General features: G+C 35.0%; 3 protein-coding genes and 1 pseudogene across 3 annotated transcripts; all 4 read left to right on the top strand.

The window, feature by feature from the left end:
• Positions 1-1,696: 1,696 nt before the first annotated feature.
• LOC131043849 (serine carboxypeptidase-like 34) lies at positions 1,697-5,098 on the top strand (annotated as a pseudogene).
• A 14,124-nt stretch (positions 5,099-19,222) lies between these two features.
• Positions 19,223-22,258, top strand: LOC131043873 (serine carboxypeptidase II-3). Its single transcript, XM_057977102.2, has 9 exons — positions 19,223-19,962; positions 20,040-20,147; positions 20,318-20,413; positions 20,543-20,635; positions 20,728-20,810; positions 21,009-21,257; positions 21,383-21,522; positions 21,635-21,724; positions 21,817-22,258. The coding sequence occupies exons 1-9, from the start codon at positions 19,593-19,595 to the stop codon at positions 22,064-22,066; spliced, it is 1,479 nt and encodes a 492-aa protein (XP_057833085.2). The 5' UTR covers positions 19,223-19,592; the 3' UTR covers positions 22,067-22,258.
• Positions 22,259-30,079: 7,821 nt separating this feature from the next.
• On the top strand, positions 30,080-30,991 carry LOC131043851 (replication protein A 70 kDa DNA-binding subunit A-like). Its single transcript, XM_059215549.1, has one exon. The coding sequence runs from the start codon at positions 30,080-30,082 to the stop codon at positions 30,989-30,991; it is 912 nt and encodes a 303-aa protein (XP_059071532.1).
• A 9,255-nt stretch (positions 30,992-40,246) lies between these two features.
• LOC131867850 (uncharacterized) lies at positions 40,247-40,741 on the top strand. Its single transcript, XM_059215547.1, has one exon. The coding sequence runs from the start codon at positions 40,247-40,249 to the stop codon at positions 40,739-40,741; it is 495 nt and encodes a 164-aa protein (XP_059071530.1).
• Positions 40,742-72,089: the final 31,348 nt, after the last annotated feature.

The raw sequence follows: 72,089 nt of genomic DNA, 5'->3' as shown, positions 1-72,089 counted from the left end.
GATGTATTGAGAAAATTCAAAATATTGAATTCTAAACCAGCACCAACTCCACTTGCAATAGGAATAAAACTTAACAAAGAAGATAATGGGCCAAATGTTGATCCAACCTTGTTCAAGAGACTTCTTGGGAGTCTAATGTATCTCACAGCTACAAGGTTGAATATCATGTATGGTGTTAGTTTAATCTCAAGATTCATGGAGTCACCAAAAGACTCACATTGGCAAGTTGGAAAAAGAATACTCAAATATGTTGCAGGAACAAGAGGATATCAAATTCTATATTCTAAAACTAATGAGTATGATTTGATTGGCTATACTGACAATGGTTTTGCAGGTAATATTGATGATAGGAAGAGCACTTCCAGATGTGTGTTTCATTGTGGCACGGGTGCAATCTCATGGACATCAAAGAAGCAAGCCATAGTGACACTTTCATCAATTGAAACTAAGTATGTAGCAGCCACATTAGAAGCATGCCAAGCAATTTGGATGAGGAGAATATTGAAGGATCTATTGCAAGCACAAAAGGAGCCAACACCAGTGTTTTGTGACAACAAATCAGCAATTGCACTTTCAAGAAATCATATTTTTCACCAAAGGAGCAAGCATATTGATATGATATATCATTTTATCATAAGCTAATCAACAATGAAAAAATCTATCTTGAGTTTTGCAGATCCAAAGATCAATTAGCTAATATTTTTACTAAAGCACTACCTAGAAAAAACTTAAAATATCTACGAGAAAATTTAAGAATGATTGAAGCTAAAATTATCAGTGGAAGAAATTAAGAAGGAATGTTAGAAGACGTAAATTTCTCTTGCCATGCAGTTAATTTCTCCCACCATGCAGTCGGTTAAAACTGAGTTCAATAATTTCCTCTCCACGTAAAAAATCAGTTAAAATAGGAATAACTGCTTCATGCTTCACGTAAGAATTTGATCTAAACAGAACTGCAGATTGGCTCACCTCTCCTAATAATAAGGAAGACTTCTCTCCACGTTTTCGGATCTATCTTCTACATCTACAACTTCTTCCACCGTTCATCAGTTTGCTATGTAATAGTTATTCATTTGAGAAGGATCGGATGAATCCTCTATAAATAAAAGGATGTTGTAATCATACGTGTTTTTTCTGTGTTTTTTTCCTCTTTCTCTGCTTACAATATCCAGAAATCCAACCCTCTCTCAATCCTTTTTGGTGAAGTCAGATTGGGTATACCTTCCAAATCTTCCATTGCAGTTCAACCCTCTCTCTCAATCCTTTTTGGTGAAGCCAGTTTTGGTTCTACCTTCCAAATCTTCCATTGCAGCTCAAGTTTGAGGATTCCTTTGAAGCTATTGTTGATTGCTAGGGTGAATTATGGATGTAGAATCTTATAACATTGAATACTGATGCAGCTAACACAGCTTCTATACAAGGACAACAGGTAGATTCAATCGAACTAGGAAAGAAAAATAAAATAAGTCTGTGATCACAACGACAACTTCCTTAGGGAGCAACTACAACAAACATGCAATAATTATAAGGAGAATGTGACATGGAACAAGCTTGATGGCGTATTTATGGAACAAATTACACGTAATGGTTCTACAAAAACAGATTCGTGACATCAAATTCTTCCAAACACATAAAAAGACCAAATTGATGAATATCCCACCGTCTTAATCAATGCATTGATAACTCCAATACGTTAATGGTTGAGCTTCTCACACGTAAAAGGCAGGCGTACGCTAAAGGAGAGAATCTGGAGCAACATAACAATTGCGTCTATTTATTGAGGTTCAATTCAAGTTGTTCGTCAGTAAATCTGTTTGGCGAATTCAAAATGAAAAATTTAATACTGTTAGCGATAGTGTTTGCCATTCTGGTTCATCCTTCTCATCAGCTGAGTCGGCATGAAGTATTGTCGAAATTTGTAGAGAGGAGGAGGTCTCGTGTTAGGAGTGAGGCAAAGGAATGGGAAGCTCCTTCCATTAGCAGTAAATATGAATGGAATCTCAATCAATACGCTCAAGACGGATTGCAGGAGAATGACAAAATATCTTCTCTTCCTGGTCAACCAGTAGGAATAACGTTTGCACAGTATGGGGGGTATGTGACGGTTGATGCAGAGGCGGGGAGAGCACTTCTCTACTAATTTGCAGAGGCCACTGAAGACCCATCTACAAAGCCTCTGCTCCTCTGGCTCAATGGAGGCATTCTCTTTGTTAGCGGTCTAAATCATGCAATGGCTAGCGATAGTTAACTCAAGTTTCTTGCAGCCTTCTCCGTGATTCATGGGCATCATTAATGATTGAATGATATTAGCATAAGGCTAACAAAGGGAACACCACTAGTTAGCTAGTTAGCTATTTATGCTATGTCTCTTTCATGGTGGTTAACTTTGTATAAATCATGTATTTGCACAATGTTAACACAATGAATTAATAGAGTTTCTTTTTCTTTGTTCCTTATTCTGATTTCTTCTGTAAGTTTTGTTTTCTCTTTCCTAGCTAGATCTGTATTTTTGCTTTGCAGAAAATTTAACATGGTATCAGAGGAAGAGAGCTAGGAGGAAGGACAAATTATTTGCAGGCAGATTTCTGGAGAATGGAAGTTGACGTAAACCTCTGTTCATGGGCCTTGCCTTCATCTTCTCCTTTGTGACACATCATTTCAGTGGACCTGTCTTGTTTCTCCTTTATCATATTATGAGGGAGATTTTATGTTGTTAGTGCTAATGCTTCTTGGTTTTGTTTCAAGTTTGATCAGTTCATTATTGGCACCTATATTTTCAACTAGCAGCTTCTTCTTGCATGGTTGAGTAGTGTCGTTGGGGTCACTCGTGCAGATTCATGTGCTACTTGCATCTTTGAATGTCAGATGTTTTGCTTTTGTTTGCCATCTGATTATTGTTCGAGTAGTGTGCAGATTCCTGATCTTGGTCATCATCTTGGCTTTTGAGGAGGTTCTACATTCAGCACTATGGCAACAGTTGTCCACACTTTTCTTGTATCTCAAAGGATGTTCTTTTGCAATTCATATAGTTGCATCTTTGTAATTTTGAAAGAGGGTTTTGTTCCCACTAGGTTTTCCCTTTTCCTCTCGTCTTTCTTCTTTTCTTACCTCTTTTCTGTCTCCTTAGTTAGCCTCAAGGGGGGTTGTTAATAGTCTAAATCATGCAATGGCTAGCGATAGTTAAAAGTTTCTTGTAGCCTTCTCCGTGATTCATGGGCATCACTAATGATTGCATGATTCATGGGCATCACTAATGATTGCATGATATTAGTGTAAGGCTAACAAAGGGAACACCACTAGTTAGCTATTCATGCTATGCCTCTTTCACGGTGGTTAACTTTGTATAAATCATGCATTTGCACAATGTTAACACAATGAATTAATAGAGTTTCTTTTCCTTTGTTCTTTATTCTGATTTCTTCTGTAAGTTTTGTTTTCTCTTTCCTAGCTAGATCTATATTTTTGCTTTGTAGAAAATTTAACACTCTTCACCAAATATTTGCTCATCTTTTGGTATTGGAGCAATGACAGAATTGGGTCCATTCCGCGTACAATCAGATGGCAAAACTCTTTCTAAAAATCCATATGCATGGAACCAAGGTTAGATATATTACCCCACGCTTTAAAATGTATTTTGATGGATACAGTGGAATTTTACAAATATTGGTATCTGCAGTTGGTTATAATCATTTATATCAGAGGTTTTCCCCAACTAAACTGATATAACTTAAAAAACAATTCTTCAGCATTCCTCAGGATTCATTTAACTTTTGTATTTTGCAGTGGCAAACACCCTGTTTTTGGAATCGCCTGCCGGGGTTGGATTTTCATACTCCAATACCATCTCTGATTATCAAAACGGGAATGATGATAACACTGGTATTTCAATTAATAAACTATGAAAGAGATTTTGTGACATGAATACATGCACTGAAGATTTCTTAACAAAAATAATGTGTTTCGACATTTATTTACTAACGGAAACAATGTTTTTCATGGGTAAATAGCTCGAGACGCGTATACGTTTCTTCTAAATTGGTTTGAAAGATTTCCACAGTACAAGAATCGAAATTTTTATATAACAGGGGAAAGCTAGGCTGGTATGTCTTGAGCAATTATATGATATCTGAACACAGAAAGCTCGTCTTCGTGTTATATATAAAGTCTGTTCTGTCGTCTCATTTGTGCGTGCAGGGTTTTATGTGCCTGAATTAGCAGACACTATTCTCAAAAATACCAACTCCCGAATATCTTTCATAAATCTCAAGGGAGTTATGGTGCGGTTCCTTTCCTGTCCCCTTCTCCTCTGAAACTGATCTATTGTGCATGTCAACTATATACATGCTCTTTTTTTCTAAAATGCGTCTAAGTATACTAGATCTTAATGACCGTTTATGTGAGGGAAATATGGTGAACAATAAACATTCATGTTGTAAATTATTTGAAATTCTTATTTATTGGAAAATTGTGTTGATAGATTGGAAATGGAATAATGAATGAGGAGACAGATGATTGTGGTTCTATCGATTATGCATGGTCACATGCATTGATCTCAGATGAAGATTATGCAAATCAGCGTTGCACTTTATTTCTTTGAGTTACACAACACACAACACATTTCCATCTCGAGCACAATCTCCGAAGGGACAAATAGATCCCTATAATATATATGCACCACTTTGCTCTTCTGATTATAATCTAAAGTGGGCATCTTCTATTTCTATTGTAAGTATATAAATATGTTTTTTCGAGATTTTTTTTTGACAGAAATTTTAAAGTAGTAGTGTTATCTATCACATTATAGATTTTAAATAAATATATCCACCATACTCTCTCTGTTGCAGGATGATACCCTACGAATGGGTTAGATGGATTCGATCCATGTAGTTCTGATTATGTATTAACCTATCTTAACACACCAGAAGTGCAAAGTGCTCTTCATGCAAATATAACAAACTTGTCTTATGAATGGACTGAATGCAGGTATGACTATATGCACTTAATATTTGCAAATAAGGAATGATCATTTCTCTTAGTGGTCTATTTATTTTATTTTTGTTATAGTTGGGTTGAGCCATGCTCCCCTCTTCAGAGGTAGATCTCTTATCTGATATTTCCAGTATCTAGTCTCTTTTATTTTCTCTTTGTATTTAATCTTATTATATTAGTATATATATGCATCATGTGCATTTTGCCTTAAAAAAAAATAGCACATTACAAGAAGAACTTCAACCCTCTATATAGCACAAATAATAGAAACTGGAAAAATGCCATAGATAATCCCACCTCTATGAATGATTCCTCATAAAAATTTCCAAAACTATTCAAAAAATAATGCATATTATAGAAACATAAAAAAATATATACATTAAAGTTGTGGAATCCTCTCTCTTTCTCTCTCTCGCTATATATATATATATATATATATATATATCAACAAAGAATTAACAATTTGTAATCTTCCTGAATTATAGATTTTAACCTATTCAAACCTTTATCATCTTTACTTTCAATTAATTTAAATTCCGATAGAATCACACCTTGATTATCCTACTAATGTACCACTCTATTTTGAGACTTATAGAAATACAGTATCATAATCCTATTTAATTAACAACCTATTCCAAAGCTTCTTCTAAAATATATTTCAATTTGTAATTCCAGTAATTGCCCGTTATTAAATGTATTAAAAAAATTCTACACGAGTCACCTTTTATCTCTATATCTAAAAATCCTAGCATACAAATAGATTTTAATTCAAATTGCAGCACTTTCCTTCTACATTATTATTAGGATGAAAGTTCAAAGATTTATTCACAGCATGCCAAGTCATCAACACCAATGAATTTAAGCATTTCCAATAAAAGTTCATTCTAGTCACAAATATGTTCTAGCTGATATATTCTAGCTAAATAAGATTTAGGGGAAAATGTTTTCAACTAAACGTACCTATTAAATACATATATAGCATCTTTTTGGGGCCAATTTACAAAAAAGGTAAAATTATATAAAAAACTTGACGTTCTTGCAAATTTTCACATGTTAATAATATGTTTTTAAAGAATATTTTATAGATCGATAAATGTTGTTTTAAAAAATGTGATTATATTATTGTTTTAATTAATTCTTATCTAATTTTTACTTTTCTTTTCAAGAGTAATTCATCAACACCAAGATATAAGGTCAAATTTCTTGTCAAGAAAATACTATTTTTTTAAAATGTGTTGTAGTAGAGAAGAGATTCTATATTCAAACAATATAACTTTTTTAAACAAATGGTTAAGGAATAAACTTGCAATTCATCATAGGAATTATTCTTTTAGTAAACAAAATTTAAGATTAATTTTAAAATATATTTTATTGAAATGAAAATATACTAATCCATTCTCTAAAATTTTAAGTTATAAATAATAAAAAATGAAGTACAAAATTTTACTATACAGAAAGTGGCATCCCTTATAACCTCATTTATGAGGACTTTATCAACAAGTAAATTGTAGTGTCAATTTTAGGAAAAAAATACATTCAAATATTTTAGGAAAAAATACATTCAAATATTTTTTACTTTAAAAAAGATAAAGATAAAATATATTAAAGAATATGTATTTTATAAGTTTATATTATTTTAAAAGATAAAATATATAGATCTATTTCCCAATGATTGACAACAGAAAGTTAGATTAGTGTTGGCCATTTACCTTATAAAAGTGTGTCACAACTTTGTTCAAGGGTGAACTCATAATAATGGTTTCCACTTTTTTGCCAACTTTTACACTAAGATGAACATTTTGAAAATAATCTTCACTTTCTGACACCTATTACTTTTAAACCATTAATAATTTGAAGATGATGTAAATTAGTGATTTGTAACATCTTATCTGTAGATTCTAAATATATTTTTTTCAATTTTTTTTTAAGAAAATTGTTTTTATTTTTTCATCTCCCTCAAAAAGTAGTTTTTTATAGCAAAAAGCATTTTTTAAGAGTGATGTGCCTCCCGAAATATAAAACTTTTTTTCTATAAATGATAAAAACTCAATTATTTCAAATTTTGGTTTGTAACATCAATATCTAGGGCATGGAGTTGGTTTGACAGTGATATATTGAATATTTTTATTTTATTGTTTTGAAGTCCGATTAATTATATTTTAGACATAGGTGTACGTTTGAACACAACTTGTTCTATATATATCGAACTTCTTTTTTTTTTGTTAGAAATGAAACATCAATACCTAGGGCATAGATATTTTTTAGAATTTTTTTGAATTAGTTTACTATTTTTCCTAATGCGTTGAACAGAGAAGTTCATCTTCAGTCAAAAACCTATATTTAGTAAAATTTTAAAAACAAGATCTAAACTCATAATGTAATAAAATTATAGTTGTTGGAAAACTTGCTTTGATCACTACCATCCTATATTTTTGGGTTGTCAAAAATCTTTCATTTGAGGCTTGAACCAGAGGTTTCAAGGATAGAATTTTGAAGAAATCTGAAGAATTTGGGAGAGAGATGTCTAGGAAGTGGGTTCATGCGAACAGGGGTTCACTTGAACCCTAGGTAGTTCACTTGAACCCATGTTCGCTTGAACACCACCTACACAAACAATGATGTAACTAACTGGTTCGTACGAACATGGTTTTTTTAACGGTGGACATTCATACAAACCCAAACCGACGTAAAATTATTATTATTTTTACAACTATGAATCTCATATAAATAGAAATGATTTATTTCATTTTTTCAAACATAAATAATCAAAGTATTTTGCATTTTTTAGTGGAAGAAGACATTTAAAGGTTATTTTAAGGACGACAATTTGAAGGTCATTTTGTGGGCAATAAATTTAAGTCATTTGAAGATATTTCAAGGTTATTTTAAAGACATGGGGAACAAGAAGACAAAGAAAAATAAGACTTCAAGGAAGTGTGCAGTAGAGACGAAACAAAGATATAGAGAATTGACAATGCAAAGTTATCATGCACGTATGTATCTTTACTTAATTTCTAATTAAATTTATATGTATCACATACCGAAAATTGTATTTATTTGATTCTAAAGTTAAATAATTTTTGCGTAATAATTTTATGAAAATTATTTAAAATAAATTTAATTTAATTAAATTAATAATTTTTAATTAATTCTATCTTAAATATTTCTAAATTATGTTATCTTTTATTAAACGTTGTTAAGTATGTTTTGTGCTTTTTTAAATTATGAGACATTTTTAATAAATGAATTAAAAATAATCAAATGTCAAATTAGTCTATGATGCTCTACTTAAACTAGTCTATGATGCTCTACTAAAATTGGAAATGGTTGGATTAAAAATAATCTTGTTTTAATTTGAAATAATGTGTGTCTTTGCATTCCTAGTCTAATTAGGCTCACACGATTTCATTGACATTTTCTTTGTTTGTTGAGGGTAATTAACTTGCTTCGTGTGTATCTTTACTTAATTTCTAATTAATTTTATATGTATCACATACCAAAAATTGTATTTATTTGATTCTAAAGTTAAATAATTTTTATGTAATAATTTTATGAAAATTATTTAAAATAAATTTAATTTAATTAAATTAATAATTTTTAATTAACTCTATCTTAAATATTTCTAAATTATGTTATTTTTTATTAAATGTTGTTAAGTATGTTTTGTGCTTTTTTAAATTATGAGACATTTTTAATAAATGAATCAAAAATAATCAAATGTCAAATTAGTCTATGATGCTCTACTTAAACTAGTCTATGATGCTCTACTAAAATTGGAAATGGTTGGATTAAAAATAATCTTGTTTTAATTTGAAATAATGTGTGTCTTTGCATTTCAAATTCCTAGTCTAATTAGGCTCACACGATTTCATTGACATTTTCTTTGTTTGTTGAGGGTAATTAACTTGCTTGGTGTGTATCTTTACTTAATTTCTAATTAATTTTATATGTATCACATACTAAAAATTGTATTTATTTGATTCTAAAGTTAAATAATTTTTATGTAATAATTTTATGAAAATTATTTAAAATAAATTTAATTAAATTAAATTAATAATTTTTAATTAATTCTATCTTAAATATTTCTAAATTATGTTATTTTTTATTAAACGTTGTTAAGTATGTTTTGTGCTTTTTTATTTTTTATTAAACGTTGTTAAATCTATGATGCTCTACTAAAATTGGAAATGGTTGGATTAAAAATAATCTTATTTTAATTAAAAATAATCTTGTTTTAATTTGAAATAATGTGTGTCTTTGCATTTCAAATTCCTAGTCTAATTAGGCTCACACGATTTCATTGACATTTTCTTTGTTTGTTGAGGGTAATTAACTTGCTTGGTGTGTATCTTTACTTAATTTCTAATTAATTTTATATGTATCACATATGGAAAATTGTATTTATTTGATTCTAAAGTTAAATAATTTTTATGTCATAATTTTATGAAAATTATTTAAAATAAATTTAATTAAATTAAATTAATAATTTTCAATTAATTCTATCTTAAATATTTCTAAATTATGTTATTTTTTATTAAACGTTGTTAAGTATGTTTTGTGCTTTTTTAAATTATGAGACATTTTTAATAAATGAATCAAAAATAATCAAATGTCAAATTAGTCTATGATGCTCTACTTAAACTAGTCTATGATGCTCTACTAAAATTGGAAATGGCTGGATTAAAAATAATCTTATTTTAATTAAAAATAATCTTGTTTTAATTTGAAATAATGTGTGTCTTTGTATTTCAAATTCCTAGTCTAATTAGGCTCACATGATTTCATTGACATTTTCTTTGTTTGTTGAGGGTAATTAACTTGCTTCGTGTGTATCTTTACTTAATTTCTAATTAATTTTATATGTATCACATACCAAAAAATGTATTTATTTGATTCTAAAGTTAAATAATTTTTATGTAATAATTTTATGTAATAATTTTTATGTAATAATTTTATGAAAATTATTTAAAATAAATTTAATTTAATTAAATTAATAATTTTTAATTAATTCTATCTTAAATATTTCTAAATTATGTTATTTTTTATTAAACGTTGTTAAGTATGTTTTGTGCTTTTTTAAATTATGAGAAATTTTTTTTTTTTTTTGTATTGATTATAAAGTGATCAAAAAAAGATTACAATGAAGAAATCCAGAGTATCAAAAAGGGGACAAGGCCCCAACGGAAATACAGCTCATAAGAGCAAAACGAAAGGAGTATCTAGAGTTAATAACAGTAAGCAAAAAAAGGTGCCCAATAAACCACTAATGGAGGTGTCCATTAGTGATATCGACCCAAGTGGTCCAGCCCTATTCTCCTTCCATCCATGCAACTTTTTTCTTATTTGGAATTTCCGGAAGCATGGCTAAGATGTCTTTCTTGGAGTTTCTATTTCTCTTGATTTCTTTGCTCACTTTATCCAAAGTCTTCTCAAACACTTGAAGGTTATCCAGGTTTCTCCTCCATTCATGTCCATTCTTGAGTTCGAAAGCAAAAAAGGTGGCATGTCTGTCCTGAAGAAATCTACGAAGTTTCTTATGATCCATCATCATAGTGGTGTGCACCTGCAAGGAAATTTTTAAAGATGTGAGTTTAAGAAAAAACTCAGTAAGAACCTGGGGAGTGTCCTGGAATTTCTCTTCATTTCTGCATTTCCAGATCTGCCATAATATGTTAGAAGATAAAATATTCCAAAAAATATTAGAATCAGCTTTGAGACCTTTAATATAACCAGTAACAATTTCAATAATGGAAACATGAGTAGGGTAGTATATGCCAAAAAGATTCCAAATATTTCTAGCAAAAGAACAATCAAAGAAGATATGTCTGCTGGTTTCCGAAAGATTACAAATTTTGCAAAGATTATTATCATGGTTATTTCTCTGAATAGGAAGTCTGTCAAGAATAAAGAGCCATTTAAAGCATTTAATTTTGGGTTCCACCCAACCTTTCCAAAGAATAACGAAAAACTTCTTCCAAGAAGAAACATCCAGCGAGGAGTACCAGATTTTGTTAATATGGCCACGGATGGAATCATCATATGCAAGAATTTTGTAAATGTTATTAGCTTTAATCTTGGATAGGATGGTCCCATCCGGCCATTTGCATTGTAAGTACCTTTGAGAATCAACATGGCAGGTAGGAGGGAGATTTTGCGTTGCTTTAAGAATCATGTTATAAGTTTTTTTCTAAGAGTTTGGGAGACTAAAAGTATTTTTCAGTTCCTCCCAGTTAATTAAATTATCATGTTCAAAAATGTCAATAAAGCTAATGATACCTTTGTTGGCCCAATGTTTGGCAGAACAGCCCTGTAGAAGAGCAAGGGGTTTCCCTGAAAGTTTAAGATTCCACCAGATGGACCTTTCACCATAAATTTGAGTATCATCATGAAAGCCCTTGTTAACAATAAATGGTCTAACAATATTCCAGGCTTTCCAGATAGATTTAAAAACTTCCAACCCTTGAACTGAAATGGGGAAGTTACCAATGACTAAATCATTAAAGGGCATGTTATTTGAGAATTTAGCCTTAGTAGGAAAGCCTCTATCAATATTATTCCTAACAAGAATCTTCCATGGGGCATCTCCATTCATGGAGTGAAAGATCCATTTGGCGGCCAGGGATATACCCTGGATCCTAAGGTCTTTCAGTCCCAGCCCTCCAGTAAGTTTATCAGTACAACACCATTTCCACTGGACAGAGTGCATTTTTTTTTTCCTTGACCATCAGACCATAAAAAATCTCTAACAGCCTTCTGAATCTCAAAAATTTGGTAATTACTAAACATCCACGCAGAGGAGTAATAAATGTTGTAAGAGGATAAGATTTTTTGGCAGACCTGAAGTCTACCAGCAAAGGAAATAGCACGGTTATGCCACATGTCTTTCAGTGAGGGATTTATGGCAAAGGGGATGCCAAGATATTTCACAATCTTTTGGGGACCTCCCCATTGGAATTCATAATTTTTAAACCATTCAGGGGGGTGTTCATTCCATCCCAGACAGATGGACTTAGAATGCGAAATCTTAGCTCCAGAAATTTTATAGAATATCTTTAACTTGGATTGCAGATTTTCAAAGTTATCAGCAGTATTTTTAAAGAAAATAGCCGTTTCATCAGCAAATTGGCTGTTGATGAGCTCCTCATTGTTGGGGAGAGATATGCCTTGGACAGTAGGGGAAAGTGTATTATCTCTAAGAAGATAAAATAGAGCATCAGAAGCAATGGCGAAGAGAGCAGGGGCCAAAGGGCAGCCTTGCCGTATGGACCTTCCCAAGGGAAAGGTATCAGACAGGGAGCCATTAATGTCAATTTAGGCGCAAGCATCCTGGAGAAGCATACTGATAGCCTTGCAGAAGAAGGGAGGAAAACCAAAAGCTTCAAGCATCATGTGATTGAAGCTCCATTCAATCCTGTCGTATGCTTTTTCGAAGTCAAGGAGTAACATGCCCGAGTTCTGACTGGACTGAGAAGCCCAGTTCATGGCTTCCCAGCTAGTAAGGACATTTTCTAAGATATACCTACCTTTAATAAAACTAGTTTGGGTAGAGCATATGAATTTAGGAAGAATTCCAGCAAGTCTAGTGGCCAGAATCTTGGCAAAGATCTTATAGGAAACATTAAGGAGCGTAATCGGTCTCCAATTTTTGATGAGAGCTTTATCTCCATCCTTGGGGATAAGCTTAATAATGCCTTTGTTGATAGATGGACCAAGAGATCCCTAGGCCAAAGCTTCATTGTAGATTTCGAGGAGGTCTTTGGCAATCCAGTGTTGATTAGCTTTGTAGAATTCAATGGGGAGGCCATCAGGGCCAGGAGTTTTATCATTTTTGAGGGAATTAATGGCATTGTTGATATCCCCTAAAGTGATATCCTCTGCAAGACAAAGTGCATCTTCAGAGGAGACCACCTTAGGGATAAGAATTCTGCATTGATCTCTGAGGTAGGCGGCTTCCCTCGTATCTTCAGAAGAGAAGAGCTTATGGTAGAATTGAGCAAAAGTGTACTTGATCATACCAATGTCCAAAATTTCATGGTTCTCATGGATGATCTTTTCAATAGTTTCATTATAATGTTTGTGTTTGATAAGGTTGAAAAAGAACTTGGAACCACGGTCACCATATTGGAGCCAGTGTGTCCGAGATCTAACCTTAGCACCTCTGGTTTTAGTCACAAGGTGTCTTCTGAGGGCGTCTTTAGCTTTCATAACCTGAGAAGTACAGTTAAGGTCAGTGATATTAGTTTGGTTATTCACTTCTGCCTTAGTTAGTTCAGCCGAGAGAGCTTTCTCAGTGAATCGGAAGTCCTTTGCTTTCTTTTGACCAATGGTCTTGAGCAGATTTTGCCAGGCAGGGATGTTCCTATTCCAAATGTCCCTCTTTAAATCCTTCAGAAAATTGGTCTTATTAATGATGTTAATAATGTGGATGGCAGCAAGAAGATCAGTATCTTTAAGAAGGCTAACATTAAGGAGAAATTTGGGATTAGCAGTGTTGGGTCTAATCGGGGCCCTGTTGAAGGTAAAAGATGCAGTGATGGGGTGATGATCCGACAAAGTGGAGGGAGTAACAAGAACGGAGTTACCAAGATCATTAGGGAGGAAGGAGAAAAGATTTCTGTTGGCATAAAAGCAGTCGAGACGGGAGTAAATTCTATCATTCCCCTGTTGATGATTGCACCAAGTATACCAAGGCCCGGGATTATTGTTTTTATTGCCAGCAAGAGGGTCATAAAGTTGCAGAGAGTTTTTCATCTTAAACCAATGTGATTTTTCCATATCTTTCCAAGCAAAAGGGAGGCCCCCACCTTTGTCGTCCTGGTGTTCAACCATGTTGAAATCTCCAGCAATGACCCAAGGAATGCAGGGGAGGGAAGTCATCCATTCCCAAAGGGAACTTCTTTCTTTAGGATCATTCGAAGCATAAATAGAGCAAATGCCAAATTCATAGTTATTGTAGTTGAGAGTGACCCAAACCACTCTGTTACACGGGGAGATCCCACTGTTAGTTATAAATCTTTCCAATTTAGGATTAATAAGTAAAGCAACACCCCCTTTGCCTTTCTGGTGGTAGGTGTAAATTTTTATCGCATCTTTCCAAAGAAAGTTTAAATTGGATTCAAGAATGAAACCAGTAGCCTTAACTTCTTGTAACATAAGGAAATCTAGTTTATGACAAGATTGAAGGAAGTTCTTAATGACATATTTCCTATCGGGGGACTCTAATCCCCGCACATTCCAGGAGACACGGTTCATGAGGAAACATTTTGGTGAGGGATGCGCAGTTCAGATGAGACCATATTCGGGTTCATCACAATAGCAGAGATTCCTTCATCAGTTTTATTAGCACTTTTGTTTTTGGAACCTGGGGGTCTCCCTCTTCGTTTAGACAACGGGAGCCATGTTTTAAATTCATCTTCACAATCAGAGGTACTGTCGAATTCCATAGTTTTAGTCAAGGTAGGGCATCTTTCCCTAGATGTGATTGGCAAGGCAGGAATTACCGCTATACTATAATCATCATTGATTTCATTAAGGGTACTACACTGGGTGTTGGAAGCGGGTTGTTCTGAGATAGTGAGATCTGCAGATGGGGAAGGTTGAGAGAGCAGAGAAGCAATTTCAATGGGGGCAAATCTGTTAGCCGTAGCAGGGGTGGGATGGCTTTGGCTGGATGCGGGATTTTTATTAGATTTCCTCCTTCGCTTGTTGGAGATTTTAGTCACATTTTGAAAACCATCCGCGGGTAAGGCTTCAAGACATTTAGTAGGAGTGGAATGCAATATATCAGGGGTGGGATTGTTAGGGATGGGGGTAGCAAGAGATGTGTTAGTTGAATTGAAGTTAACCGTCTGATTAACTGTTTCAACCACCATTGAGGGTTCTGGTTTTTTAGGCATTGTTTTCTTTTGAATGATAGGGCAATCCTTCCGTTGGTGTCCTTCTTGTCGACACAGAAAGCAAGCATTGAGTCCACCAAGGACCACAATAGGACAGCAGAATTCAGAGTTCTCGATGTTAATGTTGAGATTAGGCGGGATTTCCAGACCAGGTTTTAGAGCTAAGAGGACACGGGCGTCCATATGTGGAACGAAAATAATCAAATGTCAAATTAGTCTATGATGCTCTACTTAAACTAGTCTATGATGCTCTACTAAAATTAGAAATGGTTGGATTATAAATTAACTTATTTTAATTAAAAATAATCTTATTTTAATTAAAAATAATCTTGTTTTAATTTGAAATAATGTGTCTTTGCATTTCAAATTCCTAGTCTAAATAGGCTCACACGATTTCATTGACATTTTCTTTGTTTGTTGAGGGTAATTAACTTGCTTGGTGTGTATCTTTACTTAATTTCTAATTAATTTTATATGTATCACATACCAAAAATTGTATTTATTTGATTCTAAAGTTAAATAATTTTTATGTAATAATTTTATGAAAATTATTGAAAATAAATTTAATTTAATTTAATTAATAATTTTTAATTAATTATATCTTAAATATTTCTAAATTATGTTATTTTTTATTAAACATTGTTAAGTATGTTTTGTGCTTTTTAAATTATGAGACATTTTTAATAAATGAATTAAAAATAATCAAATGTTAAATTAGTCTATGATGCTCTACTTAAACTAGTCTATGATGCTCTACTAAAATTGGAAATGGTTGGATTAAAAATAATCTTGTTTTAATTTGAAATAATGTGTGTCTTTGCATTTCAAATTCCTAGTCTAATTAGGCTCACACGATTTCATTGACATTTTCTTTGTTTGTTGAGGGTAATTAACTTGCTTGGTGTGTCTTGTGCCTTTGGCACGTTATGTTTAGTTTAGAACCCAATGTGATAACAAAATTATCCTCTCCCCTTGCATTCCATTAGATCTTGGGTGTAAGAGAAATTATTATTATATTTAGAGGGCCTGTCTCCCGTCTTGTGAGAGGGAACGACCAAACGGTATTTTGTTTTGGTCCACTATATAAAAGATTGTAGTTTTGGATGAAATTCCCTTATCACCTGGTGTCGATGTGTTATACTGACATATGTCTCATCTAGTGCCATTTGGTGAGATAAAACCTATAGAGTGTAACCTCTGCAGACTTGGAGCCCTCATTTAACATGAGAAAAATGTTGCATGTATAGCCATCAGATGCTCTGAAGCATGACTATAAACCTTTAGATTAGTGGCCCACCCTTTTTTGACCGAACATCGTAATAGCTTCAGTGCAATGGGATAGCTGGTTTTCCCCCCAAGATACTCACCATAAGGCTCCCATGGGATAAGACAGAAATCCTTGGCTTAGCATAAGCTACTTGTAGCTTTCCGGGGAGAGGGTGATAGGCTCATCCTTCCAGTCCTGGAGGCCCCTAGTTGTTTGTTCATGAAAAAGGCAAAATTAGTGAATACACCCCTCAAGGTGTCCCTACACTTGAGCCAACAGTTATTCCAAGTTGTGGGCTAGGTTACCACCATGAGAATAATGTCCTTAGGCTAAGCAAGTGTTTGATGTGTTTTCGATTGTGCTAGACCCATAGAAATTTGGGCTGATTCAGCCTATAAAACATACACATTACGATCATTTTGACAAAAACACCTTTAGACATTGTGTCTTCTTGCCACAAAAACATTCAAACAAACATTGTCTGTGTTCAATAAAACTAGTCTTGGTCCCACATAGTCAATTGATCATTTTCCTTCATTCACAATCCCTCCTACATAAAAGGTTGCTTTGTTGTCATTATCACATATCTTGCAAACATACTAGATTTTAAGTAATTTATTAGATCTTGTGTGGGTTAGAAACATCAAACTCCCAACAATACTTTTGTTTAAGTTATCTCATCAAATATTTTAGCACCATTATCTCTACACAACACAACCTCATGAGCACTTGGAGATGATGTTCGTCACAATCAATCATATTGAATTTCTTCAACGTATCCTTTGCATACTCATTTGACAAATAAAATTTTCATACTTACTTTGATAATGATCATTTTGACAAAAACACCATTATCTTCATTGTTTGTTGTGTCTTGTTGCCACAAAAACATTCAAACAAACATTATTAGTATTAGCAGAAACCGCGTCAGTGTTCAGTAAAACCAATCTTGGTCCCACATAGTCAATTGATCATTTTCCTTCATTCACAATCCCTCCTACATAAAAGGTTGATTTGTTGTCCTTATCACATATCTTGCAAACACACTAGATTTTAAATAATTTATTAGATCTTATGTGGGTTAGAAACATCAAACTCCCAACAATACTTTTATTTAAGTTGTCTCATCAAATTTTTTAGCACCATTATCTCTACACAACACAGCCTCATGAGAACTTAGAGATGATTCCCGTCACAAACAATCATATTGAATTTCTTCAATGTATCCTTTGCATACGTGTTTAACAAAAAAAAAACTCATCCTTACTTTGATAAACCTCCATTCCTAGAAAATATTTAATAATACCTAGATCTTTCATTTCAAATTTATTCACCATAGAAATTTTGAACTCATTCTTCATCTTAGAGGTACTACCCATACACAAAAAAGAATTAACATACTTGAACCTATAATAAGTTAGTACTACAACATATCACTAAGTGGTTCCCTTATTAGATCCATCATTTTAGGGTCTCATTTGGTTTTCTTACAAACCGAGCTCTCTCTCTTATTTCTTTTTAGTACCCCTCTCTCTCCCCTTAAGTCCATTTCTAGGACCTCTCTTTTTAGAATCTCTTATTAGGACCTCTCTCAATATTAGCAATTTATATATTTGAAATTTTGGTGGATTAAAAATAATAGATAGTTTTAATTTAAATTAGATCTTTAGGTCTCCTCTCTCTCCCGTTAAGTCTTCTTATGACTAGATCTCTCTCTCTCTCTCTCTCTCTCTCTCTCTCTCTCTCTAGACCCTTACGTCTTTTTTAGATCTCTTTTTTTTAGGTTCTCTTTTTACGACCTGTATCTTTTGTGTGCAGAACGAGCTCAACAAGAGGGAAGTTCTCAAGCACCTGTTGAGGCAAACGAGGCCGAAGAAAACATTATAGCTGAAGAACATAGGGAGGAGGCCCAAGTTGAACCAATGGAGGTCGAAGGAGAGGGGTCGGGCTCCTTACTTCCTACCGATATGGATGAGCATATTGTGGATCTAGCCAAAAAGGTGAAGAGAAATATTCCTTATAAAAATTTAGATCATTTACTTGAAATGGATGTGAATTAGTTGAAACATCTCAGTGAAGAACCTAGACATATCAGCAAGAGGTCAATGAATAAAAGTGCAAAAGAAATAATGTCTCACTTTAGTGTAGTGTTTGACTGCAAACACGATCGGAATGCCATCCTCCAAGAATGATGGTGTTGGGGAAAATATCTGCTCCTCCTCAAACCCTAATATCCAGAAAATCCAACCCTATCTCAATCCTTTTTGGTGAAGTCAGATTGGATATACCTTCCAAATCTTCAATTGCAGTTAAACCCTCTATCAATCCTTTTTGAAGAAATTAAGAAGGAATGTTAGAAGACGTAAATTAAGAAGGAATGTTAGAAGACGTAAATTTCTCTTGCCATGCAGTTAATTTCTCCCACCATGCAGTCGGTTAAAACTGAGTTCAATAATTTCGTCTCCACGTCAAAAATCAGTTAAAATAGGAATAACTGCTTCATGATTCACGTAAGTATTTGATCTAAACAGAACTGCAGATTAGCTCACCTCTCCTAATAATAAGGAAGACTTCTCTCCACGTTTTCGGATCTATCTTCTACATCTACAACTTCTTCCACCGTTCATCAGTTTGCTATGTAATAGTTATTCATTTGAGAAGGATCGGATGATTCCTCTATAAATAAAAGGATGTTCTAATCATACGTGTTTTTTCCGTGTTTTATTCCTCTTCCTCTGCTTACAATATCCAGAAATCCAACCCTCTCTCAATCCTTTTTGGTGAAGTCAGATTGGGTATACCTTCCAAATCTTCAATTGCAGTTCAACCCTCTCTCAATCCTTTTTGATGAAGGCAGCTTGGGTCTACCTTCCAAATCTTCCATTGCAGTTCAAGTTTGAGGATTCCTTTGAAGCTATTGTTGATTCCTAGGGTGAATTATGGATGTAGATTCTTATAACTTTGAATATTGATGCAGCTAACACAGCTTCTATATAAGGACAAAAGGTATATTATATCGAACTAGGAAAGAAAAATAAAATAAGACTGCCATCACAACAATGACTTCCGTGGAGAGCAGCTGCAACAAACAAACTATAATTATAAGGAGAATGTGACATGGAACAAGATTGATGGTATATTTATCGCACTCCGACATAAATTGGCACAAATTACACATAATAGTTCTACAAAAACAGATTCGTGAGATCAAATTCTTCCAAACATAAAAGACCAAATTGGTGAATATCCCACCGTCTTAATCAGTACATTGATAACTCCAATACGTTAATGGTTGAGCTTCAGCAACCCCGGGAGCTGGTCTCACACGTAAATGGCAGGCGTACGTTAAAGGGGAGAATCTGGAGCAACATAACAATTGGATCTATTTATTGAGGCTCAATTCAAGTTGTTCTTCAGTAAATCTCTTTGGCGAATTCAAAATGAAAAATTTAATACTGTTAGCGATAGTGTTTGCCGTTCTGGTTCATCCTTCTCATCAGCTGAGTCGGCATGAAGTATTGTCGAAATTTGTAGAGAGGAGGAGGTCTGGTGTGAGGAGTGAGGCAAAGGAATGGGTAGCTCCTTCCATTAGCAGTGAATATTCATGGAAGCTCAATCAATACTCTCAAGATGGATTGCAGGAGAATGACAAAATAACCTCTCTGTCTGGCCAGCCAGCAGGAGTAACGTTTGCACAGTATGCGGGGTATGTGACGGTTGATGCAGAGGCGGGGAGAGCACTTTTCTACTATTTTGCAGAGGCCACTGAAGACCCATCTACAAAGCCTCTGCTCCTCTGGCTCAATGGAGGTATTCTCTTCACCAAATATTTCACTTGTTTTTCATTAAGATCCATTACAACTTACTTATTTCCTACCATATATCAGGGCCGGGATGCTCATCTTTTGGAGTGGGAGCAATGACAGAATTGGGTCCGTTCCGCGTACAACCAGATGGCAAAACTCTTTCTAAAAATCCATATGCATGGAACCAAGGTTTTGCATATATTACCCCACGCTTTATAATGTACTTTTATGGATACAATGGAATTGTCTAAATATCGATATCTACAGTTGGCTGTAATCATCTATATCAGAGGTTTTCCCTTCTTAAAAAACCATTCTTCTGCATTCCTCAGGATTCATTTAACTTTTGTATTTTGCAGTGGCAAACACTCTGTTTTTGGAATCACCTGCTGGGGTTGGATTTTCATACTCCAATACCACCTCTGATTATCAAAATGGCAATGATGATAACACTGGTATTTCAATTTTAATAATTATGAGAGAGATTTTGTGACATGAATGCATACACTGAAGATTTCTTTAAAAAAATAATGTGTTTCGACATTTATTTACTGATGGAAACAATGTTTTTCGTGGGTAAATAGCTCGAGACGCTTACACGTTTCTTCTAAATTGGTTTGAAAGATTTCCACAGTACAAGAATCGAGATTTTTATATAACAGGGGAAAGCTACGCTGGTATGTCAAGCAATTATATGATATTTGAACACAGAAAGCTCGTCTTCATGTTATAAATAAACTCTGTTCTGTTGTCTTATTTGTGCGTACAGGATTTTATGTGCCAGAATTAGCGGACACTATTCTCAAAAATAAGAACTCCCAAACATCTTTCTTAAATCTCAAGGGAGTTATGGTGCGGTTCCTTTCCTGTCCCCCTCTCCTCTGAAACTGGTCTATTGTGCATGTCAACTATATTTATGCTCTTTTTCTAAAATGCCTCTAAGTATACTAAATCCTAATGACCGTTTTTGTGAGGAAAATATGGTGAACAATAACCATTCATGTTGTAAATTATTTGAAATTCTTATCTATTGAAAATTTGTGTTGATAGATTGGAAATGGAATCATGAATGAGGAGACAGATGATTGTGGTTCTATTGATTATGAATGGACACATGCATTGATATCAGATGAAGAATATGAAAATCTCCGTTGCAGTTCATCTCCTTTGAGCTACACAGCTCACAACACACTTTCATTTGGAGAAATATATTTTGACGGACAAATAGATCCCTATAATATATATGCACCACTTTGCTCTTCTGATTCTAATCTTAAATGGGCATCTTCTCTTTCTATTGTAAGTATATAAAATTTAAATACATTTTTTAAGAATTTTTTGACAGAGAAATTTCAAAGTAGAAATATTATCTATCACGTTATACATTTTACAAAAATATATACACCATACTCTCTCTATTGCAGGATGATACACCTACAAGTGGATTAGATGGATTTGACCCATGCAGTTCTGATTATGTGTTAACCTACCTTAACACGCTAGAAGTGCAAAGTGCTCTTCATGCAAATGTAACAAACTTGCCTTATGAATGGACTGAATGCAGGTATGACTATATGCATTTAATATTTCCAAGGATGAATATCAGTCTGATCTCACAAAGTTAAAGATTTGGTAGACTACCATCTAATGATTTTCCATTCTTCTTTTTTGAATAGTGGCGTACTCTCATATAACATTAATGCAACCACAATGTTTCCAATCTATCAAAGAATGATGGCAGCGGGATTAAGAATACTCGTCTACAGGTATAAAGAGGAAAAAAGTTATTGTCAAAAAGTGTTTGATGATAATTGTTTGATTGCAATAATTAATTAATGTTAAATGCTTTTTGTTGTAGTGGAGATGTGGATGCAGTGGTTCCTGTTACTGGCACAAGATATTCCATTAATGCATTAAAGCTTCCAATTGTGAAAGCATGGTATCCGTGGATGAACACAGAGCTAGATGTGGGGGGTTATAGTGTAATTTACAAGGGCTTGACATTTGCAACTGTGAGGGGCGCAGGGCATGAAGTGCCTAGTTATCAACCTTCTAGAGCCTTGACTATGACCAAATCTTTTTTGGCTGGCAAACCTCTCCCATCATAATAATTCTCTCTTTTGATATTTAATAATAGCATTCAAATAGTTTCATAATTATCATTACAATTGGCATATGTACAATCTATTTAAGACAAGGACCTCACAAAACTCTTATTGTATATGACTCTTATTTGCATATTTGGGCACAAAATCATATTATATAAATTTGACTTATTATAAAGTTGAAGTATGAAAAGAGGAGATAGAAATATTATTTCATAAGATTATGATATTATTTGATTAAAAAATATCAAATCATATACAAATAAATGTACAAGTTGTCATTGTTTGGTATAATAGAAGTGATTTTTTTTAATGACGAGAATAAATAGAAATACAATATCTTAAGCATTGTTTAAGAGAATCTCTATTCATTTCTAACTTGATATAAATTAATGTTAGTAGATGAAATTACATTAAATATAATTGAATTATTGGTTAAAATATAAATAAATAACTACATTAATAATATTAACCTCCATTTAATATGAATTAAAATGTTAACATATTAATATAGAATATAGTGATGCTTCACTCCACATTGGTCCACTCCACTGTTGGGTATATTTGAGAGGCAAAGAAAGAACCACCCCCTATTTTCTCTAATAAAGGCCTTACAACAAATACAAGTATTTTGGGCTAGCCTTTCAACATTTCCATCACCCTCGATATGAGGCTCAAACTTGATTAATCGGTTGAGGAATTAATATTCCCCTCTATATATGAGGGAATTGATGGATCTAATCTCTCATCCATCAGTATGATCAACTAATAAACACCATATTATTCTCCCCCTATATTTATTAATTATATTATTAGGGGTATATATGCATTACACTTATCAGTGTTTTATGTGTTCCTATGGTGGTATAGTGCATTATGAACAAGTGTAGTGGCCCCTCACTTTGAAACCCTATTATAAATTTCATGTAAGACTAGATAATGGAGCAATTTCAACTAAATAAGCAATTAAACCATTTTTAAAAAATAACATAATTTGAAGCTTAATAATTTGTATGACCTCAATTATTATAAATGAGACCAAGATATCTGTAACTAACATTCCTAGATCCTAACAAAATGCTTCCAATAATTGATTATTGATTCATAATTCAAGGGTCTCATCTTGTGTCTTCTTGGTGACTTCATAAAAAATATTTCTTGAAGATCCCTTCTTTTATTAAGCTATTCTAATTCCTCATCCCTTTCATCCTTCTATTGGACTAACACTCAAAGGATCCAATCACTAACCTCATTGAGTACTACAAATAGCTTCAATTTTTATTTGAAATCAACCAAAATCATTTTTCCTAAGTACAATAACCAACTATCTAGAAAACCTTCCTTGTTTAATATTTCTTTAATTAAAATAATATTTCCTTCCATACCATGGTTGAAAATATTTCCTAGATAATAGTTTGTGATAGCTATGAAATTGTGTTAGGTCACTAGAGTATTCTCCACACTCCATATTTAGTAACAACACCAGACAAATTAACAATAGAAAAACTACAAGAAGAACTTCAACCCTCCATATATCACAACCCATAGAAACTTTCCAAATCTATTTGATAAATAGTGCATGTTATAAAAAAAAAAAAAAAATGTACATTTAATTTGTCAAATATTTTCATTTATATTTAAAATATATATTTAAATTATACCACATCAACTAAGGCAAGGAAATATCAAAGAAATTTCTTATTTAGAAGATAGAAGACCAAGTAGTAGACCTGGTTAATATAGATGCAAGAAATAAATCTAAAAAAAACATGATCTTTACTCTATGGGATGATGAGATGATGAAGAGATTTAAAGGTTTAATGGTTCCCAAAATCTAAGGGAGGAAAGTGGTAAGGCTTCTAGGATAGATAGAAAGGGATGGATTAAAATTAATTTTGATGGGGCTGCCAGAGGCAACTCAATGTAGGAGGAATAGATTGCATTGTTAGAGATGATGCAAGAAAAATCGTCGTTGAAGAGTCCAAAGCTATAAAAAATAATAATAATAATATTGCAGAAATCAGGGATGCTTTGTTGGGGCTACAACTAGGCCATTAACTAGGTGTGAGGAAGATCCATTTTGAAGGAAATTTGGAGCCTGATACTTTAGCCAAAAATGTTTTCTGTATCCCCCAAGTTCTGAGGGCTAGATTTAATTGATATAACATATAGAGAAGTAGGGAATCACAAGTTTAAATTCAAATTTCAAATTCGACCATGTCTCGCCCAAGACAAATTCTCACCAAACAAGGTGAGGAGAATAAAAAATTTTAAGTGCTTTTTGGCAATGGGAAGTGAGGTCGTCGAAGTCACTTGGGAAAGTTTTGGGAAGATTTGTTTTTATTATAATTAAGCTGATAGGCTTTTAGTGGGGGCATTTATGCCCGAAAAATTGTCAGTGTCCCGAAGCTTTGTTTTTTCAAGAACGGAAAATTGGTTTTACGGTGAGAATGTTTTGGTGATGGTATGCGAGTTGCGAGGTGGTTGCACATCCATTTGATATTTTATTTGCTTTTTAAAAAAAATTGTGCCCCTACTCTAGCGGGTGCTTATCTACATTACACATTTTTATGGCAAAAAATGCACAGCAAAAGGTCGTGCAATACAACATGTGAAGAGTTGTTTAACACATGAGAATATTGAATATCATTTATATGCATTAATGGCTACATTTTGCCCTTCTTTTGGGTTTCTGGTCGTGAGCTATAATATTCATTTGTTTGTTTTCATTTGCTCAATCAAAAGAGGTAACGAAGGAAGCTCTGCAGATTTGGGTCAAAAAAAAATTCGTGTTTGCTTGAACCAGTTTTAGGTTGCTTCGCCTACTGCTACTAATCAAAAAAAACATGCGTTAGATGTGCAGGTAAGTGCTGCTTTCAGAAGAACTCTCATTTTGTGGAAAATTTGTTGTGGGGTTTTTATCGATTTTGGAAAAATGGGATAATTTTTACAGTTGAAAAACTGTAAACATAAGATCAATATATGTTTACAGTTTTTCAACTTTAACAATATATGTTTTTCCACATTTAAAACCCACTTAGCTTTTTACAACACTCTTACGTGTAGATTTTTATTTTAACTTATTCTTACAACTTTGAAGACTATATTTCCATGAATTTCATTTTATTTAAACGGTTTAACTTTCTCTAATATGAATATGGATGCATAGCAGGTCAAGGAACATTGAGTGTTGGTAATAATAGAAGCCTTGGTTGATATTGTGCAAGGCATGGGTTTGCAATAATATTGTAACAAAGGTATGGTAAAACTCCATTGGTGATGATAACTATGGGCATCAATCTTTTTCCAACATCTTGGGAGTAATGGAATAGAGTATGGACAGCCATCCAAAGCCTTCTAAATATGGTTTCTCTTTTTTTGGTCAAATAATCTCTAGAAATTACATCTATCAATTAAGAAAATGTTATAAGGAACTTATTTCTTTGATAGAGGAACCTACCTCTTTCCTGGTACAACACAAATTAAGGATCTAGCCTTCCTACTGCATAAGTCTTTAGATTGAAAAACTTAAATAAAAGAAATATTGAAAAACTTCTTGTTCAAAACTGTAAGACAGGCAAAAAATAAATAAAATTATAAGAACATGTCAAATATTTTCGATTCTAAGTTACTGGTCCAAGTTTTATATTCTAGCATGCAAATGTACCCACTATCCATCTATATTCAAATTAGAGCAAGTTAAATAGTTTATAATTTTCAAAGTTGTAAGAATAAGTTAAAATAAAAATTTGTAGGTAAGAGTGTTGTAAATAATCTCTAGAAATTACATCTATCAATTAAGAAAACCTTATAAGGAACTTATTTCTTTGATAGAGGAACCTACCTCTTTCCTGGTACAACACAAATTAAGGATCCAACCCTTCTACTGCACAAGTCTTTCCAAATCCCACGATCGAACCACGCCAACCTCATTTTCTATTTCTTCTTTTTCTTTTTTTTTAAATTGTTGCTATGAATTCTATGAAAAAGATCCAACAAAAAAGTCCCCCAGAAATATGCAGTCCCCCCCATAGTATTAGACCCTCATTTTGTAGATGGAGATGCATTATTTGTCTTAAAGTAACTAGCAGGTAGTAGCAATTGTTTAGTGTCAGAAATTATTGGCATTTGATCAAGTGTCTTTATATTTTTTGCTCTATGGGAAAAAAAATCTTTGTTATTTTTTCAATATTCTTTGTTAGTTTTTGTATTTAGTCGACATGGAAAAACAAATAGAATGATTAAAGTTTTGACAAAGAAGGGCACTTTGCGGATTTTTAAAAGTGAATTGGATTTGTTGCCACAATTAAGATTCTTAATAGTGTTTCTCAAAACAGATTGGTCAACAAATAGTAACTAGCATGAAGTGCCTGAAGTGCAGATTGTAACTACCACGTAGTAGGAATTGTTTGGTGTCAGAAATTATTAGCATTTGATGATTTTTGTTTGTTGAGTTTGATCACAACATAGTTATTTCTCATATTAACTTCACTTATAAACCTGTTCCCATTTACATGTTGGAAAATTGCAGTTTGTAATTTTATAGACATTCCCACTTGAATTCCTTGAAACACAGCTTTCGTTAGTTCATTGGCAATGTGAAATTCTATATGCTAAATAAGAGTGCTATGAAATTCTATATGTTGAATAAGAGTACTATGAAATTCTATATGCTGAATAAGAGTGCTTTATATCAATGGATAAATAAGGTAATGAATTTTGAATCTCTTTTTCCTAGCATCCATATTATATCTACTAATAAAACCGGTCTCTAGATTCCAAGACTATGTATGTCTGTATGTATGTATTTATTTTTCATATTGAATGTCGTCAGAAAGAAAGAGTATGTAGTGGCATGCATACAAGTCAGTGGTCATTCAATGAGTTCTGTTACCATTAATGTGTGTGTTAGGTTGCTTCTCTAATTGACATTTACATTGTTTTTTACCTTTGTCAAAAATCCCTGCTAGTTTATATGTTAGAAGTTTTATGCTCCAGACAATATCAAATTTTCACAAACTTGTTCATTTTGAATTTACTTTTTGTGTTTTTTAGTTCTGCCTTGCACAAACTGTAGTATTGAATTGTAGCTTTGTTTTTCCCGACGACCAAGGTATACATGGCCTTGTATTGGTAATCTCCTTTTATTGATTTCCCTTGTCTATTTCAACTTGTTTATAGAGACTATATGACTATCTTTCCTTTTCTACTTGAAAGCATTGGCCTACAACAATGTGATTAGATGTATCAAGAAAAGTGGGTGCTTCAATCAATTTTAAAATCTAATTATGTATTTTCATATATAAATATATTGCCATACTTGTTGCCCACATAATTCTTATACAGTTAGTAGCATAAATACATGTATCCATGATGTTTGTATGCATACCAAAAAAACATCTTAGAGCAAAGGCACAGCCATATATGTATTTACACTGACACGTAGATACATTTGTGGATATGTCTTTTTTGCTCCTCCCCTCTATCAGGCTATGCATGTACACATGCAGATTCATTTATTTATGCATGCTAATCTATGCATACCTATGTATTTCCATAGTTTTGTGCATCTATATATCCATCTACATACATACACATCTATGTATATGTATATATAAACATACATATTTGTGTTTCTACATACAGCTGCATATGGATTTCTATGTCTGTGCATGCAGATATATAGCTTTATGCTTATGCATGTAGCCATATATACCTACATGCTTATGCATCTATATATCCATGTGCATACATACATATCTATCTATATGTATATGAATATATATACATACATATTTATGTTTCTGCATACACATGCATATGGATTTCAATGTCTGTGCATTCAGATATACAACTTTATATATATATGTAAATATACCTATATCTACCAACTTTAGTGGAGGCATTTATCCCGGGAAAATTGTCATCATCCCAAAAAAAAAAATTGGGGGATGAGGAACAACTAAATTTGTTAGCGGTGACCTTATGGGAATGTGACTTACAAGGTTCATGAGTAATAGATGTATTGTACTTAACGCAATGGATGCACTGAAAAATGTGTTGCCACAAAATTCCTTGCATTCACGAACTCCTACTAGGTTTGGCTACACCTTCAAATACTTACAAAAGTGAATTTCCATGCTCTAATTAATGTACCCTAGCTTTTCATGGTCATTTGAATTTTCTCTCTATGGCCTCCTCTTGCAAGAAAGCCATCATTCAGATTCACCGATTTGTTGAATTATATCAAGTTGTACGTGGTACATTCTATGTGAATTCCCAGCAAAATAAATTTGACATGGTTCTTGAGTTGGCTTGAACATTGATGGGTTGTGTGTTGAACCTTGATACGATTTTCCCTGCTTGCACTTCATCTTCGCTTGTTGCTCTGTTCATCTTTCATAGGTATAATGTATTCCTTTGGGATTGTGGGTTTGAAAATGATTTTTAAATGTAAGATAGAATCTTGACAACTTCACACCGATTAGAATACGTCAAAGGTGTGAGTCATTTTTCAAAAGGTTATTGAAGAATCAACTTTCCTCATAGTTTTTTGTCTCTTTCCTGCAACTATCTTTACCCTTTTTCCAATTATGACCCCTTTTCTTGGGCCTCATAGGCAAGATTTAAAACTGAAGACCTGGCTCAGCTGAAAGATTTGTATTTACTGCCAACCTTGTTTGTGTTGACTAGGCAGAGTTAAAAACTAAGAAGCAACTTAGCTAATAGATTTCTATTTTCCACCTCTTTTTTGGTCAACTAGGCAGACTTTAACATTAAAAAACTAGCTTGGTTGATAATTTTGTGTTTGTTACCTTTTTTTTGGCTGTCTATAATTTTGTATTTTGTTGCCTTGGAAAATAGGGAACAAATCATTGGATTTGTTGGGTTGTCAAAGTGTGCATGTATAATTTGCATACATATTAATCTCAATATTTATGAATGTTTGTTTTTTATGTTGCACTTTCCTTTGGAGGTTTTATTTGAATATGCTATTCAACCTTTCTTTATGCTGCTTATTTTCCTATAGGCATTGTCTACTCTCACAAGAGATCACTTCCTCCAATTGTGAAGAGCATTAAGCAGTATGTCATCTTCTACTAGCTCTCCTGGTCCATCACAATAGCCTCCCCCAAATACTTCGGTAAGAGTGACACATCCTTTTATTCAAAACTGCTCCACCACCTTGTAATACGACTGGCATTCTATTATCTTGTTGCATGAATAGATATATAGAATGGAAACAAATTGGATATATATATATATATATATATATATATATATATATCACAAAACATACTTTTCTTTTATCGTGTCTGCATTGCTACTATGAAACTTCCCTCCTCTATAAATTCAACCTTGTTGTCCTCTCCTTGTAGGGACTTAACGATCACCTTGATCTTACCCCATATGCAATCCGACCTATGAATGCTGGAGATGATATCCCTTTGACATTGCTGCAGCTTTTGTCTTTTGAAAAATTGGTTGTTGATGCAAATGACAATGACAGATAAAAAATAGTCTTGTCAGATGGCACATATATGCAGGTAGCTATTTTGCCACCCAGGTATGTTGACTTATTGCATGCAGAGATGTTGAAGATAGGCTCTATTCTTTTGTTGACAAACTATGCTTGTCGATATGTTTGGAACACAAGGTAGCTTCTATAATTTGTTTTCCCTCATTTATGTGAACCTCTTTCTATGTTGTTTACAAACATATTTCCTACAATTGAGCATACCTCCTTCTCGCTTTTACAGGACCATCATTATATTCACTCTTGATGTGAAAAAAATGGATTGTCATTTGCTTGGAAAACCTTGATGCCTCTTTAAAGAACCGGAAGAGCAAATGTTGGGTCGAGAAACCCCACCCTCCACTAAACGTGCTCTTAAATTCGGTGCAGATTTGCCTTCCCCACAAAATGCTCCCTCTAAAAATATCAGCCCTATTAAAAGTGTAAACCCTTACCAAAACAATTGGACCATAAAATGTCACGTAACAAATAAGAGGAAGATGCATCAATATAACACGCCAAAGCGCAATGGCCAGGTTTTTAGTTTTGATATTATAGATGAAGAGGGTTGTGAAATTAGAATCACTTCCTTTGACGAAATAGCAGAATTGCACTATCACCGAGTTGAAAAAGGAGCTTCATATGTTCTTTCCAAAGGTACTGTAAAAGATGCAAACACAGTATACAATAAGCTTAACAGTCACCTTGAGATCATCTTGACTGAAACTTCAGTTTTGAAGCGATCAGCCCCTGATGCTATTGAGATTGAAAAAAAAACATGCTTCGCCCCTATTAATGAAGTTCTCACCACTACCAACAATAATTTGGTTGATACTATTGGTGTTTTTGTCAATGTCAGAGAGATTTCTATAATTCGTAGAAAGGATGGCTCTACTGTAAACAAGAGAATAGTAAAAATAAATGATATGTCAACTTTGACAATAGATGTTAACCTTTGGGGCCTGCCATCAGAACAACTAGGCAGTGACTTTAAGAATATGCATGCATCTGGAACATTTGTCATCCTTGTTGTTCAAAATGCAAGGGTTGGTTATTTCAATAGAAAAGTCATTAATATTTCAGTGTCTACAACTTTTGAAATTAACCCTTATATTCCTGAAGCAGACCCACTCCGTTTAAGAGGCATTGTACAACAATGCCTTGATCCACACTCTTCGGTTGTCCATAGAAAAAATAACCAGTATCAAAGAATGTCAATTCCATCCATCCTACAATGTCTTAGCATTGTGCCAAAAACCATTGAGACTACTATTACAGTTGTCTTGCACTTCATAAAGGAAGACCAGTTTTACTACACAGCTTGCCCATTACAGTTCAACAGTAAAGAATGTAAAAAGAAATGTAGTAAATTAGCTGAGAATTTGTGGCTCTGCCCTAGGTGTCAAACATAATTCCGTGAATGTAATTACAAATACCTCCTGCAAATGAAACTACAAGATCATACAGGCAGTGTTTGGGCTAATGCATTTGATGAGGTTGGCACAGAACTCTTGTCTCTGTCTGCAAAGGAACTATATATGTTGCAATATGACTTGACAACAGAAAAAACACCTCAAAGCATACTTAATAAAGCTATGTTCAACCACTATAGGTTTACAGCTTTGGTGTCTACTGACACATACAACTCTGAGCACAGAATAAAAGTCACAATCAACAAAGTGCAGAGGCTCGATTTTGAAGCTAAGTCCACCTATCTACTTGCAGAGATTGCCAGAATGGGTGCAACCACATGACTCTATAATGTAGGGGAAAAAAATAGGATTTCTCTTTGTCTGCGTACACTATATGAAGCTCATATTTTTTGCATTTACAAACAATTTGACAATATTTTGTTCCACCACACATTGAACCGCTACATATAACCACATATTACTATTCTGTTGTTTTGCATTTTGAGATGGCTTGCTCAATCCTTTAACTGATATATTTTTCTACCAATGAAGGCTACCAATTGTTGTGTCTCCTTTTATTCAAAAAGCACTACAAACATATGATGCCTGTATATTTCAGCATTTCTATACATAAACACATCTCCACAGTTTTAATCACAATGTGCATGTCTATGGATTTTCTTTTCTATTCAAACTACAATTCTATGTACACTTTGTTACCACCTCTTCCACATTTACATAACAGAATTAAAGTTCAAACCATGACTATACTAACTACTTCAAATTAAACTTTATACATTTGCATTAATTTGTTTGCATATACACAAACACACATATATATGGATGTGCATCTGAGTATATATGCATGTGTGTATATACATATATATATGTATGTCTTTCTCTACATAAGTGTCTGCATATGCACATATGTAAGTATATACTACTCTAGACTGCATATATGTATATGTTTATCTATTTTTTTATTTTTATTTTTATTTTTTTTATTTTTATTTTTTGTGTGTGTGTGTGTGTTCATTTGCATAGAGATGCTCCTCTCTCTATGTATTTCCATATCCACACATGTAGCTATATATTGTTTTTTGCTACGTAGATATGTTGCGATCCCCTTCATATTCAGTCGATGGAGGAGGGTGGAGAACCATTGGAAGGGAACTGGGGTTCTACTAATTGAACCATTTTCACTGCCTTTCATGCATATAGGAGCGCATGTTTCTATCATCATACACTTTTGTTATATACTGCCTTGCAAGCATACTTCACAGGACTTCTACATTGTAAAGCTTTGTTAGATTGTGAGTTGCCACCATCATTGTTACAACTTCTAAACGAAAGATACCATAATAGGATTAACTACCATTTGTCAACTTTGCCCATTGTCTAAAATGCTTCCTGCCTTTATTGTTTTTCCTTTATCTTTGGTTTGCTTGGCTGGCCATAAAAGTAAGTATTATTTTCATACAGCTTTCATCTCACAATGCATTTTTTTCTTGTAATAAGCATTCCACTAAAAGGTTCTTACATGGATTTTAGACACCCAAACTCAGCCTTCCAATTATAGCCTCTATTCAAGCACTATAGCTTTACAACTTTGGTGTCTGCTGACACATACAACTCTGAGCACAGAATAAAAATAACAATCAACAAAGTGCAGAAGCCCAATTTTGAAGCTGAGTCCACCTATCTGCTTACAGAGATTGCTAGAATAGGTGCAACCACATGACTCTATAATGTAGGGGAAAAAAACATAGGATTTCTCTTTGTCTAAGTACACTATATGAAGCTCATATTTCCCCATTTACAAACAATTTCACAATATTTTGTTCCTCCACACTTGCTCGAAGTTATTTCAAATATGGAACTGCTACATATAGCCACATATTACTATTGTGTCGTTTTGCATTTTGAGATGGCTTGCTCAATCCTTTAACTGATATGTTTTTCTGCCAATGAAGGCTACCAATTGTTGTGTCTACTTTTATTCACAACCTCTTTTTCTATGCATGTTTTATATGTGTATACATATATATATATATATATATATATATATATATATATATATATATATATATATATATATATATATATATATATATATATATATATATATATATATATATATATATATATATATATATATATATATATGGATGTATCTATGTGTATATATATAAAGCCCCACACTTTTAAAGTACCCACCCTACAATCTCTTCCCTTTCTCCTTGCAAAAAAAAAACCATTTGCCAATTTTCTTTGAAGATGATTGAAAAAAAAACACCTAATCTCATTTTCCAAGAACTAACTTTTACTTCTCTTCATATACATGTGTGTTGTAGTCTACTGTCATACCTAAATAAACATTGTTCTCTCCAATTATGGTTCATTCATATCCCTTGTTTAAAATTTGATTCAAAAAGCACTACAAACATATGATGGCTTTATATTTCAGCATTTCTATAGATAAACATATCTCCACAGTTTTAATCGCAATGTACATGTTTGTGGATTTTCTTCTCTATTCAAACTGCAATTCTATGTATGCTTTGTTGCCACCTTTTCCAAATTTACATAACAGAATTAAAGTTCAAATCATGACAATACTAACTTCTTTGAATTAATCTTTATACGTTTGTATTGATCTATTTGCATACACACAAACACACACATATATATGGATGTAGATCTGAGTATACATGCATGCGTGCATATATATATATATATATATATATATATATATATATATATATATATATATATATATATATATATATATATATATATATATATATATATATATATATATATATATATATCTGTGTGTGTATAGGTATGCCTTTTTCTACATAATTGTCTGCATATACACATATGTAAGTATATACTACTCTGATCTACATATATGTATTTCTTTATCTATTTATGTATATATATGTATATAGGTATATATGCATGTGTGTGTATGCATTTTCATAGAGATGCTCCTTTGTCTATGTATTTTCATATCCACAGATGTGGCTATATATTGTTTTTTGCTACATATATGTCTATATGCATAGATATGTTGCAATCCCCTTCATGTTCAGTCGACGGAGGAGGGTGGAGAACCATTGGAAGGGAACTGGGGTTCTACCGGTTGAACCGTCTTCACTACCTTTCATGCATATAGGATTGCATATTTCTGCCATCATACACTTTTATTTTATACTACCATGCAAGCATAGTTCAGAGGACTTGCGCATTATAAAGCTTTGTTATATTGTATGTTGCCACCATCGTTCTTACAACTTCTAAATGGAAGACACCGTAATAGGATTAACTACCATTTGTCCAATTTTCCCATTATCTAAAATGATTCCTACCATTATTGTTTTTCCTTTATCTTTGGTTTGATTGGCTGGACATAATGGTAACTATTGTTTTCATACAGCTTTCATCTCACAATGTATTTTTTTACTATAATAAGCATTCCACTAAAAGGTTCTTACATGGGTTTTAGATACCCAAACTCAGCCTTCCAATTATAACCCAACAAGTTTAGCTTCTGATTGTTCATGCCCACTTACATTCTGGTTGCATTCTTTCATCTACAGTCTAAAATTCCATCTACATTATTTCACATTGGGCTACAATTTAAACCAACTTGTCAACTACAACTTTATTGCATTGTGATTGAATCTTGCCAAATAAAAAATAACAATGGTTGCAAATTACTCAATTATAAGTTTGTTATATTGTAAGCACTTGTTGGAAAATTAACTTCCCTGTGAAATAGTCAATTACTAATTTGATGTAGACATATGGGATTTTCGGGAAAAAAATGGAAATTAAAAACACAGTTGCCCACATTTGTGCTTGCTACCATCTCTTTTCAAATTATTAGTTCTTAGAAATCCTCAAGCGTTCCCATAGGTTCTTCCTGTTCTTTATGAGCCCTACATGTTTTATAGTTGTTATTTATGTTTGCTTAAGGAATCAACATCTGTGTTAAGTGTCTTGGCAAAAAAAAAATTATTTCCTATTATTTATCTTTGTTTATATATATCTTAGATTAGTTACTTTCTTCAAACATTTGGTGGTCTATATCCTAGTTTCCCACCATTATGTAATTCTTTCAAGTTTTTTTAAAAACTCCCTGAATCCACTTTTCACAAAGGCATTGATTAAAATGTCTCTTGTCCATACTGATAACTCTACTATGTGTATTATGCAACATCCTATGTTAAATTGTTGTTGTTGCTTAATAATGGTTGTTCTTCTAACCTGCCCGCCAAATGGCATGAGATTGACATTCTAAACTGCATGTATTCCGCTTTCTTGAAATAAATCATTGTACATATATATCTATCTCTTTGTATACACACACACGCACATGTGCACACCCACACACACACACACAGATATATATATATATATACATACATATGTATGTATATATATATGTATGTATATATATATATACATACATATATATATATATATATACATACATATGTTGGTATACATATGTATCTATCTACATATGCACATATGTAAGTATATATTGTCCTAAACAACATATATGTGACTATTTACCTGTTTATCTATATACATATCTATATAGGTATATATGCATGTGTGTATGTGCATATACATATGTATGCTCATCTATCTATGTATTTACATATACACATGTAGCTATATACTATTTTACACTGCATATATATGTATATACATAACAAGGTATGTCCATATGTCCTTCCACTTATCTAAACAACCCCATCTATATCTGTCCTCCCATTAATGCACTGCACCATTTACGTGTGCCCTTGTATCCCATTTCTATTCATATAAGTATACAACCACACCCGTACACACCCCTCCACAAACACTCTTCACCGGACTACGCCCCTTCTCATTAGGCTATCCATACAATAGAATTGCCTTCGTCTTCAATTGGCAAAGGAGGGTGGAGAACCATTGGAAGGGAGTTGGGGTTCTATCGATTGAAGACTCTACACTACATTTCGGATTCTTGCACCACAAATATGCTCCCAACCATATGTGTCACACACTTAATAGCCCTCCACCTGTTCTTTCCCCTTTATAGCTTCTCATTCTAACACACCACCATTCTTGTAATTCTCTTAGATCTCCAAAGAGCCTGCTCCACAAATATCAGATTTGAAAAAAGCTAGAAAGAAAGAACAAAATAGGATCTACTATGCAAAACATAGAGAAGAAATTTCTATAAAGCGGCGATACAAATGCCTTAATCAAAACATGGATTCCAATTATTTGTAGCCATTGCCAAATTTGGTTGCAGCCCACTCTTCTGGTATTCCCATACCTCACATATCGCCAGCCTCATCTAAAACACATCCTTCAGCTATGCTCCAGCCACAATCAACTGTGCTCACCCAGTCAGCCGCACAATATGAAAAAACCTACAAGCAACCTTTACCAATTGATTAGGAAACAAATACAACTTCTATTGCTACAGCGACACCAATCTTAGAACATTTCAGATCTTCTGCATTAACACATGCATTGGCTTCTTTCCGAACAAGAATAGATAGTTTGTCACATCTACATATATGTACAATCTGTAAAGAAAAGTATGTTGGTATGCATGTCAAATTAACTTGACCTGATGTCATTTACGCAAGATTCTATAACGAGAAGGGTGTTCACCGATTCTCTATTGCAAACAATAAGGACCCTGGTGAACAACCCATGGTTTTAAAATGGCTCTCACAAGTAGAAGAGATGCTTCTAGCAAGGATTGCTCATGTTTTGCAAGTTATCCATGCCAGGGTGGTCAATACAAATATATAGGGCACACCATTAATTTCCCACAAGACATTTCAGAAATAGCAACTACTTTGCCACGCAAATTCCAACATTTGGAGATTGTGATTATTCAAAGGACAAATCTCGAAGGAAAGCAATATGACTATTATGTAAACAAGTTCCATGTTATGGATGCATTGAATTAAAAAATTCAACATGACCAGTACTACAGTGATGTTATCATTGACGCTGCAGCTACTGATTTATTGCCACAAACATCTACCAATATATCTGAATTTTTACATACCCTTCCAAATTCCTTTGATTTGCAGCCTCCTTCACCAACACAAGAGCAACTCTCTAATGATGATGAAGTTGAATTACAAACCACATCATCATTCATCCCAAAGCTGCCATGTTCAACCCCTGAACTAGATGCCATTAAAAAGATATTGTACCTAGATAAGGATGATCAAAATATTGCAGCTTGGCCTAAAATAAGTTGCTCACCCATTAATGAATACAACACTAAAGGCTTGTTTGCTATGGATTTCCCAAAATTGTTCCCAAGCGGATCTACACTGCCACTCCAACCAAGGACAAAACATGTTCACTTGCACGAATATGCTTTGCACTTTATAAGATATCATGACCAAATATTTGGACAGCATGTTAGGTTCAGATATGATCTTTACAATCTAATTATGAGACACCGTTCCCAACAGTCAGCTTTAGTTTTCCTACGGACCAACTTAGAAGACTCCATCCCAACTACGTTACAAGATTTACCTGAACAGTTGCACTCTACACCATCTGATCAATTGCCAAACCAATTAATGCGTTTTGCAGCTTCATTGCAAGGCACAAGATCTTATTGGAAAAGATCCCGCAAGGATCTCACTACAATGGTACACCAATTGGGAGAACCTACATTGTTCTTCACATTGAGTGCAGTTGATACCAAATGGCCAGAGCTACATAATTTTTTTCCAGCTAACTCCTCTTCAGAATTCCAATCCACAAAGAAAAAATTTATACAAACATTGTCCACAATCCACACATTACAGCGTTGTTCTTGCATTTTAGATTCACAATATTCCGTGAGGAGATTATTGACAAATTTCTGAAATCAAAAGACCATTGGTATAGGTACGAATGGCTACATCGTGGCTCCGCACATATACATGGCTTTTTGTGGTTGCCAAATGCACCTGATATGGACAATTTAGACTGGTCTAACTATGATGTTGTGCAATCAGCTAAGTCCTTTTGTTATAGGTATGTTACAGCATGGAATCCTCGCAACCAAGTTGCCCGAGCCAATAGACTACACGTTGCTTCACTAATTGATCCATGCATGGCTGATACAAACCAAATTCTATCTGCTGACCCTCTCTTTGATTATGAGGAACTTGTCAATGTTGTTCAACGGCATACAAAATGCTCTACTCACACTTGCTTAAAAAAAAAGGCTCAGCCCTCCATTGTCGCTATAGAGCCCCTTATCCCGAGCAAGATTTTTCAACACTGATTGTTGATACTGACCACAAGCCATGTTATAAACCAGTAAGAAATGACAGTCGTTTAAATATTCACATCCCAATCATGTTGGCAATATGGCATGCAAATGTTTATTGCTAGCCTATTTGTTCCAAAATGGTTGTTCTGCAATATATCTCCAAATATGCTTCAAAAATAGAACAAAAGTCAGAAGGCTATGCTGACATGCTAAAGAATATAGTTGCTACAACTAATATGCAAGATACCATCTTGCTAGCATACCAAAAATTTATGATGGGGATAGTTGCTGATCGAGACATTAGCGCACAAGAAACTTGTCATATGTTGCAAAAATTGTCATTGATCAGTTATAGCCGACATTTTGTCTCCCTTAATGTTAACAGGAAGACCCTCCATCATATTGTTGATCAAAATTACAATGCCAAACTTTGCAAATCTTATATTTCTGCTTATATGGAAAGACCTATTGAATTGGAAAAAATCTCGTTGATACAATCAGCACAACAGTTTTCATACAACAGCCAATGTAAGAAGCATAAATGGCAAAAACTCCAAAAACAAGCAATTGTCAATGTTTACCCACAATTTAAAACCTCTCTGAATGAGGTTGCTGACAACTTTGAAGCCTATTGTTGGAGTGAGCTGCTCTTGTACAAACCCTTTCGTCATATTCCAACAGATATAGGTACATCACCGGACCAAATCATTACAAATTGGAAGCTATTGTACATGCATGGTTACACACGTTGGCATATTTATGGAATAGAACAAGAATGCACAACAGAGAATGATGCGGACTCTAATGGTGATGCTTTCTTGCATTCACACAATGAAGACCAGTATGAATGGGAGTACCTTTCACAAATGGGCGCTTCTAACAAAATCAACATAAATGATCTCCAAATATTGGGTAGAAGCGATTACGATATTAACTTCGATTGGAGTGAACCTCATCCGACTGATACACTTCACCTTACTGTTGTTGCCTTCATTTCCACAAATAAAATAAATTTCCAGCCTACCCTTCTCCAACCAGCTTCTTCTACCAATGCTACATTCTCCTTGGCAGCAAAACAAAAACTTGCACTTGACCTCATTCTTGCTCATTATGCATCTCATCAACCCATACCTCCTCTCCATATGATTATACAAGGCACTGTAGGAACTGGCAAATCATATTTGATACAATGCATTAGAAATAGACTTAACCTTTCCACAAATCTAGAGCACAATCCTTTTCTTGTACTTGCCCCAACTAGCATTTGTGCATATAATATCCAAGCAACAACAATCCATGCTACCCTGCGCATCCCCCTTAGAGATATGCAACCTTTAACAGGACAAACTTTGATGTTCTTCCAAGAACAATACAAATAGTTACAATTTATACTAATTGATGAGATGAGCCTTTTGGGTCCTAAATTGCTTTTGAGAATTGACAGCAGATTGCGTCAGGCATTCCCTCACCAACAAAATGAACCATTTGGAGGTATCTCAATCATCCTTGTAGGAGACCTTGGCCAACTACCTCTAGTGATAGACAAGCCTTTATATGCATCACATTCTATAGCCCTTGCATTATGGCTCTCCTTCCAAACTATGGTTACCTTAGATACAAGTTTCCGACAGCAAGGTGCCTCATTTATCCAACAACAATTTCGTGCAATCTTGCAGAACATTAGAAATGCCAATCTGCTCCAAACAAATTGGGAAGCTCTTATGTCTCGATCCTCTACTAAACTACCTGTTGATCATAACAAGCACTTTGATAGTTCAATTCATTTATTTGCAACAAATGCATCAACCAAACACCACAATACTAAAATGCTAAAAAAATTGCACTTGCCTATTGCACGATGTCTCACCCAAGTTCCAAGGCAAACGAACATTGCATATGATAATGATGAGCAGCTCCCTTCATAAATACTCCTCTCCATGAATAAACAAATAATGTTAATTGCTAATCTATGGATACAAGCTGGTTTGGTCAATGGATCATTAGGACAAATCAAATCAATTATCTATGATACAGATTCTAAACCTCCTGACTTAGCAAAGTATGTGGTCGTTGAGTTCAAAAATTATACTGGACCTCATTGGGACAATGCAAATCCAAAGTTTGTCCCTATACCACCTATTACTCGAGGTAGCCGTACTCAACTCCCCCTTGCAATGGCTTGGGCTCTTACTATTCACAAATCCCAAGGCCTCACTTTGGACCAAGCAACAGTCGATATTGAAAAGGCTGAAAAACAAGGGTTGACCTTCACTGCACTGTCACGAGTGAAATCTCTTCATGATCTAAGAATAGACCCGCCTTTCACTTTTGAAAGGTACTCAAAATTACAAAGCAATGCTTATACAACTATTAGAAAGAAAGAAGAAAACAGATTGGCTGCTCTCTCCAATCAGATTTCTACATCACCCCCCAGCCAACAACTCTAATCAGCAACAACATCAGGTATGTCACTCCACACTTTCTCTTGCACTCCACCCTTTTCCTTTTAAATTTCTACACTCTCTTCATTTTTAGGATGCATTTGATAAATAAAGTCACTTCTTTTCTTGCAGGGCCCATTTTACCTATTGTTTCACTACTTGTTGTTCATACATACACCCCCATTAAAGGCTTTTCTTCCTCCACCTGTAATTTCTACACACAACAACGTTCAACCTTTGCCTCACATTATCAGGTATGCCAACAATTTTGTATGTTGCCTTCTCTTTGCATTCTCATTTCACATTTAACGATTCCACCGCCCACTTCTGCCATTGCACCCCTAAAAAAGGTATATCTATCTACTTCTATCAGGCTATCCATTCTGGTTTAATGATTTTTAGTTTACTGTTCTTTTCACCTATAAGATATAATTTAATACAAAGTGTCCATCATTACATTTTCCTACACTAAGTAACTGAGTTACACCATGATTACATTGGAGCTGCTTCATATACACAGTGCAACTCAAAAGCACAGCAGGTAACCGGATTCAAACCTATAACATCACTAATCTTCTTGTATTTGCCTATATGTTCACTACCTAAGCATTGTTATCAATTCAGGCTCTCTTTCACCTCCTCAATTTCAAAAACTACACTCTTTGTTTACAATCAATGTTGTTCTAATAATGTAGCATTTCTACATCAGTAATTTTCTACTCTTTTGCAATATTAAACTTGTCTTCGATGCAATTATGTTGTTGCTTCACTTTTGCAGGCTATATTAATTGATGTCTTTTCTACTTCTAAATGCTCCTTCAAACATTTCATGTGTTTACTACTCTTTCACTCACCCCCCTGTGACAATTCATCCCCGAATTCCACTCTCTACAATGTCTCGCCAATGATCTCTAACTGCTTTGCTTGTTATTAGGGAGACAAGCTACGTAGCTCTTCTCTCCTATGCTATACACACTATTGGAGCACTTACCTTTTGAACAGAATACAAACACTAAAAAGGTAGACAATGCTCATTTTTTATTCTTTTATGTTTTGTTTACATCGTTTTTCATTACTTTTCTCTTTGTTTTATTCATTTTCTTCAACACAAATGTTTCATTAACCAAACCACTTTATAATAGCTTCCACCTTCTTTGTCACCTTCCTTTATACTGTTACCAAGACATGCTTAGGTATTTAGAGATTTTCAAAGTTTCTCTCCTAAACTCTCAAATCAAATTTAAAGAATTGTTCTCTCACCCTCCACAGAGAAAAACTTAACAGTTATCATAATAAATTAGTAATTACCATTTTGCTGCCAGCTCTTGTAAGTACAGCTCATACTATATTTTATTTCCATTTTTTTCAGAAACACTTTTACATAAATTAACACTAACTTTGCATACCTCTTTCACATTAAGCTTGGTTGTCATTGAATACATCTTTTGTTGTTTTCTATTGTCTTCTCTGCTATGCTCATTCTACTAAGATAGGCTTATAAAACAATGATCCAACTCTACCAAGTATGTTTAGCTCACTCTCCACTCTTTACTGTTCTTTGCATCTGGTTTAACAGCATTTGATTCTTCGCTTCACAATTTTACATACTCATTTGTACTTTGAATTCACTTTTTAAAAATTGGCCATATCTAGGACTCATAACTTTACAAAAGCTTGTTATTTATGTCCTTTGTCTCGCACAAATAACTGTCCACAAAAAAAAAAGGTACTTATGCTTTCTTTTGCTTCCATTTAAAAAGTGACCAATTCTATTTATTTCTATCCTCTTAATTCTAATTCTTTTTGCAATGTATCAAATTGTTTTATTCTAATGCCACCCTTTGCAATGCAGGACCAACTCTTTTAGTTTAATAGAAAAAGTTCATCATTGCAGTTTTCCTACAATTGGGTAACTGAGTTTTGGTCAGAGAAAAATTAGGTACGTAGAATTTTGAACTTTTTATGTTCTAAAGATCTTCTATCAATTGCTGTAATCTCTGCAAATAGTAAATGTATATTCCTTACTATTTAATTCACATCCAACCATGTTCTGTATAAGCTTATAGAATGACTTGTCGATGTTGTTTGAGCTGCTCTGTTTTCTATTACATAGAGGCGCTAAACAAACAGATTGGAGCCGATCCGTATATACATTGCAACTAAAAGACCCAACAGGTAACATTACATTTAAGTATATTTACTTCTCATTTTGGATTATCTCTTCCACACTACTATAAAACTTTTAGCGTTTATCAGAGTTTCTAAGTTATGTTCTTGCTTTCGATTTCCAGAATTTCATAAATGACTCTTACATCACTTCGGCTCTCTAATTCCACAATCATTTCCTCTACAAAATAGAGTCGTTTCACCCAAGGTAAGCAACATTAAACTAAGCCTTTCCTCTACAAGTTAAAATATTCAATTTTTCTCAATCTATCATCTACACTTTTTATATACAATTTATTGCACACTTTTACTCACTTTGTTTCGTTACTTCCCCCTTGTAGGATTCATTCTTCACAACTATTTCACTGTCTATAAGCCTTTTAATGTCTCCTATACACTTTCTTGTTAATGATTACACATCAGATAGTTCACTCTTAATAAGAGTTTCCAGATATATTCAGCATCTTCTTGTAACAGATTTATACAATATAATTAAAACCATTACCTACAATAGTGTTTCCAAATTATGTTCGCATATAATGTTCGATTTCTTATCTGCTGCTACATTTAGTTGCAAAATTATTAGTGTTCTTTGTGCATTCCACTCTGTATAGTCATCCCACACATTCAGGATCACCTATCAGTGAACCGTTGTAGGCACTACTCCAGCAACTGCTAGTTGTAGTTGTAAGAAGTTAAAATAATAAGTGAAGTGATTAGTCACCTACCTTTTTGAAACTGCAGGTGTCAGGGAAAAGACTAGCTTATAGTATTGAGATAGTTGAGTTTAGCGATGCCAGTTTGGAGGAGTTTTGACAGAAGTTAATACATGTGATTACTCGCTATATTTGATAGCTAGCTTGATTATCGTAAGGTGGCAAGGTAATTATTTGAAGTTTGGGAGTACAGAAAATCATGATGAATTCCATCTAACTAATTTAATGCTTCATTCTTGATATGACAACCCTACCGCTAGAAATTGCGATATTTATGGTTGATGTGAATCAATTATCAAATACAATGAAAATCGTGGAAGTATTCACAAGGCCTCTATCATACAAGAAATCTCTCCTGAGAAGAAAATCTAGAAGAACATCTCAAATGGAGACACCACTTAGGCTATTGACTTCCAGAAGGCAGATGACCTTCCTAGGTGAAATAATAGATAAGAGGTTTTGCACAATACTAAGGTATAAGCACATGCTTGTGTTATATGTGATCAAATCAGTGCTTGGGGAGTATTTCGTAATGGCAGATCATATGTATCGAGTTAATTCTGATATCTCGTCAATGTTCCTAGACATTTCACTAAATAGAGGTTTGAGCAATCCTGTAGCCAAAAAGCTAATTAAATAAATTTTTAAGAACCAATTTTTTGGAGGCCTAGGTGATATTCTTAGAAATCTTGATAATTTATGGATCCCATTACCCAAACATTTTGATAAAAAGGATGAAGATGTTCCAAAACTCAATCATCTTAATGGATGATGAAGACGAATATCAAGAAAACAAAGAGATGGTAGATAGAGGTCTCAATTTTCTTTTCAAGTGGACTAACATGGTGGTAAACCTAGTAGTCCACTAGATTTCGACTTGCATCCATTGAGAAGGTCTAGAGCAACCGATTAATACAACTAAGGTGGTTGATAAAATTCTTGATGAATCGGACAATATGGATGTGGAAGAGGAAGGTTAGAACATAGATGCTCTGTGTTATTTTTTAGCAATATAATTGTGCTATAGTTTTGTGTCGTATCAAAGAAATGTTAATGCTAAATAATTTTTTGTTTGGTCCATAGTTAGTATAGTATATTTGACAGAATTTTGGATGGCAAGGAATTTTTGTTCTTCAATGTAAAATATAAACTGTCAAAGATATTATGTCAAATATAGGCCGTAGGATTTGTCATTTAATTTCTCGTATAAATAGATTCACTGATTGGGAAATCCTCCTTTCTTCCCATTCAATTTAATATTTTCTATAACTAATTTCTTGATCAATATATGGGGACTGGCCATACCGGTAGTTTATGTATTAAAAAAAAAAATAACCAATTTGTAATCCTCCTTAATTACAGATTTTAACCCATTCAATTCTTTGTCCTTGTTACTTTCAATTAATTTGAATTCCAATGGAATTACACCTTGGTTATCTCTCTAGTGTGCCACTATATTTTGAGACTTATAGCAATACAATGTCATAGTCCTACAAAATAATCCTCCTATTCCAAATCTTTTTCTTAAATATATTTTAGTTTCTAATTTAAATAATTGTGTTTATTAAATATATTGAAAATTTTCTATGAGTCACCTTCTATTTCCACATCTAAAAGCGCTACCCTTCAAATAGATTTCTATTCAAGTTGCACTTTCCTTCTACATTATTATTATAATTAAAGTTCAAAGATCTATCTCACTTTATACCAACTCATCAACACCAATGAATTTAAGCATTTCCAATAAAAGTTCTTTTTGGTCATACATATATGTTCTAGCTAGATATGTTCTAGCTAAATTAGATTTAGGTGAAAACTTTTCCAACTAAAGGTATCTATTAAATACATATGTGTTGGAATCAATGAACACTAAGAGGGGGGGTGAATCAGTGTTGTACAATTAACAACTTTCTTAAATTGATTCTTAAATGAATAAAAGCAAAGTGCAGAAACTAAATGCAAACAAGCACAAAACCATAGCACCGAAATTTTTACATGGAAACTCATAAAGGAAAAAAATATGGTAAGATTGAGACCCACAATATTATAATACTATGATGAGGATTATAATAATATTAAAAGAGGGGAATGCACATGCATTCAGGCACACTACCTAGAGCTCACTACTCGGTTACAAAAAATGGCTACAACCCTGAAGGACTCACTATCCTACAAATGATTATAAAATGATAGAGAGAATGTCTGAACTAATAAGTCGCATCTACATATGCCAAAATACAATTTCGATTAAGCACAAAGTGACTGACTTCACTGTTATGTCTCATTGCTATGTTTTGTTTCTCTATCATATACCGAAGCACCATTCCATAGATAGCGCATCTGAAACTACGCACCAACACGCATACAATATTCATACATCAAAATCCATCTACAAAATGCTCATACAAATCGGTCTTATATGTCTTCAACACCAGATTAAATCAATTCCATGTCGGCCAAAACATCGCATAACATGCAACATGAAAAGTTTAACAATGAGTCAACTCAATCGGATTACAAATCCATATGCAGACCTATTAGTGAACAGATTTGTCCTTTATTAAAATGATCAATTTTAAACTCTGACGCCTTCTTTTAAAGACAAGTGTTTAACTAAACAGTTGGGTAAGTGTTATAAAAACCACTTCCCTCTGAATTTTCCATAGGTACAGCTCCCTATTTCAGTTATTCAAGGAATAATCTAATTAATTTTATTTGAGTAGTAGCTTTTAACCTGAAAGCATGTAAGGCTGCCTACTTCATTCTTGGATGAGAGGCCAATATTTCACACACATTTCTGAGAAAAACCATCTTTCCAATCTTTTCAATGCAAGAGATGGAAGTAACTAAATCAAAGTTCAGAACACCATTCCCACGATTCCAATAAGAAATGAACAGATAAGAGAAATCGAATCTATTCTCAAACACAAATATTTTCTTAAAAACAAACACTCAAAGGAAGGAGCACCAGAAACATAATAATTTTTTGCAATAGAAAGGTCATTACTGTTATTTGATTAGATAAGCATATGCAAAGATATGTGTCTACACAGATTCAAAACCCACAAATTTTTCTTCTCCCAAAAATAGTATGATCTTTGTATATATATATTCTTATGTGACAAAGGCACGATAATACATCTATAAATCCTTTTCCATTCTAGATTTAAAAGTCTGATTCTTCCTTCTACAAAACAGAAACTTTACAAGACCAAGGGAAAACAAAAAAAACTAACCAAAATTTGTCACCAAATCTAACCCCTATTCTATCTATCTTTCTATAATTTATAGTTTTTAGAATAGGGGAGGTCTCCCTCAAAACTCGACCTCCCCCAAAACAGTTATGAAACCAACAAGATGTATTTTGGGACAGATGTCCTGAAGTATTTGCATAAACATGAGAAATTATATAAATAAAAGAAACTGGGCTTGGATCAATGCATTATGTCTCTTTCCCATCACCATCATCCTCTCCGCTTTCATGGCGTCATGGGTAGTTGTGAGCTCCTAGATAATAGATTGGTTCGGAACCTTCATCGCATTGAGCTTTGCCTTCGTCGCTTCCTTATTCCATCGGTGCTTCACCATCTTTTCAGCATGTTTCGGTAATTGATCATTTCCAATGAAGGTCATAGACTCAATCGTAGCCACCTTTGTTATATCTTCCAGAGTAAAAATACCCTTGGCTTTGATTTTCTCCATATTTATCCAGAAAGCCCTGATTTCATCCTGTGTGTTCAACTCGCAAATCCTCAATTGCCAATCATGGTCAAGGTTAACCACTTTGTTGTCATTAACTATACTGCACTAGAGATCCTAGAGCTCATAAACAGAGGTCTTAGCATCGGAGATCATAGACTTGAAGGTAAGCACCCGCCACATTATGGTTTTCTTCAGCACAAAGAGCTAACATTCATCCACTACCAGTTTGATTGAGTGTTCCGTCAGAAACCTGGTAACCCCATATTCTTCTATTTTGGCAAACAAAGGCAAGATATTCTGCCATTTGTGTTCCTCTTTCTCCCACGGCACAAGCTGATTTTGAACTTCGGATAAGACTTTGTATCTCGTCACATAACTTCCAGGAGTCAATGATATACTTCTCCCCGTCCTTGACTATTCCCTCAATCCATTTCTCCATGGCTTCTACAATACTCTTGGCCCGTTGAACCCGGCTCATTAACTTTTTATTTTCTGGTGAAGTTGGGTCAAAGTTCTCTATAGCATGAGATATAGGGAGTGCCCCAAAACAACCGATGTTGTCAATGAACTGGGAAAAAATATTTATGTGTTGCTTTAGCTCTCTCTTTTCCCACCCATCCTTCTCTGATCTGGTGAGCATTTTCTTTGCTGATACCTGGAAGAAATGATTGTCTAAGTCCCTACTCATATTTCCCAGCTCCACCTTTGTGATCTCAAAATCATTAGGGCTAGCTTCCTTGTTTTCATCCTTGGGTTTGTATGAGGTTATTTCAGGGACCCATTTTCCAGTTCCTTCATCATTGTCCAAGCGGGCGGCAATTTTGAACCTTTTTGGCTTGGGGCCCTTCTCTGTGTACTTAATGACCATTTCTTGAATTGGAATAGTCATGGGAAGAAAATTCTGCTTTCTATTCACTAAAGTGGTCAACCACTAGGAGTTGCACTAGAACTGGTTGTTCCTTCGATCGCTTTGGAAGGTGGTGTCATAGCCATAGTCACCGTATGAGAATCTAGGGCATTAGCAACATCGCTATCCAGGTCCTCAACTTCAAATATTTGGGCATCAAGAATCATATCTTTCAGCCCTGTATCCTTTTCTTGATCCATCTTTCTTTGAGCAGCACTTCAGGACCAGGTATGTCGAGGGATACAGAAATCCAAAGCTGAATTAGACCTATGTCTAAGCTAGGGCGGCTTTTTATCTTTACCTACATAAACAGGCATAGAAGCATTGTTAGAAAGACGCTTTGGTGAATGTATAGGGACCTCATTACTTCTCGCAGAATTAGACTTAACGCCTAATTTCACTGCTTTCTTCCTGGCAACCCACGCCGCGGTCCTCTCCAAAACTCCTTTGGTCCTTAACTATATATCATCTTTCTCCTCCTCATCCCGGTCGATTGGAGGCATTTCAATTTCTACACAGGCTAAGTATCCTGGTTCGAATAGATCTAGATAGTCCTCTTCGAGCCCTTTAATGTCCAGCTTCACTTGTAATGAAACAACTTGTTCTAACACCATCCTCATATTTCCCTTTTTAAAAACCTCAAGCTCATCACTACAATCTTCTGAGAAGTCTTCTAATTGCGGCATTGGGAGGTATGGCATTAGACCAAGACTTTGGGAAAAGCCCTTATTATCAAAACCTTTCCTTTCAGGATACAGAGAAAAATTGAAATTCCTGAGATCTGCTCCAATACTCAAAGCATCGAACATCGAACTGTAGGACAACATGCCCAATTGGATGGGAAAATGACCCTCCCACTTATCCCTAGGTTGTGCCTTTTTTATTACAGAGGTCAACTGCCTACATATCTCCGCCAAAACAAAGCAATCTGAACAAAAGTGAGGGAGCTTGAAGGGCTCCTCTTCAAAGCCACCTATCCTTATATAACAAAAGCATGGAAACTGGATATAGAAACTGCCAAACCTCTTTATCAATGTCTGCGCATCCTCGGAGATTATTTTGTCTTTCATATTCTTCAATTCATGGCACAAGTCGCCCAGAAAAGCATTGTGCACCCTTCTGAAATCCTGCAAGGCCTTATCCTTTTGCAACATGGGATAGAACTCATATACGGGAACATCCTCCTTAGTGAGCTGTTTTGGTATTCCAACTAACTCCTTAACACATGCCAAACAATACAAGAGATACGAAGACATAAAGAAGTTCTGTTTGAACTATTTAGCCATACTCAATTGTTCCCTCATTGAATCAACAATCAATTCAGCCCAATCAAGATACTGCTTCCCTTCTAAAACCAGCTGCACATAGCAATAAATTGAGTCATTGAAGCTATAAGCTTCAGCAAACCCTCTGGCCCGGTGCAACAAAAGCATAAAATCATGAATGTGAGGTAACATGTGATTCTTATTAGGATTCTTGGGTAATCTAGAACCACCTCTTTGAGGAACCTTCAACCAAAATTTTGCTACGTTGTTATGGTGTCCGGTTCTGTCCGCGTTGAACTCGGTGATTGACTGAGCAGGGGAAAATTTGGAGAACTGGTAATCAGGTATCTTGAAGACTAAGGAAATTACTTCATGATTTATGGCAAGAAGGGTTTCACCATTGTCTCTCATAATGGTCTCAGAGACTAGGTCGTATCTAGCGATACATTCCTGAATCAATTCTGGGCAGGGAGTGGCTAGGGGAAAAGTTGTCACTTCTATGAGACTGCTACTCAAAATCTCCACACCAAAAGATTTGTCAATTCCCTTGAACACCCTCTCTTTTAAAACCTCAAGATTTTCCCCTTTTAGGTCGATATCGCTAACTATGGGTTCAGTACATGCAAGGCTAAAAACATTCCCAAACAAATGCAGTGTGGACTTCATAATTCAAAGCAATAATCCTTAATTGGTTGCAGCAAACCTTTCTATGAGAGAGAAAATGCAAGTAAAAACTACTGGAGAGAACAAGAAAAGGACTCACCTTCACAGTTGAACAACCAGACGAGGACTAGCAGCAAACAAGACTCCTATCCAGGAAAAACAAAACCGCAACAGCGAGGAACAAGATGCAGAGCACTAATAATCCTTCATACCTTATAGTGAGGGCAATGATACGAAATCATTAAATGAAATAATTCCAATTGTCAGTCTGAGTGTGTTAATTTTGTGGATTGGACATCGCACGCATGCATTGAATGTATGGCGGCATTTTTTAAGTAATCGCCAGTTCCCGAAATGATTACTTACTTTGAAAAGCCAAGGATTGACGTCACTTAAGACATGGTTCACCTTCCTCATATTTGGCAATGAATGCACCATCAAATCATTTAACTCGCAGGACCCACCAACTTCGTACACATATGAACATCCTGAACAGACTTCATTAGAGTTCAAGTAGTTCAAGGTGTACACCGCGCTCAGGGAAAATTTTTGCCGAGAATATTAATTATGCCAAGCTACTGACCATTTGTGCTATGTTGAACATGTTGAACACGTTTGAAACTCTTGAACTTGGTTCAATGAGTTCAACGCCCGAAGAGAGATGATGTAACACATTACCGAACAAGAAACCTTTAAAGAGTCATTGCAAGACACTTAAAGAAAATGTTAGTATGAAAACCTCCCTAAACACCTAGGAACCTGTGGAACCTAAATGAACCTATTGAACTCGATTCAAGATGGTTCAACGTGTTCACAGAGTTCAACCAATTACTAAAACTCAGCATTTTTTATTGAAAGACGATTTACAAACATACTAAGGGCTTGAACCGAGGTGTTAAAAGAAAGACAAGGACTCTGAATGGAATTTTTATAGGATGACTCGCTCTTGTCATGAGGAATAAATGATGCAGTAACATCGGCTCTGACTAGGGATTGTATTTTGCGAAGGAAAATGCAAAGAACTCCTTATCTCTAGTTTCGCATGACCCAAAAAGAAAATAGGGGAAAGGAAAAGGAGACCCACAACTAAACAAACACCTAAGCTACTATATACAGAAACTCTTGACCACAGGACTTACAATTTGTAGAGTTTGAGATCTTGCCCATTGTAGGTATAGGGCATAACCGTTCCATTAGAGTAGTTGAGTCTAAAAGCATTTTGTCCCACCACTTCGCAAATCTTGAAAGGGCCTTTCCATAATGAATCAAACTTGTCGTGAGCACCCTTTGGCTCTTTCCTTTTATCCCATAATAGCACTTCATCTCCTATTAGGAAACCTCTTGGCCGAGCTCTCATGTCAAAAATCCTCTTCACTCTGCTCTGATGCTCCATGATTTTGTCCACCAGCATCTCCCTCTCTTCTTCCAACTTCATCAGGTACATAACTCTTTTCTCCAAAGCATTATGAAAGAAAGAGTCTTCCACTACTGTCTGCAGCTTGGCTGCTGATAATTCTAGAGGTAAAGAAAGTTTTGCGTCGACCCCATACACAAGCTCAAAAGGTGTCATTCCAATGGCCCTCTTGGGCGTGGTTCTGTCTGCCCACAAAGCTTCGTATACCTTCTTATGCCAATTTTGAGCACTTTCATCAACCAACTTTTTCATGATAGCTATCAGGTTCTTGTTGTTGGATTCTGCTAGTCCATTACCCTGTGAAAAGTAATCAGAGGAATGCGAGAGAGTAATCTGATGCTCATAGAAAAACATAGTTAACTCCTCGGAAGAGAAATATGATGCGTTATCTGCAACAATCTTTTGAGGAACCCCGAAACGAACTAGGATGTAATCTTTGAGAAAGTTACACACAACCTCTATGTTTGCCTTTTTAGTGGGAATGGCTTCCACCCACTTGGTAAAGTAGTCAGTTGTTGTCAAAATGTACATATGACCAACACTGGAATGAGGGTTTATCAGCCCAATGAAATCAATGCCCCACTATTTGAAAGGTTCATCTACTATCACAGGCCTTAAAGGTAGAGCCGCTAAATGTGGCTTCCCAAAAAAGAGTTGGCATTTCTCACACTCCTTAACATAAATATATGCATCCTTAAACATGTCCGGCCAATAAAAATAATTCCTCAAAATTTTGAAAGCAGTGACGGATGATGAGAAGTGCCCCCCACAGGCTTCACCATGGTAAATCTCCAGAAGTTTTTGTTGTTGAGGTTTATCTACACACCTTAAGTATGTTCCATCCAAACCTTTCTTGTACAAAACATCCCGCTAAATTACATGCTTAGCAGCCTTTAACTTAAGATTCCTTTGTTCTTTTGCTGACAAATGACTTGGGCAGCTACCATAAGTCAAATAATAGACCACATCAGAGAACTAGGTATCCTGCAGTCCAACAAAAAGAGTTAATGGTAATTATGCTTCTGTTTCCATCTCATTTTCTGCTATTAACCTGCACAAGCCTTGTCCTTTGACTATCTTCATAGGGCAAATATCTAAATCATATTCTTGAATTTTTGTTACCCAAGTTGCTCTTTTATTGAGTCCGACCTCTTGTTGAGTTAAAATGCTTTTCATCGCGGAGTCTAGAACAAAAACCAAAGAGTGAGAGTGCAGAATGTAATACCAAAACTGTTTCACAACCTTGACTACAGCAAAGGCGTGTTTCTCCAAGAGTGAATATTTAATCTCATGCTTCTTGAGTGGAATACTCATGAACGCTATAGGTGCTTCGGCCCCAGATTCATCCATCTGTAATAGTATTCCAGACATCGTATGTTCTGATGCATAGCAATACAAAATGAAGTCCTTTGTGAAATCTAGGTTAATGAGAGTAGGCGCATTTGCAACTAAACCTTTGATTCTTTCAAAAGCTTCTTTGGCCTCTTCAGTCCATTTGAAAGGATGTTGTTCACTCAACAAGCTGATGATGTGTTTTGTAGTTTCTGCAAACTCCGGAATGAATCTCCTTAAGAAATTCACTTGACCAAAGAAAGACCTTACTCTAGTTCGGTTTGAAGGTAAAATGAGATGTTGAATTGCATTAACTCTCTCAAGATCAATCTTGACTCCTTCCTTTGAAAAAATATGTCCTAGCAATTTGCCCTTTGTGACACAGAAGATTGATTTCTTTGGGTTTAGGGAGATTCCATGCTCTCGACAACACTGCAGAACTTCCCTCAGATCCTTGAGATGGTTCTTCCTCTCTTTAGAAAATATCGTCAGGTCATCCAGGTAAACAACAATAATTCTATCCCAAAAATCATTAAAAGAGGAATCCATAGCTCTTTGAAAGGTGGCTCCGGCATTTATTAAACCGAAAGGCATACAATTATATGCGAATGTTCCCCACGGAGTGATGAATGTCATCTTGAGTTGTTCATGCTCTACAACACTAATTTGATTGTAACCAAAAAAACTGTCTAACATCGACATCATCTCTGACCCGGATACCGTTTGCAGAATGTGATCCATATTGGGTAAAGCGTAGTTGTCCTTCAAACTTGCCTGATTCAAATTATGGAAATCCACACAAATACGAATCTCCCCATTCTTCTTCCTTACGAGCACAATGTTGGCTACCCATGTAGAGTGATGAATTGGATATATGATTCTGGCCTTAAGCATTTTATCAACCTCTTTAAAAATTGCATCCACCATTATGGGGTTGAAATTTCTCAATTTTTGTCTGAAAGGAGAGACGCCTGGCTTCAACAGAATCTGATGCTAAAAATGCCCATCTCTAAACTCCTTCAAATCATCATAGGACCAAGGAAAAACATTAATGTATTATTTAAGTAGTGTGCCAAGTATTCATTTTTCCTCCAGAGAACAACACTTGCCAATTGTTACTTCTTTTGGGTTGGACTCATCGCCCAGATTTATTTTCTTGCAACTTCCTTTCCCATCATCCTTGGGGACTTTCTTGCCTATGAACGCATCATCTCTGGTGAAAAACCTCTCCAAAGTCACTAGCCCTTTTGGAATTGTGTTGCCTTTGAGCTGAATAAAACTATTTGTGGGATCAACATCCGGGTCTGGACTAAACTCCTTGCAGTTATTTTTAGAACCTTCAAAATATGATTGGGAGAATGACTGAACACATTCCAGAAAATCTTTGATCTAAGCATCTGCATCAAATACTTGCCAATGATTTACATTATCAAGGACACTAGGCCTATAAATCATTTCAATCCTATATGAATTATCCTTAAAGTCTGGATGTGGTAACAAAAGTGAAGCTGAAACGACCAATGAATCTGCCCTACTGTTTTGATCCCTCGGTATGGCTTCAATCAAGAAAGCATCAAAGAATTCTAACTCATCCCAAACCCTATTTCTATAATGTCTCAATCTATCATTCTTAACTGTATAGACATTCCTCACCTATCTGACAATCAACTCTGCATCACCTTTAACTTTGAGCAATTTGATACCTTTACATCTGGCCTCATTTAATCCTAATAATAATGCCTCATACTCTGCAGTATTATTAGTATTCTTAAAATTGATCTTGAAAGAAAAAGGAAAAATATTACCATTAGGTGACAGCAAAACTACCCCTACTCCAGAGCTAGAGTTGGCGCAACTTCCATCAAATTCCATCTACCACAACCCACCAAGTTCGTCAACTGCTTCTTCAAGTTTCCTTTCGCCAGGTGCAAGGATGAGATAGTTTCCAAACTCGCATTCTTGAAACAAAATCTGGGCTTTAGGGTTATCCGAAGGAAAAACAGTGTACTTATTTTTCGGCTCAAGTTCAAGCTTGATTTTCTATTTTCCAAGAGGAATAATAGCTTTAGACCAGTCCATCTTGATTTCACCTCCAAGGTCCTTACAAAAAGTTCTACTCAAGAGCATCTCGTAACTTGTGGGAATGTCAACAACCAGGATAGTCAATTTTACTCTTTTATCAAGGCATGCTGCTAGCACTGCCTGGACGTCTTTTACCTGTCCAATAAGAGGAACCTGTTTCCCATCCATCGAAATGCATCTCCCAAATGTTTTCGTGAGAGTTAAACCTAAAGACCTAGCAATGGGTGAAGGCATTACGTTGTCTGATGCCCCTAAATCTATTATGCAATTGCTAAGCTTTTGACCATTCAGGAGAAGGGATGTGTAGAAAGGTTCAAGTTTTAGAACCTCAACCTCAAGCCCATTTTTAGCATCATGAAAAGCACAGGGATCAGTCAAGTTAGCTAATGAGCACGGGATAGATAAAGATTTTTCAGCAGCAATCAAATCACTATTCTCCACACATCCATGCACCAAGGACTCCGAAGAAGAGTCTCCTTTAACATATTTGACCAGCTTATCTAGTTCTTTTGGGTTCAGTTTCAAATACTCAGTAGTGGAAAGTTGAACAGTAGAAGCTTTACAAAATTCAATGATGTCAAAGGAGGAGGAAGAAAAAGAGCTATTGTTATCTTCATGACTCCTTTGCAAAATCCTAACCTCAGGAGTCTTTGAATGAGAGGAAAAGCTATTATTTGGGAGATCTTTACCTTTGAAATTACCTCCAGAAGGGTTCACAAAAGGAGAAGACTGGGAAGTTCGTTGATTCCTTGTTAGGATCGCACATGCAGGATCTTCAAGGGTTACCAAAATATTACTACCTTTTTCCGAATCTGACTCATATTCGAGGTAGAATGATCCAGAGTCACCAGGTACCTCTTGAATTTTCTCTGCTTCAGTGAACTCACCTAATTCATCCTTTGTGTTTTGCATTTGAACAATTCTTATCATATCAGGACAAGAACCCCCATCCCGATCTATGGTAAGATGGAATGAACACATGACACCCTTGTCAGGAGGTGCCTCTATTTGCAATCTTTGTGGAGCAGCAGGAAATTGCAATGATCATCCATAGTTATACTGATTTGGAGTTTTTCTGCTTATATCCTGATAAGGCCGTGGATAGGAATTTCCAAGCTTTGGTATCTACCTCTTCAAAGCAATCATATCATTGACAAGTCGTTGAACAACTGGTTTATGGATCCTGCTCGCAGATGATTGAACCAATCAGCTGCCCCCACAGTAAGAGTTTGAGAAAAAAGCCTAACAGACACATCTTCATATTGGACTGCCAGAATCCCAGTGGCTACATTAAAAGAATTCAAGTGCTCTTCAACTAAGACTTTTCCATCTCCATTATATTTAGGTAGGACATCCCTCGCCCCTTTTGGACGTGGATTATGAGCTCCGAGAGAAAGAGGTCCAATAGCGGCACCCCAAGGTTGGGCCATAATGAACACAGGATAAATGGTTACTAGAGGAGGAGCTTGAACTCCAGTAAGTGTTAGTGCTTGCCAAGGGTTTGAAGAAGAAGGTATAGGAGTAATTGTGACAGGAGAGGAAGGCCTACTTTTAGCATTTCTTTTGGGAGTAAAGTTTGTGGCAAATGTCAACCCTTGCAATTCTTCAAAACAATTATCAATTATTCCCTCCCTCCTTTGTGATCTGGTAAAAGGACGAGAATCCAGTGTTGTTACCTCTTGGGTTCTCAAGTCTTCAACAACTCCTTTAAACCCAACAATATTCGTGTACCTTGGGAATCCATTTTAGGCAAGGCAAGCCTGTGAGTATTATTTGTTATTTTCAAATACAACTCTTTCAAACTCAAAGCATGATGGTCTATTGAATGTTCTACTTGTTTTGTCATTTTATGCCCAGCAAAGTCGCCAAAAATCCTGTTAGTGAACAGATTTGTCCTTTCTTAAAATGATCAATTTTAAACTTTGTCGCCTTCTTTTAAAGACAAGTGTTCAACTAAACAGTTGGGTAAGTGTTATATAAACCACTTCCCTCTGAATTTTCCATAGGTACAACTCCCTATTTTAGTTATTCAAGGAATAATCTAATTAATTTTATTTGAGTAGTAGCTTTTAACCTAAAAGCATGTAAGGCTGCCTACTTCATTCTTGGATGAGAGGCCAATATTTCACACACATTTCTGAGAAAAACCATCTTTCCAATCTTTTCAATGCAAGAGATGGAAGTAACTGAATCAAAGTTCAGAACACCATTCCCACGATTCCATTAAGAAACGAATAGATAAGAGAAACCGAATCTATTCTCAAACACAAATATTTTCTTAAAAACAAACACTCAAAGGAAGGAGCACCAAAAACATAATAATTTTCTACAATAAAAAGGTCATTACTGTTATTTGATTAGATAAGCATATGCAAAGATATGTGTCTACACAAATTCAAAACCCACAGATTTTTCTTCTCCCAAAAATAGTATGATCTTTGTATATGTATATTCTTATGCGACAAAGGCACGATAATACATCTATAAATCCTTTTCCATTCCAAATTTAAAAGTCTGATTCTTCCTTCTACAAAACAGAAACTTTACAAGACCGAGGGAAAACAAAAAAAAATAACCAAAATTTGTCACCAAATCTAACCCCTATTTTATCTATCGTTCTATAATTTATAGTTTTTAGAACAGGGGAGGTCTCCCTCAAAACTCGACCTCCCCCAAAACAGTTATGAAACCAACAAGATGTATTTTGGGACAGATGTCTCGAAGTATTTGCATAAACATGAGAAATTACATAAATAAAAGAAACTGGGCTTGGATCAATGCATTATGTCGCTTTCCCATCACCATCATCATCTCCGCTTTCGTGGGCGTTGTGGGCAGTTATGAGCTCCTGGATAATAGATTGGTTCGGAACCTTCATCGCACTAAGCTTTGCCTTCGCTACTTCCTTATTCCACCGATGCTTCACCATCTTTTCAGCATGTTTCGATAACGGATCATTTCCAATGAAGGTCATAGACTCAATCCTAGCCACCTTTGTTATATCTTCTAGAGTGAAATTACCCTTGGCTTTGATTTTCTCCATATTTATCCAGAAAGCCATGATTGCATCCTATGTGTTCAACCCGCAAATCCCCAATTGCCAATCATGGTCAGGGGTAACCACCTTGTTGTCATTAACTATACTACACTGGAGATCCTGGAGCTCATAAACAGAGATCTTAGCATCAGAGATCACAAACTTGAAGGTAAGCACTCGCCACATTATGGTTTTCTTCAGCACAAAGAGTTGACATTCATTCGCTACTAGTTTGATTGAGTGTTCCGTCAGAAACCTGGTAACCCCATATTCTTCTATTTTGGTGAACAAAGGCAAGACATTCTGTCATTTGTGTTCCTCTTTCTCCCATGGCACAAGCTGATTTTGAACTTTGGCGACCAAACTTTGTATCTCATCGCATAACTTCTGGGAGTCAGTGATATACTTCTCCCCATCCTTGACTATTCCCTCAATCCATTTCTCCACAGTTTCTGCAATACTCTTGGCCCGTTGAACCTAGCTCATTAACTTTTTATTTTTTGGTGAAGTTGGGTTGAAGTTCTCTGTAGCATGAGATATAGGGAGTGCCCCAAAGCAACCAATGTTGTCGATGAACTGGGCAAGAATATTTATGTGTCGCTTTAGCTCTCTGTTTTCCCACCCATCCTTCTCCGATCTAGTGAGCATTTTTTTTTCCAATACCTGGAAGAAATGATTGTCTAAGTCCCTACTCATATTTCCCAACTCCACCTTTGTGATCTCAAAATCATCAGGGCTAGCTTCCTTTTTTTCATCCTTGGGTTTGTATGAGGCGATTTCAGCGACCCATTTTCTAGTTCCTTCATCATTGTCTAGGCAGGCGGTGGTTTTGAACCTTTTTGGCTTGGGGCCCTTCTCTGTGTACTTAAAGACCATTTCTTGAATTAGAATAGTCACAAGAAGAAAATTTTGCTTTTTGTTCACTGAAGTGGTCAACCACTAGGAGTTGCACTAGAACTGGTTGTTCCTTCGATCGCTTTGGAAGGTGGTGTCATAGCCACAGTCACCGTATGAGAATCTAGGGCATTAGCAACATTGCTATCCAGGTCCTCAACTTCAAATATTTGGGCATCAAGAATCATATCTTTCAGCCCTGTATCCTTTGCTTGATCCATCTTTCTTTCAGCAGCACTTTGGGATCGGGTATGTCGAGGGGTACAGAAATCCAAAGCTGAATTAGACCTATGTCTAAGCTGGGGCGGCTTTTTATCTTTACCTGCATGAACAGGCATAGAAGCATTGTTAGAAAGACTCTTTGGTGAACATATAGGGACCTCATTACTTCTCACAAAATTAGACTTAACGCCTAATTTCGCTACTTTCTTCCTGCCAACCCACGCCGCGGTCCTCTCCAAAACTCCTTTGGTCCTTAACTATATATCATCTTTCTCCTCCTCATCCCAGTTGATTGGAGGCATTTCAATTTGTGCACGGGCTAAGTATCCTAGTTCGAATAGCTCTAGATAGTCCTCTTCGAGCCCTTTAATGTCCAGCTTCACTTGTAATGAAACAACTTGTTCTAACACCATCCTCATATTTCCCTTTTTAAAAACCTCAAGCTCATCGCTACAATCTTCCCAAAAGTCTTCTAATTGCGGCATTGGGAGGTATGGCATTAGATCAAGACTTTGGGAAAAACCCTTATTATCAAAACCTTTCCTTTCAGGATACAGGGAAAAATTGAAATTCCTGAGATCTGCTCCAATACTCAAAGCGTCGGACATCGAACTGCAAGACAACACACCTAATTGGATGGGAAAATGACTCTCCCACTTATCCCTTGGTTGTTCCTTTTTTATTACAAAGGTCTACTGCCTACATATCTCCGCCAAAACAAAGCAATATGAACAAAAGTGAGGGAGCTTGAAGGGTTCATCTTCAAAGCCACCTATCCTTATATAACAGAAGTATGGAAACTGGATATAGAAATTGCCAAACCTCTTTATCAATGTCTGCACATCCTCGGAGATTCTTTTGTCTTTCATATTCTTCAATTCATGGCACAAGTCACCCAGAAAAGCATTATGCACCCTTCTAAAATCCTGCAAGGCCTTATCCTTTTGCAGCATGGGATAGAACTCATATACGAGAACATCCTCCTCAGTGAGCTGTTTTGGTATTCCAACTAACTCCTTAACACACACCAAACAATACAAGAGATATGAAGACATAAAGAAGTTCTGTTTGAACTGTTTAGCCATACGCAATTGTTCCCTCATTGAATCAGCAATCAATTCAGCCCAATCAAGATACTACTTCCCTTCTAAAACCAGCTACACATAGCAATAAATCCAGTCGTCGAAGCTGTAAGCTTTAGCAGACCCTTTGGCTCGGTGCAACAAAAGCATAACATCATGAATGTGAGGTAACATGTGATTCTTATTAGGATTCTTGGGTAATCTAGAACCACCTCTTTGAGGAACCTTCAACCAAAATTTTGCTACGTTGTTACGGTGTCCGGTTCTATTCGCGTTGAATTCGGTGATTGACTGAGCAGGGGAAAATTTGGAGAACTGGTAATCAGGTATCTTGAAGATGGAGGAAATTACTTCATGATTTATGGAAAGAAGGGTTTCACCATTGTCTCTCCTAATGGTCTCAGAGACTGGGTCATATCTAGCGATACATTCCTGAATCAATTCTGGGCAGGGAGTGGCTGGGGGAAAAGTTGTCGCTTCTATGAGACCGCTACTCAAAATCTCCACACCAAAAGATTTGTCAATTCCCTTTAACACCCTCTCTTTTAAAACCTCAAGATTTTCCCCTTTTAGGTTGGTATCGCTAACTATGGGTTTAGTACATGCAAGGCTAAAAACATTCCCGAACAAATGCAGTGTGGACTTCATAATTCAAAGCAATAAGCCTTAATTGGTTGCAGCAAACCTTTCTATGAGAGAGAAAATGCAAGTAAAAACTACTAGAGAGAACAAGAAAAGGACTCACCTTCACAGTTGAACAACCAGATGAGGACTAGCAGCAAACAAGACTCCTATCCAGGAAAAACAAAACCGCAGTAGCGAGGAACAAGATGCAAAGCACTAATAATCTTTCATACCTTATAGTGAGGGAAATGATACAGAACCATTAAATGCAATAATTCCAATTGTCAGTCCAAGTGTGTTAAGTTTGTGGATTGGACATCGCATGCATGCATTGAATGCATGGTGGCATTTTTGAAGTAACCGTCAGTTCCCAAAATGATTACTTACTTCAAAAAGCCAAGGATTGACGTCACTTAAGACATGGTTCACCTTCCTCATATTTGGCAATGAATGCACCATCAAATCATTTAACCCGCGGGACCCACCAACTTCGTACACATATGAACATCCTGAACAGACTTCATTAGAGTTCAACTAGTTCAAGGTGTACGCTGTGCTCAGGGAAAATCTTTGCCTAGAATGTTAATTATGCCAAGTTGCTGACCATTTGTGCTATGTTGAACATGTTGAAAACATTTGAACCTCTTGAACTTGGTTCAATGAGTTCAACGCCCGGAGAGAGATTATGTAACACATTACCGCACAAGAAACCTTTAAAGAGCCGCTGCAAGACACTTAAAGAAAATGTTAGTATGAAAACCTCCCTGAACACCTAGGAACTTGTGGAACCTAAATGAACCTGTTGAACTCGATTCAAGATGGTTCAATGTGTTCACAGAGTTCAACCAATTACTAAAACTCAACATTTTTTATTGAAAGACGATCTAAGAACGGACTAAGGGCTTGAACCGAGGTGTTACAAGAAAGACAAGGACTCTGAATGGAATTTTTATAAGATGACATGCTCTTATCATGAGGAATAAATGACGTAGTAACAAGACCTAAACCAATTGATAATATCCTTCACACATGTCAGCTCAACCACCTCAAATTCAAAACCAATCACCGAAATCTTCCCAAAGATTTCGCATTACTCATTACACCAAAATAACCCTGATCTTCTTGAAATATTGGATACCAGATCCACTATCTTTCACGAGAATCAATACCAGAGACTAGGATTCCAAATTAAGTTGTCTCGAATATCCAATCACCTAACTCTTCCACCGCAACCAAAACTACGCAACCAAAATTGAGTTCTGCTCAATGTACCCATACTCTACTGCATATTGTATTCCACCTTCCAAACTTAAGCCAAAACGAATATCAAACTTTTGGTAGAACAATTCTTCATATACCAGATGTGATCTCTGATCTGATTTGCCATCAATGACAACCCCAAAACATTTCTCATGCACTAATCTCTATCAGTATAGTGTCTCTTGCCAACAATCTCCCCCTTTGGCATTGATGGCAACACTTGATGAAAAATGACATTGTTAGATCAAAACTGACATACACTACAAAACCTCAAAACTGTAACAACTCAACAAGCTCCCCTTGATAATATACATCGTTTTTCATTCCTCTCTCCCCCTTCGACATCAATGGAAAAAGTAGGAAACCGCTAAAATTTATGTACAAGGGTATGCACAATAACTTACAAATATTTGAAAATGTTGGCAAAAATGGTGTTCAGGGATTGCAAGTGATCATCCCAGTATTTCTTAACGTTCTCCAAAATATTTATAAAGGCACTAAATAGGTAGGCATGCATCTGAACTCCTCTAAGATCAGACTTACACTCTTATTCAGAGCATTCATAGCATCTTGTTGACTGCTAAGTAAAGTGTCCAACTAGGGAGCGATTAAGTTCCTTAGTTCTCCCACTCTACCAACTACTCTATCATTTTCCTGATTCACGCTCTTGATTTTGTCAAGTAGATCCATCACCTGAGCTTCAAGATTGCTAGCAAAAACTGATTGAGGGGCAAAGGATTGAGAAATATTGGCTAATTTTCCTTCGCATTCTATAATCTTCTTCACTTCCCTCACTACTTCATCAAATTTTTCTCTTCTTCAACAGTGGCTGCCACATAGACTCTCTTTGGCTTCCCTTTCTTCCTCTTCTCTGCCCCACCTAATGATTTTGATTAAAGCTTTGGTGGAGGGATAGGCTTTTGAGCATTGAAGGAGGGTGTTGACTTTGTTTTCCTTGGCTTAGGAGTATAGGTTGGTTTGGTCTTCTTGGGTTTGATCATGTCCTCCTCTTTCAAGATATTTTCCTCTCGGGCTCTACAGACTTCTTCCTTTGTAATGCCCATATCTTCAACAAGTTGCTCTACTTCTTTCCTCACTCTCTTCTACATTCCAAGCTTTGTGAATTGGGAGTGCAAGCTCAATCTTTTCTCCTTATAAGTTTCAAATCTCTCTTCCTTTTCATCCACCGACTTGCTCAAAATATATTGAGCATACACATCAAGAGTATTTGCATCAACTTCACACCCCATGGGCATGATCCATACTATTCTTGGTTCAATAGCCTCCATTAGGCATTGGTCAATTTCCACCATGAAGCATATGGTATCCTCATACTTCTCCATAATCTCCTTTGGGATCCTTTCCTTTCTTTGCATCATGCCTTGCAAGGATTTGAAGTAACCCCATAGGATAGCTTAATGTGCTTAAGCATCTCCTAATCCTTGTAAGGCTTCCTTGATCTGCAGCGCCACTGGTTTTTCATATGCCCATTAAATTTTGCCTATAGTGGAGATCTCTCTCATGAAATAGAAGGCTAGATAGATAATCAGAGTACCAAACTTAAAAACATGCTTCTTATCATACTTTATCTTCTTCAGATTGCTCATTAATTCACTCAAAAGTACTCTACAAAGGTCATACAATTTGTCCTCCTTGAGAATTTGATAGGTTGCATATATTGTTAGATTCAATGACAGTCCCAAAGACACTAAGAGGGGGGGGGTGAATCAGTGTCTAACTGATTAATAAAATATTTAAACTTATTTATAACTTTGCAACCCAAAACAGTGTACCGGTAAATAAGAATTAATGCAGTAATCAGAAATAATAGAAACGGCATATAAACACACCATAACACAAGATATTTAACGAGGAAACCTGGTGTGGGAAAAATCTCAGTGGGATTTGTGACCCACAATATTTACTCACTGGCCAATAAATAAATACTACTTACAATAGGGGCCTGCACATGCAAGGAGGCCAACAGCCTAGAGCTCACTGCTCAATAAAGAGTCACACTGACTACAAAAGTGGATTATCAAATCCAATATAATGTACTACTCAAAACAGCATCTCTAATGCCAGGTTCAGTACCGGTTTAAGCTCAGTCAATAACCAAAACCTTCGTTGTCAACTATATCACCTTATACAATAAAATTGTCTCATCACACACACCAAAATGACTTATAAGATCTCATACATATATGAGTCTTTTACAATATACCATGTTGGCTTACAAAAGATAATTATATTTCAAAACAATTCATATAAACAAAAATTTATCCCATGTCAGTTGGGGTGTTAGTATGCTTTGTTGTCGATGTAAGTTGAATGTTGGTGAAGTTCCTATCGATGCTGGTGTCTGCCGGTGTATGAATTTGTGATTTTGGGCATGTAGAAACCAATTGCCGGTGAGTTGCCAATTGGTTGTCAGATGGTTTCCATCAATGACAACATCAACTATTCTAATAAGAGTGTAGAACTCCAACAATCTCCCCCTTTGGCATTGATGGCAACACTCATGAGAAAAATCAAAACAGTTATCCAAAAACTGAAATCCAAAAAGATGTGCTCCCCCTGAGCATGAAGTGATCTCCTCTGATACATGCATTTTTCTCTTCACTACTCCCCCTTTGACATCAATGGCAAAGGATGTCATAAATAATCAAAAGAGTACAAAAATGCTACCTCAAGGTTTGTAACCAATTGGTTACAATCTGAAAGATGTCTGCCAAAATCATATTCAAACTCTACATAAACTTTTTACTGTCATTTAGAGTTCCCTCTGTCTGCTGGATCATACCAGTGAGATAGTGCATTTGTTGTTTTGGTGATCGTTCTCCTTGAACTATTGCCTTAGATATTTCAGCTCTCTGAGTAATCAGATTATCCATCTTCAGAACAAGTTTATCCTTTATTTCCCGGGCATTAGACCTTATTCTTGCCTTCTCTTTCTCAAGTTTTTTCAACTTCTCCTCAAAAACTATCATTTCCTGCTCAAAAACTGATATAAATTCGGATGAACCTATAATATTGTCCACAATGTCATCAATTTTGTTTTGTGTCTTCTTGATCTCCTTACCAATGTCCTCAGTCAAATAGTGAGGTTTACATCCTTCCCTATATAGCTCCTTATACTCCAAAATTTGTAGAGTTGAGTACCAATAAAAGTGTATCCACATGATCAGTACATTTCTTTATGGTGTTTTCAAAGAATGTGTTTTTCTCTTTTTCAACTCTCTCCTTTATGGTATCCTCATTCACCTTATCTATAGTTATTACATTATCAGCAATAAATTTGGACAATGTGTCCAATTTCCCTAAAGAATCATCAATGTGATCTATCTTACAATTGGGTACAATCATCTTTAGAATAGGTAGTGTGTTATCAATTGCCTTAAATGTCAATGTATTGCAATCAGTAATCCTTTTAATTGAATCCAAAATTACCTCTGTGATATTATTAGGTCTAAATTCACCTGTAGATGTGCTTGGTTCTGTTGTAGGTTTCTTCTCAATAGATGTCTAACCAATCATCTTAACTATATCCTCTTTGTTTCCATTAGATGCATCCACTTCCCTTGTATTTTCCTCTGGTGGATCTGTCTATGTATGTACTTCTACCTTTACTGGTTTCTTAGTCTGATTAGGCTTCTCTGTAATTGTTGGTGTCACAGACTCAACATGTACCTCTGCCTCAGATTGTTTTTATGTTTGTACCACTGTCGGTTTCTCAGATTTTGTGCTTGTTGTCTTATCCTTTGTTTTCTCAGTCTCTCGTTGCTTTGTTTGAGCTGGTATCTCAGTTTCCTGAGAGTCAACAATTTGTGTCGATTTCTCTAAAATTTTGTTGTCCTCAACACTGTCTGCCTTAACCTCTAAAGTTTCTTTATCCACAACAATGTTTACCTCTTAAGTATCTACATTCATGGTAAAGAGCATCTCCGACTCAGGGTTAGTATCATCATGTGTTAAACCTTCGGTAGCAATAACTGTTGGATCTTCTATGTGTACTGGTGATGTATCCAAAGGTGGCGATAGAAGATTATCTGTAACCTTTATGTTTGGAATACCACCAACTTTTCCTTTACCCTTGTCCTTTTGATATACTTTGAATGTTTTCTCCATTTTGGGTCTGCTTCTTTCCTCTTTCTTTTCTTTCTCTACAAAGAATATATCTCATTTATCTACAGTCTCATCTGCAATTTCTTTTACCCTTCCAACCATCAGGCTCACTTGTCAGTGTCCACTAACAAATACTGACCGGTTAGCTTCAGAAATAAGTTCATCTATCTCTTCTTTAGAATTTACCAGATGTACAGCTAAGAGTGCTTCAACTTTCAACTTTTTGTTCAGTTCCATCAGTGATAGCCTTTTGGCTTCCAATCTCATGTAGAGATCATTTGGTATCTCATCAATCACTTCTATCAAAACTTTCTTATAAATGACCAAGTGCAAAATAATACTTTCTTCAATTGTGCTTTTGTCAGAATCATTAGAAGAAGTATACCATTTATTTACATTAGATATATTTCCTTCCTTTGTAATCTCATTCAATATATCATTCAATGTGGAGGTAACAGATGTCTGTTTCTTCTTAGGTGTAATTTTCTTCTTCGGTTCCCTAACTGTCTGTTGTTTCTTTCTTAGTCTCCTAGTTTTCTTAGGTGAAGGAGAGGGTACCGGTGAGGATTTTCTCTTCCTTTCTACTCTTTTAAAATCAGCAGCCTTCCCACTATCAGTATCAGAGGATGTTACAACCAATGAAACATGTGCTTTAGGTTGTAGTCCTTCAAGCTCACTGGCTGATATACCACTGATATTCATGGTATTTTCTTTGATTTCCTTGACCTTCTTGGAGGCATCTCTGATAAATTTTTCTCTTCTCTTTTTTCTTTTCTGCATAGATACATTACTCTCTATAGTTTCTACATTTCCAAATAATTTCTCAGAAGGATCTCTTGGTGCATCAAGTAGAGATTTAGCATAAGTTTCCAGAATAGATGGGTCAACCTCATAACCCATCTCCATAACCCAAATAGTTCTAGGTCTTACTACTTCCATCCAAGTTTCACCTCTCTTAATCACAAAACTGATTTCCTTGTCATATTTGTCAATTATGCTCTGTGGTGGTCTCTCTCTTGCTCTCATCTTAGATTGGAATGTTTTGAATTAGTTTGTAATGTTCTTAATACTGGCAGTTCCCATACTAGTGAAAGCATCTTGTATCTATCTTCCTACCAGGATGTCATAACCAAAATCTTTGTGACCTATGTCGAGTATCTCTTTGGTAAAGTAGAATATTAGGCATACTAGAAGGTTTCCAAAATGGAAAATACCTTTCTTGTCTCCCTTAATCTTCTTCAAATTGTCAATTAATTCATCCTTAAGCCATTCACACACATAAATCTTAGCATTATTGTTCACCGTTTCATATGCACTGTGACTACATAGGCTATAAATGGAGTTTAGTCTATTTGTATGAGTTTCTTTGTATCCTAGTACCATACTCACATATCTCACATTTATATCCTTAACATCATTCACTCTAAGTGACCTGTTATCAGATGTTGCTCTGGTTAAATCCATAACTCCCCTTTTAGGTATCTTCTTGGTTTTATCAGGTCTACTACTAGTTGAAGGTAAACCAGTAACTGCCTTAATTGCTTCCTTGGTTATCTTGCAAACTGACTCTAACCACATAAATTCTTCATGGACTCTGCTCAATACAAGTCTGACAACTTCCTTTGGAAATTTAGGAATGTTCAAAGTCTTTATAAAACCTAAGTTTTCCACAATCTTATGTTCGGGTTTGATCACACTATTTTCATTAGTAATGACATCATTGAATATCTTCTTTAGATCCTCAATCCCTAGGTTTTCTATGTTGCAATGTATGTAAATTCTAGGGTCTTCTGCAAATGCTACACCCTTAGGAATTTTCAAAAAAGCTCCAATAGAATCATCTTGTTTCGCAATCTCGGGGATAATCTTGAATACGGGTCTGGGGAATTTGATGTTTTCCACAATGGTAGGGTTCAAAATAAACTTAGGAATAGAAGATGAGGAATTCATTTCAAAGAAAAATACCTCTAAACGGAAATTTTGAATGCCTGAAAGTTACTTCGCAGCATTGCCTTAGAATGCCCTTGCTCAATTTCATGCTCTCTGGTCGTTTGAATGCTCAATGAGTTCTAAATGAGGGTTTCCCGGTGCTTTATAGCCAAAAAGGTTCTTTAAAATTGTATTAAATGCTCGCCTGTTTTAATTGAAAACTTAACACATCCACTGGTAAAGAAGAAATGTATCTTCTCACCATCAACCGAGGGTAGAATGCATGATCTTCAACTTGCTACAATACCCCCTAAGGATTATTCCTTAGCTAGATGAAGAATCTTCTATCAGTGGAGGATTACTCTGTTCTACCGGTGCAGAGATAGTTTCATCAGTTTTCAGATCGCTCTTCTTAATCCATTGTTTTGAAAATTCTTGCTTTACTTCATCTACCTTTTCTTTGCCCTTCAAACTCGATCCTTTGTTATTCGCTGGTGCACTCTTGCTTCTACAAAATTTTGCAATATGTCCAATCTTGTTGCATGCATAACAATTTACATTATTCCTCTGAATAGCCTTTCCATATCCTTGACCAGTTTGTGATCTGCATTGATTAGATAAATGCCCAAATCTTCCACAAACATAGCATTTCACATTTATTCTGCAATTTTCTAAATTATGACCAAATTTGTTGTATTTGGAACATTGACCGGTGGGTGGGTTAATATTTTGATTATTTCTAAATCTACACTGATTTGCTCTGTGACCATCTTTGTTACAATTAAAACATTTCCCATTAAATTTATAAGTATTAGGTTGTCTTACCGATTTGTTCTAATCTTGATTGTTTGCAGAACTGGAACTTTCTCCATGTTCAAATCCAAGTCCATTTGTATCTCCATCAGGTTTTTGTCTTTTAAGAATGTCATCAAGTTCTTCTGAACTTTTCTTGAATTTGTCTTTGTGTTCATTTGCAGTAGCCAACTCATTTTCCAGAAATCTAACTTGTCTCACAAGCTCATCTTTATCATGTTGCATGTGAATCAGATCTATCTTAAGCATATTATTTTCATGATCAAGTCTGAGATTTTCATTCCAGCATCATTAAGTCTCCTAGTCAAGTCTTCTTCATTCTTCTTCATGTCTTCAATATCCTTACATAACCTCATAGTCATATCTTGCATTTCATTCTTCATATTATTGTTTTCTTGTCTCAACTTATTTGCAATGTCTCTAAGAGTTTCCTTTTCATCATCATCATCATTCTGCATCTTCTCATGAAGTTCCTTTCTCTTATTTTGTGCTATAACAAAGTTCTCCTGGAGTCCTTTAATGAATTCCTTAGCAATCCTCAGATCATCTTCAAGTTTGATATTCTTCAATTTTTTTGCATCAAAATCTTCAAGAGCTCTTTCCAAATGTTTTCTTAAGTTCTCCATTTGTACCGATGTCAGAATCTTCCTCAAGTTGTTAGGCTTTTGAAAATAGAGGACCAAGATCTAATACCAATTGTTAGATTCAATGGCAGTCCCAAAGGAATCAGTGTCTAACCGGTTAACAGAATATTTAAACTTATTTATATCTTTGCAACCCAAAATAATGTACCGGTAAATAAGAATTAATGCAGTAATCAAAAATAATAGAGACAGCATAGAAACGCACCATAACACAAGATATTTAACGAGGAAACCTGGTGTGGGAAAAACCTCGGTGGGATTTGTGACCCACAATATTTACTCACTCACCAATGAATAAATACTACTTACAATAGGGGCTTGCACATGCAGGGAGGCCAATAGCCTAGAGCTCACTGCTCAATAAAGAGTCACACTGACTACAAAAGTGGATTATCAAATCCAATATAATGTACTGCTCAAAACAGCATCTCTAATTCCAGGTTCAGTACCGGTTTAAGCTCAGTCAATAACCAAAACCTTCGTTGTCAACTATATCACCTTATACAATAAAATTGTCTCATCACACACACCAAAATGACTTATAAGATCTCATACATAGATGAGTCTTTTACAATATACCATGTCAGCTTACAAAAGATAATTACATTTCAAAACAATTCATATAAACAAAACTTTATCCCATGTCGGCTAGGGTGTTGGTATGCTTTGTTGTCGATGTAATCTGAATGTCGGTGAAGTTCCTGTCGGTGCCGGTGTCTGTCGGTATATGAAGTTGTGATTTTGGGCGTGTAGAAACCAATTGCCAGTGAGTTGTCAGTTGGTTGCCAGATGGTTGAAATTAATGACAACATCAACTATTCTCATAAGAGTGTAGAATGCCAACATATATTGTCATACTGAAGACAGAATTTGCTATGTTTGATTGATATACATTATACCCTTTCACCATGGATGCAAATATGACATCATAATCAACAATGTCATTGATTATCATCGATCTGCTATCATGTTGGGAACTGGTTACCTCTATTACGGTTGTGTTCTTCACATTCCTCGGACCGGGAACTTCATTGGTTGCATTCAAGAATGTCACCACTTGGATTGCATTCTTTGTGATCTTGTATGGTTTATCAAGCCATATGAATTTGTCATGGACTCAAAATATATCTAACCCATTCGGGTTCATCAAAAATCAAAAAGTTCATGAACTGAATGAAACCCTTGTCTTGTAGAGATTTGAAATATGGTTTAAGATTTCCCATACCGCCTATGGGTTAGTGCAAGATCATGGGGGGCCAAAAAGTGGCGATGTGAAAAAAATAGCCTTCTCCACTCACCTAAAAACGTGAAAATCTGTGTTGACTTTTTGCTTGGCCTGGGTGTTAGTACACCTTGGCATGGTAATCACCTAAGTAAATCGGATATCGAATAAAATCAGATATCCAATTTTTATTTGTAATTTTTAATTAAAAAATATATTATATAATATATAATGTAATATAATGTAATATTATATATTACATATAATATAATATATAATATATTATTATATTATATTATATATTATATAATACATAATATATTATTATATTATATTATATATTATATAATACATAATATATTATTATATTATATTATATATTATATAATACATAATAAATAATATAATATTAGATTATAAAATATTATATTATATTATATATTATTATATTATATATTATATTATATATTATATTATTATATTATTTATAATGTAATAAGATAATATATAATATAATAATATATTATATAATATATAATATATAATATAATATTTTTTAAATGGCTACAACCAGAGGTTTTCTTGTGGGTTCTTTCCTGCCGGTATGCCATGTCTGAACCCAATGTAAAATTTGCTTTCAATTAATATAAGTTCAGTGGACTCTCCACTTTTATCAAAAAATATATATATATAATATATTATTATATTATATATTATATTATTATATTATATATTATATATTATATTATTATATTATATATAATGTAATAATATATTATATAATAATATAATATATTATATAATAATATATTATATTATATAATAATATATTATATTATATATATTATATAATATTATATTATAATATATTATATTATATATATTATATAATATATTATATTATATATATAATAATATATTATTATATTATATAATACGTATTATATTATATTATATAATATATTATTATATTATATAATATAATGTTATTTTAAAATAATTTAAGTATAAAATCGGATATCCGATTTTCTGAGACAATATATTTCGACTATGACAGCCCGTGAGTTATTTTTAACCCACGGGATGCGTGATTTTGTGGAAATCCAATATCCGATTCCATCCAATATCCAGTTTTTTGCCCAAAAATTGCTAAAAAATACATTGAAAGGTAAGATTTTTATTGTTTTCAATCATTTTCATTCAATTTTTGTATTTTTTTAATGTTTATTTGTTTTTTCATTGAAAATATGGTTTT

This window comes from Cryptomeria japonica, chromosome 2, assembly GCF_030272615.1.
Source record: "Cryptomeria japonica chromosome 2, Sugi_1.0, whole genome shotgun sequence".
NCBI classification, from domain to species: Eukaryota; Viridiplantae; Streptophyta; class Pinopsida; order Cupressales; family Cupressaceae; genus Cryptomeria; species Cryptomeria japonica.
The sequence above is the reverse complement of the archived record's forward strand: the minus strand, read 5'-3'. Positions and strand labels throughout refer to the sequence as shown.

What these genes read in the sequence shown, in the direction of transcription:
- LOC131043873 (XM_057977102.2), top strand. Translation starts at nt 19,593, where the DNA reads ATGAAAAATTTAATACTGTTAGCGATAGTGTTTGCCGTTCTGGTTCAT. An exon ending in GCTCCTCTGGCTCAATGGAG is followed by an intron (nt 19,963 to 20,039) that starts GTATTCTCTTCA and finishes ACCATATATCAG; the next exon opens with GGCCGGGATGCTCATCTTTT. An exon ending in GGGCATCTTCTCTTTCTATT is followed by an intron (nt 21,258 to 21,382) that starts GTAAGTATATAA and finishes TCTCTATTGCAG; the next exon opens with GATGATACACCTACAAGTGG.
- LOC131043851 (XM_059215549.1), top strand. Translation starts at nt 30,080, where the DNA reads ATGCATCAATATAACACGCCAAAGCGCAATGGCCAGGTTTTTAGTTTT.
- LOC131867850 (XM_059215547.1), top strand. Translation starts at nt 40,247, where the DNA reads ATGTTAATTGCTAATCTATGGATACAAGCTGGTTTGGTCAATGGATCA.